At 47.4% G+C, this 72089-nt stretch overlaps 3 non-coding genes across 3 annotated transcripts; 1 reads left to right on the top strand and 2 right to left on the bottom strand.

Annotated features, from left to right (window-relative positions):
* Positions 1-56323: 56323 nt before the first annotated feature.
* Positions 56324-56435, bottom strand: LOC125966513 (U5 spliceosomal RNA). Its single transcript, XR_007480415.1, has one exon. It is a non-coding gene; the product is annotated as a U5 spliceosomal RNA (small nuclear RNA).
* A 1400-nt stretch (positions 56436-57835) lies between these two features.
* On the top strand, positions 57836-57917 carry trnas-gcu (transfer RNA serine (anticodon GCU)). Its single transcript has one exon. It is a non-coding gene; the product is annotated as a tRNA-Ser (tRNA).
* A 6707-nt stretch (positions 57918-64624) lies between these two features.
* LOC125966511 (U5 spliceosomal RNA) lies at positions 64625-64734 on the bottom strand. Its single transcript, XR_007480413.1, has one exon. It is a non-coding gene; the product is annotated as a U5 spliceosomal RNA (small nuclear RNA).
* Between the last annotated feature and the right edge of the window lie 7355 nt (positions 64735-72089).

Genomic DNA, 72089 nt, shown 5'->3' with positions numbered 1-72089 from the left:
TACGAACAACACAACACAATACGAACAACTCAACACAATATGAACAACACAATATGAACAACACAACACAATACGAACAACACAACACAATACGAACAACACAACACAATACGAACAACACAACACATTACGAACAACACAACACAATACGAACAACACAACGATACTGCACTGAACAACACGATACCGCACTGAGAAACACGATACCGCACTGAACAACACGATACCGCACTGAACAACACCATGCCGCACTGAACACCATGCCACACTGAACAACACCATCCCGCACTGAACAACACCATGCCGCACTAAACAACACCATGCCGCACTGAACAACACCATGCCGCACTGAACAACACCATGCCGCACTGAAAGACACCATGCCGCACTGAAAGACACCATGCCGCACTGAACGACACCATGCCGCACTGAAAGACACCATGCCGCACTGAAAGACACCATGCCGCACTGAACAACACCATCCTGCACTGAACAACACCATCCCGCACTGAACAACACCATGCCGCACTGAACAACATTATGCCGCACTGAACAACATTATGCCGCACTGAACATTATGCCGCACTGAACAACACCATGCCGCACTGAACAACACCATGCCGCACTGAACAACACCATGCCGCACTGAACAACACCATGCCGCACTGAACAACACCATGCCGCACTGAACAACACCATGCCGCACTGAACAACACCATGCCGCACTGAACAACATTATGCCGCACTGAACAACACCATGCCGCACTGAACAACACCATCCTGCACTGAACAACACCATTCCGCATTGAACACCATGCCGCACTGAACAACACCATCCCGCACTGAACAACACCATCCCGCACTGAACAACATTATGCCGCACTGAACAACATTATGCCGCACTGAACAACACCATGCCGCACTGATCAACACCATGCCGCACTGAACAACACCATGCCGCACTGAACAACATTATAACGCACTGAACAACACCATCCCGCACTGAACAACACCATGCCGCACTAAACAACATTATGCCGCACTGAACAACATTATGCCGAAATGAACAACACCATGCCGCACTAAACAACACCATGCCGCACTGAACAACACCATGCCGCACTGAACAACACCATGCCGCACTGAACAACACGATCCCGCATTGAACACCATCCCGCACTGAACAACACCATGCCGCACTGAACAACACCATGCCGCACTGAACAACACCATGCCGCACTGAACAACACCATGCCGCACTGAACAACACCATGCCGCACTGAACAACACCATTCCGCACTGAACAACACCATGCCGCACTGAACAACATTATGCCGCACTGAACAACACCATGCCGCACTGAACAACAACATGCCGCACTGAAAAACATTATGCCGCACTGAACAACACCATGCCGCACTGAACAACACCATCCTGAACTGAACAACACCATGCCGCATTGAACAACACCATGCCGCACTGAACAACACCATCCTGCACTGAACAACACCATCCCGCACTGAACAACACCATGCCGCACTGAACAACACCATGCCGCACTGAACAACACCATGCCGCAATGAACAACACCATCCCGCACTGAACAACATTATGCCGCACTGAACAACATTATGCCGCACTGAACAACATTATGCCGCACTGAACAACATTATGCCGCACTGAACAACATTATGCCGCAGTGAACAACACCATGCCGCACTGAACAACACCATGCCGCACTGAACAACACCATGCCGCACTGAACAACACCATGCCGCACTGAACAACACGATCCCGCATTGAACAACACCATGCCGCACTGAACAACACCATCCTGCACTGAACAACACCATCCCGCACTGAACAACACCATGCCGCACTGAACAACATTATGGCGCACTGAACAACATTATGCCGCACTGAACAACACCATGCCGCACTGAACAACACCATGCCGCACTGAACAACACCATGCCGCACTGAACAACACCATCCCGCACTGAACAACACCATGCCGCACTGAGCAACACCATGCCGCACTGAACAACACCATCCCGCACTGAACAACACCATGCCGCACTGAGCAACACCATTCCGCACTGAACAACACCATGCCGCACTGAACAACATTACGCTGCACTGAACAACACCATGCCGCACTGAACAACACCATGCCGCACTGAACAACACCATGCCGCACTGAACAACACCATGCCGCATTGAACAACACCATGCCGCACTGAACAACACCATCCTGCACTGAACAACACCATGCCGCATTGAACAACACCATGCCGCACTGAACAACACCATCCTGCACTGAACAACACCATCCCGCACTGAACAACACCATCCCGCATTGAACAACACCATCCTGCACTGAACAACACCATGCCGCACTGAACAACACCATGCCGCACTGAACAACACCATGCCGCACTGAACAACACCATTCCGCACTGAACAACACCATGCCGCACTGAACAACACCATCCTGCACTGAACAACACCATCCCGCACTGAACAACACCATGCCGCATTGAACAACACCATCCTGCACTGAACAACACCATCCTGCACTGAACAACACCATGCCGCACTGAACAACACCATGCCGCACTGAACAACACCATGCCGCACTGAACAACACCATGCCGCACTGAACAACATTATGCCGCACTGAACAACATTATGTCGCACTGAACAACACCATGCCGCACTGAACAACACCATGCTGCACTGAACAACATTATGCCGCACTGAAAAACACCATGCCGCACTGAACAACACCATCCCGCACTGAACAACACCATGCCGCATTGAACAACACCATGCCGCACTGAACAACACCATGCTGCACTGAACAACACCATGCTGCACTGAACAACACGATCCTGCATTGAACAACACCATGCCGCACTGAACAACACCATCCTGCACTGAACAACACCATCCTGCACTGAACAACACCACCCCGTACTGAACAACACGATCCCGCATTGAACAACACCATCCCACACTGAACAACACCATGCCGCACTGAACAACACCATTCCGCACTGAACAACACCATGCCGCACTGAACAACACCATGCCGCACTGAACAACACCATGCCGCACTGAACAACACCATGCCGCACTGAACAACACCATGCCGCATTGAACAACACCATGCCGCACTGAACAACACCATCCTGCACTGAACAACACCATCCCGCACTGAACAACACCATGCCGCATTGAACAACACCATGCCGCACTGAACAACACCATCCTGCACTGAACAACACCATCCCGCACTGAACAACACCATGCCGCACTGAACAACATTATGGCCTACTGAACAACATTATGCCGCACTGAACAACACCATGCCGCACTGAACAACACCATGCCGCACTGAACAACACCATGCCGCACTGAACAACATTATGCCGCACTGAACAACATTATGCCGCACTGAACAACACCATGCCGCACTGAACAACACCATGCCGCACTGAACAACACCATGCCGCACTGAACAACACGACGTCGCACTGAACAACACGACGCCGCACAGAACAACACGACGCCGCACAGAATAACACAATACCGCACAGAACAACACAATACCGCACAAACAGTTTTAGATAATATTACGTCGCAGTCATGTGACGCAGACATGACGTCAATAGGCGGAACTCACGGCAAAATTATAATCCGTGGGCGTGGCTTGCAACAGGAAGTAGGAAAGCGGCAATTCTGGCAAACAAGACACAGCGGTTAGTAACACGATGACTTACAAGGCAAATATTTTTGTTTTCAGCTTGCAACTTGACCGTCTAGAGCGTACAAGGTAATTACAACTGTTTTTTTTTAGCCCTGAAAAGCAAGGGAGTGTGGCGTTTGGGAGGAATGTCGAACTCGGCGTCTGCTTCCAGCCACAGACGCCAAATTTCGACGATTATTTCGACTGGTCAACGGTTGTAAATTATTGCGTTGACTAAAAACTTTATTTAACTCTACTCTTAACTTTGCCGTTTCAGATATGCGGGTATTACACCGCGGAAATGACGTCAATAGGCTGAACTCTCGCCAAAATTCAAATCTGTGGGCGCAATGGCCTTGAGCGAGACACCGGATACAAACACGACGATTATCAACAGAAATATCTTTATTTTCTGCTTGCAAGTGGACCGTCTAGAGCGTACACGGTAAGTACAACTCATTGTGTTTAAAAAGATTTACGTTTGTGTAGTTTGCGTTGCGTTGTATCTGTGAATGTTGGTTTAGGCTAAATGTTAATGTTTAATTTCATTCCTTTAGGTTCCACGGTGTTTGTTGGCTGTATGTTTTCCACTGCAAGAAGAGGCTCGTATCATTGACCAGCAGGAGCTACAATGGTGAGTACCCCTTTCGTCTTCCATTTATGTTAAACACTTCCTATTTCATGTCTAACAGTACTCGATTTAACAAATAACCATAAATAAATACAGTGTGGGCAGTCACGTTAACATATGTGATTATCCTGCCTAATATGTTTATCACAAATATGTCACTAATCACTAATATGTTTATTTGTTTATCACAACACCTTTGGACCTTCAGCAATCGATTATTTCCCTTCATCTACATAGAGACAGAACGATGGTGTCTTAAACATCTCATTCATTTCACCAAATAACTTCACGCAGGTGGATAACGGCCGTCTCGGTCACGCTATGTTGCGTGATGCAGTTTTGAAGAACCAAATGCATTTATTCAATGAATAAGTCAAGCTAGTTCTATGTTTATGATGTTGTAAGTTACGGTACCGATTGAAGTTGAGTTCGAAGCCAGTGGAAAACAGCGCTGCGTTTGTGCTCTCCAGGTACAAATGTTGTGATCTCTGACTGACGACCGGGCGAGACTCGAGTAAGAGATGTCCAAACGAGCTCCGGCAGGGCGGGCCAAGGCGGAGCGAACGGACGCCCTTCAGGCCGCCAATGACGAGCTGAGAACCAAACTGATGGACGTCCAGTTAGAACTTCAGCAGGAGAAGAACAAGGTGAAAACCTCAACAGACAGACACTGCCTGCCTCCCTGCCTGCCTCCCTGCCTGCCTCCCTGCCTGCCTCCCTCCCTCCCAGTTTTCCCGATGTAGATTAGACATGCGTGTGCCATGACTGTGTCAGCCTACATCAACAAATGCACCGAGGACGTCAGCACCACTAAGAATATCATCACCCGGGGCAACCAACGACCCTGGATGACTGAGGAGGTACGTCAAACGCTACGAGCGCGGAACTCTGCCTTCAAGTCTGGCGACAAGGAGACACTGAGGACAGCGAGAGCCAACTTGAACCGTGCCATCAGGATAGCGAAGCGAGACCGCAGTCGAAAATTTCAGGATCGTTTCCACGACGTCAAAAACATCAGGAGTATGTGGCAAGGCATACGGGCGATTACAGACGACAACTCACCCTCCCCCCCCCGGTGGGTGTAGTTGATGCTGACTTTCTAAATGGTCTAAATAACTTCTTTGGGAGGTTCGAGGCACTAAACGGCACTCCAGCAGTTAAAACTGTCCCCCATCAGGAAGAGGAGGTACTCTGCCTTGACTCCGCCGATGTGTTGAAGACCCTGAGGAGAGTCAACCCCTGTAAGGCCCCTGGCCCGGACAACATTCCTGGGCGTGTGTTCAGGGAATGTGCAAGTCATCTGGCTGGGGTCATCACAGACATTTTTAACACCTCGCTGGGCCAAGCCACAGTGCCGGCGTGCTTTAAGACTGCCTCCATCATTCCGGTGCCGAAGAAACCTCAAATCACCTCATTTAATGATTACCGGCCTGTTGCACTGACTCCGGTTATGATGAAGTGCTTCGAAAGGCTGCTTAAAGGTCACATCGTTTCCAGACTCCCCCTATTATTTGACCCGTTCCAGTTTGCCGACCGGCAAAACCGCTCCACTCAGGAAGCCATCTCCTCCGTTCTTCACCTGAGCCTGGCTCACCTGGAGGAGAAGAACACCCATGTGCGGAGGCTGTTCCTGGACTTCAGCTCAGCGTTTAACACCATCATCCCACAGCATCTGGTAGGAAAATTGGAACACCTGGGCTTCAACACCCCCCTTCGCAACTGGCTGCTAGACTTCCTCACCAACAGACCTCAGTCAGTCCGGGTCGGACAGAACACCTCTGATGTCATCACCCTCAGCACAGGCTCCCTTCAGGGCTGCGTCCTGAGCCCCCTGCTGTGCACCCTGATGACACACGACTGCGTCCTCAGGTTCACCACCAATCACATCGTGAAGTCAGCAGACGACACAACGGTGGTGGGGCTCATCAGAGACAACAACGACCTGGACTACAGAGAGGAGGTGGAGCAGCTGGTGGGCTGGTGCAGAGAAAACAGCCTGATCCTGAATGAGGAGAAGATGAAGGAGATCATCGTCGACTTCAGGAAAAAACAGCCTCACCACGCTCCACTGATCATCAACAGCTCAGCTGTGGAGGTGGTCAGCAGCACCAAATTCCTGGGGGTCCACATCACAGAAGACCTCACCTGGACTATGAACACTACGGCACTGGTCAAGAGGGCACAGAAGCGCTTGTACTTCCTGCGGAGGATGAGGAGAGCCCACCTGGCCCCACCCATCATGAGGACGTTCTACAGGAGCACCATAGAGAGCATTCTGACAAGCTGTCTCTCTGTGTGGTGTGGAGGCTGCACCGCCTCCGATTGGAAGAACGTGAGGAGAGTGGTGAGGACAGCAGAGAGGATCATAGGGGCTCCTCTTCCCTCCATTCAGGACATTTCATCTCAGCGCTGCATGTCCCGTGCCCGTAACATCATCAATGACCCATCACACCCCCACCATGGACTGTTCTCCCTGCTGCCCTCTGGGAAGAGGTTTGCAGCATCCGCTGCAGGTCCACCAGGTTCTGCAACAGCTTTTTCCCTGCTGTCATCAGACTGTTGAACACTAGAACTGTTGAGCTCTAAACTGAACTCTGCATCACACATTCACAGAACTGTACTTTATGACACTACGGACCTCTATCTTGCACTATCTCACACTACCAACTTTACTGAACTTGTATAAACCCTTTAAATAGAAGTTTAATACATGGTTTAGCATTCCTCTGCACACTCTTGAATACTGTTTTGCCTACTTGCACTATTGCATAATTATCACTGCTGCACTTTATACTTATTTTTAATATATATATATATATATATTTTTTCATAGGATATGTTACTTCTATTCAACTGCAATATCACTACTTTGTTGTAAGACGTATGCAACGGAATTTCGTTTTGTATGCACCATGTGCAGACAAGATGACAATAAAGTTTGTCTAAGTCTAAGTCATGTCAGGTCAGCTGTCTGGAGAGAGAGAGAAGTCAGGACCTGCGGGCGGAGCACCACCGTGCCACCGCCGCCATGACGGAACTCAAAAGCAAACTCCATGAGGAGAAGCAGAAAGAGTTAGCCATTACCAGGGAGACATTACTGCGGCAGCATGAAATGGAGCTGATGAGAGTGATCAAAATCAAAGATGGAGAGATCCAGCGACTGAATGCCTTGGTCCTCAGCCTGAGGGACGGCTCCATGGACAAGGTGATCCGCTCTATCCGTGTCTGACTATCCGCACGCCACGTCGGGCTTCGATGCGGCCGCTACCGTATTGTGTAGCTTGTCCCCAGTAAGCGTCGCGGCGCTCCGTTGCGGTCTCAACGGCCCGGTGTGGCGCAATGTCTGCTCAGGTGAGGAGGGGGGGCGCTTTGCTGGCGGAGGTGGAGGAGACGCGGCGGTGTCGGGAGACCGAGCGGTGTCGCCTCCACCAGGAGCGCGGAAGAAGCCCTGGCAGCGGCCCAGCAGGCCTGGCAGTCCCGAGCGGCCGAGCTCCGATCGGCTCATCACCAGCATCGGGAGGAGATGAGCCGAACCAAGAGAGACTGCGAGAGGGAGATCCGCCGACTGGTAGGACTGATCAGATGCGCGGTGCGTGGCTATGTTCCCAATTTCGTTGTATACCTGCAGTGCAATGACACCTAAGGCATTCTATTCTATTCTATTTCACAAGAAGAAAATGTCCGGTTGCTCGCTTCGCTTTTGTCACAGCAAAGGTGTTCTAGTCGATTCAAGAAAAAAATTGGCCGGTTGCTCTCTTTGTTTTTGTCACAATTCTGGCAAATGAGTTTGCCCGCCTGCCTGAGCGCTCCCCGTTTGTACATCCAGACGGATGAGATCAAGCTGAAAGACAGAGCGGTTAGTGTTTTGGATGAAGCCCTGGGGCCGGCCACGTCCACCGCCTTCAGCTGCAGACTCAGGCTGCCGAGCAGCAGATCGCTGCCCTGAGGAATTCCCAAAGGGCGGGCCTAAACTACCCTGGAAGTGGGGTCAACGCCGCTACTAGCAATCCTCTTCATTGCGTAAGCCACCTCATCACACACTTGCAGTACGCATGACTTAGTTCGTTGCTGGAGGAAGGTAGCACAAAAACAGTTTTGAACTTTGAACGAGTGCTTGTGTGTGTGTGTTGCGGGGCGTTTTCAGTCTCAGGAGGATCGGGACACGCGACGGTTTCATCTGAAAATCGCTGAGCTCAGCGCAGTCATCAGGAAACTGGAGGATCGAAACGCCCTGCTTTCTGAAGAGCGCAATGAACTGGTAATTTATTGACGGCACGCTTGAAGGTTTGCGCTACGTTTGATGCGCGCCATCCAGCGAGGCACCCATTGCGCTTGCTTATTAGTTGAGCGGCGCGGCGAGTCGGTTGCCTGGTAGATGTCTTTTATTGGGAGCCAAAGCCACGATTCCGTTCAAACCGATGCAAAAGGAATGGATACGTTCTGGCCCGCGTGTTGTGCGTCTTTCACATCCCGCACTTCATGCTTGCAGCTAAAGCGACTGAGAGAAACAGAAAGCCAGTTTCTGCCACTCCTGTACAAAAACAAACGCCTGAGCAGGAAGAATGAAGAACTCTCGCTGGTGCTGTGTCGCCTTGAAAACAAAGTGCGCTTTGTCACCCAGGAGAACGAGGAGATGGCAAGCTTGGTAAGTCGACGCGGACAACGGCGGCGTGCCAACAGAGTCCACTGCATTTGTGTTCCACAGAGAAGGCCTAGTTCGCTCAATGACCTGGACCGCGGTTGCGGCCAGCAGGACGGTGAAATGGAGTTCCTTCAAGTTGTGGAGCAGCGGCACATCATCGACGACTTGTCCAAGGTCTTCAGGCAGGCGACTCGGTGCACGTACGGCAGCGCCGCGCTCGCTCGCTGTCGCCAGGAAACCTTTTCCGTCCAAAGCTTGGCCGGCGGCCGCCATCCAAAAAATTGGCCCCTTAAATTCCGACCTTTCAAGCAGGAGCATTGTGCGCACGCGTTTGAACACGCTTTAGACTTGTTTTGCCGTTTTCAGCAGCTCAAAGCTCCCGTTTTGTCAGCGCCTTTGCCACTCGCTGTGCGCTGAAAACGACGGACTTGCCCGGCTGCTCAGCCCGTCAACCATGAGCCGCGAGCGCGACGTCATTGTCCGTAGGCAGGTAGTGGCAAAATGCACCCTGTTAGAGTTGCGCTCGCTCCAACTTATTTTGCAAGAACCACACGGGAGACAAGTAAGTTCTTTTGGACACCTGCAGGTGGAGAGTCCATCCGTTGTACGAATGAAGTCTGACTCTCGGCTCCTGCACGAGCATTTTAATTAAGAGAAACAGGGTGGGTGTAAGAGTGGATTGAATAGAGGAAGCCCTTGACCTCTAGTCAAAACATAGCAAGGGGTGTTTTACGACTTTGTGTAGGAAGGGATAAGCGATAGGGATAAATAAGGGATAAATAATATTATTTATTACAGGTCGCAGTCAAAGTCAAAGCAACACAATGATACGATAAAGATAATCTGGAAAACCCTGACACACCCTGTAGTTGTCACTTTTGGAAAAGACGAGCGTCCCTCCAATCATCGCCGGTGACGTGTTTTTCAGGCTCTGGAGACAGGAGCTCATGTCAGAAATGTCATTGTGAGTCGCGTTTGTTTCTGCGCCGGAGCCGTTCGTTCCCTTTGCATCCAAAGAATCTCAAAGGCGGATTATTTGTGTCGACAGGAGAGAGATTTGCTGCTACGATACCGACGTCGAGAATCTCTGAGGAGGAACAAAGCGTGAGGTCCTGCAAGGTGAGTCTGTTTGTTTGCGGCTGCTTGGTGTTGCGCAAGATAAAATGGCCTTTTTCTCGCTATCGTTCCTCTCGTCGATTCATCGTGAGGTGTCGCTTCAGTTTGTTCAGAGAGATGTTTGCTTCCGCGCCCGCAGGTCATCGAAACATTTTACGGCTACGACGAAGACGTGTTGGTGGACTCGGACGGATCGTCCTTGTCTTTTCACACCGACAGAACCCCCGACACGGAACCCGAAGAGGTAGCCCGCCATTTCTGCCAGCGTATTGGCACCAAACATTCCTCTTCAGCCTGGAATCGGACTCGTCTTTGCGTCGCGGGTGCTTTGTCGCCGGTCTGACTGATTCTGGTACTAGTGCTGTGTTGCATTGGTGTGTGCATGAAGAGGCGGAGCTTCGCTACCGCCAGCTGACGCAAGAATATCAAGCGCTGCAACGAGCCTACGCTCTGCTAGCCCAGACCAGCGAAGGGGACTACGACGCCGAGAAGGAGATCAAGGTGGCGCCCCTTCCCGCAACCCCCGGCCGGGTCGCAGCCTCCCCGTTCTCACCCAGCCTCGGGTGTTCTCTGGTCTGAAAGGAGGAGGAGGAGCCTCCCTCCTCCTCCTTTCAGACCAGAGAAAAGCTGATGGTAGAAATGGGTCACTATCAAAGCAGAGTAGCAGATCTGGAGTCAGCGCTGAAGCAACAAGGACAGGTAAGCTCATCAATGAGCACACCTTTTTCTCAGACAAAATAGCTACATTCTTCAGTCACTCATCCGTCTGGCATTACTGGACCAACCCCCCCCTTCTCACCCTAGCCGAGAAGGTAACGCGCACGTCCACGCACGCTCTCGCATTCTGCTTATGTGACAGCAGCCTTTCCTCAGTGGTTAGAATACATCAAAGTGACCAAGTCAGCACTTCAACAGAAGATGTTGGACATTGAAAGTGAGAAGGTAGACAGACACGCGACATCAGCCAAGGGGAACTCCGGCAATGTGCCCCAACAATTCTGACCTTGAGCTGTGCTAGGATATGTTCTGCAAGCAGAAGGGCTACCTGGATGAAGAGTTGGACTTCAGGAAGTGTTCCATGGACCAGGCTCATAAGGTAAGCCGCCCTCAAATCTCCCGCCGGACCACTGATGGACGAGGATTGCGGCCCAGAGGATCCTGGAGCTGGAGGCCATGTTGTACGAGGCGCTACCGCAGCGGGACTGCCCCGCCACGGACGGCGAAAAAGCCAGCCACGCTGGCGTGAATGACGTGCTGACGGCGGATCAGAGAGAAGAGCTTAGGAGCGCCGTGGACCAATGGAAGCGAGCCCTGATGTGCGAGTTGAGGGAGCGCGACGCTTGCATCCTCCAAGAGAGAATGGATCTGCTGCACAGCGCGCAACAGGTAAGGGCCCAAAGCCAGCCCGGCACTTACTTGCACGCTTACTGGCTTTTGAATGCCACTTTCCATTTGTCCGTCCTAGAGGAACAAAGAGCTGAAAGAATTCATCGAAGCTCAGAAGAGACAAATCAAACAATTGGAGGAGAAGTTTCTGTTTCTCTTTCTATTCTTCTCCTTGGCCTTCATTCTGTGGCCCTAACACCAGCTGGTGAGTGAGCTCCAGCGGCACCGCACTCGACACCTCCGATACACTGCCAGCCGGTCTCAGACGTTGGCAGACGCTCCGATGCCAACGTATACCCCCCGCCACGGTGACAGAGGCACCGCGTCACACCGGCGCTCATCCAATCAGAAGGCAGGAAAAGCAAATTCACATGCAGGGCACTTTTGAACCAGAAGAGAGCGCCACAAAAAACGGTTGTTGCCCCAAACGCGCACTAAAAAGGGTCAGAATAACAAGAGTCCCACTGGCCAGCCGGGGCCACCCGTCCAGCTGTTTCTTCAGGGGGGAAAAAAATTGGAGTCACCGGTGAGTACATTTTGCATTTAGCTCTGCTTTTCTGCTTCTGTCTTCAAGTGTGTGGCATCCTGCGATCAAAGATTCAGCCAACCCCAAAGCGGTTGACCTCAACGTCCCACCACCATGCCTACCAGAGCAGGTGACGTGATGCTTTGGACATCCTTCCGTCTCAGATGCCCAAAAGTACTCTTTGCCACATCTGCGGCAATACGGTGTCTTTTCAAAGGTGCAAATAAATCCAGCGTGGGCGGAACACGCACGTCTTCGGTTTTTCCCGCTTTGTTTGTGTGACAGCTGTTGTGAAAATTTTATACAAATAAAGTTGTATAGTACAGGTTTGGCCAAGCCGCAACTCCCGAACCGCATGCGGCTCTTTTATGTTCATATCAACATTTGTGTGTGTGTGGGGGGTTGTGCGTGTTGGCTTCACTTGAGTTCAATTTGGTATTTTGGTCAAAAGCGCATGTGGTGAAATTCCACAAAGTAGGATGGGCAAACACATTTCTTTAAACTATGAGTGTCAATTGGGCTCTCGAAATGGCAGGGAAAAGATGCACAGCAAAACGAAAATACGTAGATGAACACAGGACGTTTTAATCAGAGTGGGAAAGTTTCTATTTTTTGTTGAACGTGATGGCAAACCATTCTGCCTGATATGTCAGACCTCAGCGCATTTCAAAGATTCAAATCTTCAGCGCCATGCACTTCAGCTCACTCCATGCTAACATTGATCAGGCGTCGAACCCGCAACATCATGCTTAAGAGGTGGCCATGCTAACCAGTGCGCCATTACGGCAACGCATAATAACTAAGTCTACTGATCAAAACAGCGGTTACTATATGACGTCACTACGTCGTGGTCACGTGACGCAGACAAGACGTCAATGGACGTGGGCAGAGTTAACTTGTTTAAAAGGGAGTGGGCAGAAGAAATATTTAATTTATTTAAATCTATTTTGAGTGCACACCATTATGCCAATGCATAACAACTGTAAATCTACTAAACAAAACAGCGGTTGCTATATGACATCTGCCACGTCGTGGTCACGTGACATACGTGACGTCGATGGGCGTAACTTTCGCCGGAATTCAAATCCGCGGGGAGAGTTAACTTGTTTAAAAGAGAGTGGGCAGAAGAATTATTTAATTTATTTAAATCTATTTGGTGTGTGCGCCATTATGTCAATGCATAACAACTGTAAGTCTACTAAACAAAACAGCGGTTGCTATATGACGTCTGCCACGTCGTGGTCACGTGACGCGGACGTGACGTCGACGCCTACTTTACATCCCACCGATCACAGGACCCCTCGGCTGCATAACCGTGCCCCCTTCCCAACCAATCGGATTTGCTATACGCGAAAACGACGCCAATGGAAAGAGCTTCCGCCCAAATTTAAATCCGTGGGCGTGGCTCGCAGCAGGAAGTAGGAAAATGGCGGCGATGTTGACAAAGACACAGCGGATGGTAACATACGACTAACAAGAGAAATATTTTTATTTTCTGCTTGCAACTGGACCGTCCAGAGCGTACACGGTAAGTACAACTCATCGTTTTTAAAAAGAAGTACTTTTGTTGCCCTGAAAAGCGAGTGAGCGTGGCGTTTGTGGGGGACGTCGAATTTCGACGATTCTTTCTGGTCAACGGTTGTAAATGATTGTGTTGATTAAAAAAGAAAACTTGATGTAACTCTACTTTTAACTGCCGTTTCAGATAGATTTGGAATTGCATCACATCCAATTTTGCCTAGAGCGTACACGGTAAGTAACACTCGTTGTGTTTAAGGAGATTTACGTTTGTAATAGCAGAAGTGTAGCCGCGTTGCGTTGTACGTGTGAATGTTGGTCCAGGCGAAATGTTAATGTTTAATTTCATTCCTTTAGGTTCCACGGTGTTTGTTGGCTGCAAGTTTTCCACTGCAAGAAGAGGCTCATATCATTGACCAGGAGCGAGCTACAATGGTGAGTAGCCATAACATTTATGTTAAACACTTCCTATTTCATGTCTAACAGTACTTGATTTAACAAATAACCATAAATAAATACAGTGTGGGCACTGAAGTTAACATATGTGATTATACTGCCTAATCTGTCACCGAGTAGATTGTTGCAAAGTAATATAAGATCCAAAGTTGTAATTCAGAATAGTTTTCAAAAGAAGGCCATTAGAATTATATACAAGTCTGATTACCCTGAACAAGCTATTAATTAAATCACAAATTCTTCAATTCAAAGATTTGGTAGATTATCAGACAAATAATGTCTAACAGTAATTGATTTAACACATCACGATAAGTAGATTGAGTGTGGGCACTCTCAAATTAACATATATGATTATACTGCCTAATCTGTTACAGAGTATGTTGTTGCCAAGTAATGTAGAATAGATCCAAAGTAGTAATCCAGAATAGTTTTGAAGAGGCCATTAGAATAATAAACAAATCTGATTACCTTGAACATAATAACAAGCTAAGTGTTTAATATGTCCTATGAAGTCGAAATTGGGCACCGTCATGTGGTGAAATTTGGAATTGCATCACATCCAATTTTGCCTGGGAACAAACAGATTAAATAAATCTTAGTTTTGAATAAGCCACTCCTTCTCAAACAAGTAAACTCTGCCCATTTCGCGCAGTAGATGTTCTGTTAATATCTAGTATTTATACAAAGTCATAATTTAAATTGCTTTCAACCTTCATTCATCGGTTCAACCAACATTACTCGCTCTTACTACCAACTTGTATTGATTTAACTAAGCGTTTAATACTTCCTATCAGGTCTCAAGGCAAGATTTGGCAAAATACAGTTTCAGCAAATCCAATTTTGCCAGGGAACAAAAATAGATTAAATAAACTAAATAAGTCTTCTTCCCAATAAATAAATCAGAAAAGTCTGTCTTGTAACCAGTCCTCTTCAAACAAGTAAAGTCTGCCCATTTTGTGCCGTAGATTTTGTGTCCATGCCTAGTATTTAAACAAAATCATAATTTAAACGACTTCTTGCCTTCATTCACTTTGGAAATTTGGAATTGCAGCAAATCGAATTTTGCCAGGGAACAAAAATAGATCAATTAAACTAAGTCTTCTTCCCATTAAATAAATTAAAAAAGTCTGTCTTGTAACCAGTCCTTTTCAAACAAGTAAAGTCTGCCCATTTTGTGCCGTTGATTTTGTGTTAATGCCTAGTATTTATACAAAATCATAATTTAAAGGACTTCATTCCTTCATTCACTTTGGAAATTTGGAATTGCAGCACATCAAATTTTGCCTGGGAAGAAAAGTAGATTAAATAAATTTAATAAGTCTTACTACTTCCCATTAAATAAATTAAATACGTCTTACTTGTTCCCACTCCTTTTCAAAACAGTAGTTTAAAACGAGGGCCCTTCACTCAACCTTTAACCCTATTTATTCACCTTCTAGGCTAAGTGTTAAAGGCTAAGTGTTAAAGGCTAAGTGTTAAAGGCTAAGTGTTAAAGGCTAAGTGTTAAAGGCTAAGTGTTAGAGGCTAAGTGCCAGAGGCTAGGCGCCAGAGGCGAGTTTTTGTGGGCTGAAGTTTTAGTGGGGTTAGTGTGAATACAATCCAAAAGAATACAACAGAATACAATACAATAGAATATAATACATAGATTAAATTCAATAGCTCTTACTACTTCCCATTAAATAAATTAAATACGTCTTACTTGTTCCCAATCCTTTTCAAAAAAGTAGTTTAAAACGAGGGCCCTTCACTCAACCTTTAACCTCAACCCCGCACGTCACATTGTGTTGTATCTGTGAATGTTGGTTGTGGCCAAATGATAGTTTTCTTTCATTCGTTTAGGTTCCACGGTGTTTGTTGGCTATGTTTTCCACTGTCAGAAGGATGAAAATACAAAGTACAACGCTTGGACGTGGGCGAAGACGTCACCGGTGAGTCCTTCCTTCCTATTTATTTACCTTCTAGATGCTAGAGGCTAAGTGTTAGAGGCTAAGTGTTAGAGGCTAAGTGTTAAAGGCAACACAATACGAACAACACAACACAATACGAACAACTCAACACAATATGAACAACACAATATGAACAACACAACACAATACGAACAACACAACACAATACGAACAACACAACACAATACGAACAACACAACACATTACGAACAACACAACACAATACGAACAACACAACGATACTGCACTGAACAACACGATACCGCACTGAGAAACACGATACCGCACTGAACAACACGATACCGCACTGAACAACACCATGCCGCACTGAACACCATGCCACACTGAACAACACCATCCCGCACTGAACAACACCATGCCGCACTAAACAACACCATGCCGCACTGAACAACACCATGCCGCACTGAACAACACCATGCCGCACTGAAAGACACCATGCCGCACTGAAAGACACCATGCCGCACTGAACGACACCATGCCGCACTGAAAGACACCATGCCGCACTGAAAGACACCATGCCGCACTGAACAACACCATCCTGCACTGAACAACACCATCCCGCACTGAACAACACCATGCCGCACTGAACAACATTATGCCGCACTGAACAACATTATGCCGCACTGAACATTATGCCGCACTGAACAACACCATGCCGCACTGAACAACACCATGCCGCACTGAACAACACCATGCCGCACTGAACAACACCATGCCGCACTGAACAACACCATGGCGCACTGAACAACACCATGCCGCACTGAACAACACCATGCCGCACTGAACAACATTATGCCGCACTGAACAACACCATGCCGCACTGAACAACACCATCCTGCACTGAACAACACCATTCCGCATTGAACACCATGCCGCACTGAACAACACCATCCCGCACTGAACAACACCATCCCGCACTGAACAACATTATGCCGCACTGAACAACATTATGCCGCACTGAACAACACCATGCCGCACTGAACAACACCATGCCGCACTGAACAACACCATGCCGCACTGAACAACATTATAACGCACTGAACAACACCATCCCGCACTGAACAACACCATGCCGCACTAAACAACATTATGCCGCACTGAACAACATTATGCCGAAATGAACAACACCATGCCGCACTAAACAACACCATGCCGCACTGAACAACACCATGCCGCACTGAACAACACCATGCCGCACTGAACAACACGATCCCGCATTGAACACCATCCCGCACTGAACAACACCATGCCGCACTGAACAACACCATGCCGCATTGAACAACACCATGCCGCACTGAACAACACCATGCCGCACTGAACAACACCATGCCGCACTGAACAACACCATTCCGCACTGAACAACACCATGCCGCACTGAACAACATTATGCTGCACTGAACAACACCATGCCGCACTGAACAACAACATGCCGCACTGAAAAACATTATGCCGCACTGAACAACACCATGCCGCACTGAACAACACCATCCTGAACTGAACAACACCATGCCGCATTGAACAACACCATGCCGCACTGAACAACACCATCCTGCACTGAACAACACCATCCCGCACTGAACAACACCATGCCGCACTGAACAACACCATGCCGCACTGAACAACACCATGCCGCAATGAACAACACCATCCCGCACTGAACAACATTATGCCGCACTGAACAACATTATGCCGCACTGAACAACATTATGCCGCACTGAACAACATTATGCCGCACTGAACAACATTATGCCGCACTGAACAACATTATGCCGCACTGAACAACATTATGCCGCAGTGAACAACACCATGCCGCACTGAACAACACCATGCCGCACTGAACAACACCATGCCGCACTGAACAACACCATGCCGCACTGAACAACACGATCCCGCATTGAACAACACCATGCCGCACTGAACAACACCATCCTGCACTGAACAACACCATGCCGCACTGAACAACACCATGCCGCACTGAACAACATTATGGCGCACTGAACAACATTATGCCGCACTGAACAACACCATGCCGCACTGAACAACACCATGCCGCACTGAACAACACCATGCCGCACTGAACAACACCATCCCGCACTGAACAACACCATGCCGCACTGAACAACACCATCCCGCACTGAACAACACCATCCCGCACTGAACAACACCATGCCGCACTGAACAACACCATTCCGCACTGAACAACACCATGCCGCACTGAACAACATTACGCTGCACTGAACAACACCATGCCGCACTGAACAACACCATGCCGCACTGAACAACACCATGCCGCATTGAACAACACCATGCCGCATTGAACAACACCATGCCGCACTGAACAACACCATCCTGCACTGAACAACACCATGCCGCATTGAACAACACCATGCCGCACTGAACAACACCATCCTGCACTGAACAACACCATCCCGCACTGAACAACACCATCCCGCATTGAACAACACCATCCTGCACTGAACAACACCATGCCGCACTGAACAACACCATGCCGCACTGAACAACACCATGCCGCACTGAACAACACCATTCCGCACTGAACAACACCATGCCGCACTGAACAACACCATCCTGCACTGAACAACACCATCCCGCACTGAACAACACCATGCCGCATTGAACAACACCATCCTGCACTGAACAACACCATCCTGCACTGAACAACACCATGCCGCACTGAACAACACCATGCCGCACTGAACAACACCATGCCGCACTGAACAACACCATGCCGCACTGAACAACATTATGCCGCACTGAACAACATTATGTCGCACTGAACAACACCATGCCGCACTGAACAACACCATGCTGCACTGAACAACATTATGCCGCACTGAAAAACACCATGCCGCACTGAACAACACCATCCCGCACTGAACAACACCATGCCGCATTGAACAACACCATGCCGCACTGAACAACACCATGCTGCACTGAACAACACCATGCTGCACTGAACAACACGATCCTGCATTGAACAACACCATGCCGCACTGAACAACACCATCCTGCACTGAACAACACCATCCTGCACTGAACAACACCACCCCGTACTGAACAACACGATCCCGCATTGAACAACACCATCCCACACTGAACAACACCATGCCGCACTGAACAACACCATTCCGCACTGAACAACACCATGCCGCACTGAACAACACCATGCCGCACTGAACAACACCATGCCGCACTGAACAACACCATGCCGCACTGAACAACACCATGCCGCATTGAACAACACCATGCCGCACTGAACAACACCATCCTGCACTGAACAACACCATCCCGCACTGAACAACACCATGCCGCATTGAACAACACCATGCCGCACTGAACAACACCATCCTGCACTGAACAACACCATCCCGCACTGAACAACACCATGCCGCACTGAACAACATTATGGCCTACTGAACAACATTATGCCGCACTGAACAACACCATGCCGCACTGAACAACACCATGCCGCACTGAACAACACCATGCCGCACTGAACAACATTATGCCGCACTGAACAACATTATGCCGCACTGAACAACACCATGCCGCACTGAACAACACCATGCCGCACTGAACAACACCATGCCGCACTGAACAACACGACGTCGCACTGAACAACACGACGCCGCACAGAACAACACGACGCCGCACAGAATAACACAATACCGCACAGAACAACACAATACCGCACAAACAGTTTTAGATAATATTACGTCGCAGTCATGTGACGCGGACATGACGTCAATAGGCGGAACTCACGGCAAAATTATAATCCGTGGGCGTGGCTTGCAACAGGAAGTAGGAAAGCGGCAATTCTGGCAAACAAGACACAGCGGTTAGTAACACGATGACTTACAAGGCAAATATTTTTGTTTTCAGCTTGCAACTTGACCGTCTAGAGCGTACAAGGTAATTACAACTGTTTTTTTTTAGCCCTGAAAAGCAAGGGAGTGTGGCGTTTGGGAGGAATGTCGAACTCGGCGTCTGCTTCCAGCCACAGACGCCAAATTTCGACGATTATTTCGACTGGTCAACGGTTGTAAATTATTGCGTTGACTAAAAACTTTATTTAACTCTACTCTTAACTTTGCCGTTTCAGATATGCGGGTATTACACCGCGGAAATGACGTCAATAGGCTGAACTCTCGCCAAAATTCAAATCTGTGGGCGCAATGGCCTTGAGCGAGACACCGGATACAAACACGACGATTATCAACAGAAATATCTTTATTTTCTGCTTGCAAGTGGACCGTCTAGAGCGTACACGGTAAGTACAACTCATTGTGTTTAAAAAGATTTACGTTTGTGTAGTTTGCGTTGCGTTGTATCTGTGAATGTTGGTTTAGGCTAAATGTTAATGTTTAATTTCATTCCTTTAGGTTCCACGGTGTTTGTTGGCTGTATGTTTTCCACTGCAAGAAGAGGCTCGTATCATTGACCAGCAGGAGCTACAATGGTGAGTACCCCTTTCGTCTTCCATTTATGTTAAACACTTCCTATTTCATGTCTAACAGTACTCGATTTAACAAATAACCATAAATAAATACAGTGTGGGCAGTCACGTTAACATATGTGATTATCCTGCCTAATATGTTTATCACAAATATGTCACTAATCACTAATATGTTTATTTGTTTATCACAACACCTTTGGACCTTCAGCAATCGATTATTTCCCTTCATCTACATAGAGACAGAACGATGGTGTCTTAAACATCTCATTCATTTCACCAAATAACTTCACGCAGGTGGATAACGGCCGTCTCGGTCACGCTATGTTGCGTGATGCAGTTTTGAAGAACCAAATGCATTTATTCAATGAATAAGTCAAGCTAGTTCTATGTTTATGATGTTGTAAGTTACGGTACCGATTGAAGTTGAGTTCGAAGCCAGTGGAAAACAGCGCTGCGTTTGTGCTCTCCAGGTACAAATGTTGTGATCTCTGACTGACGACCGGGCGAGACTCGAGTAAGAGATGTCCAAACGAGCTCCGGCAGGGCGGGCCAAGGCGGAGCGAACGGACGCCCTTCAGGCCGCCAATGACGAGCTGAGAACCAAACTGATGGACGTCCAGTTAGAACTTCAGCAGGAGAAGAACAAGGTGAAAACCTCAACAGACAGACACTGCCTGCCTCCCTGCCTGCCTCCCTGCCTGCCTCCCTGCCTGCCTCCCTCCCTCCCAGTTTTCCCGATGTAGATTAGACATGCGTGTGCCATGACTGTGTCAGCCTACATCAACAAATGCACCGAGGACGTCAGCACCACTAAGAATATCATCACCCGGGGCAACCAACGACCCTGGATGACTGAGGAGGTACGTCAAACGCTACGAGCGCGGAACTCTGCCTTCAAGTCTGGCGACAAGGAGACACTGAGGACAGCGAGAGCCAACTTGAACCGTGCCATCAGGATAGCGAAGCGAGACCGCAGTCGAAAATTTCAGGATCGTTTCCACGACGTCAAAAACATCAGGAGTATGTGGCAAGGCATACGGGCGATTACAGACGACAACTCACCCTCCCCCCCCCGGTGGGTGTAGTTGATGCTGACTTTCTAAATGGTCTAAATAACTTCTTTGGGAGGTTCGAGGCACTAAACGGCACTCCAGCAGTTAAAACTGTCCCCCATCAGGAAGAGGAGGTACTCTGCCTTGACTCCGCCGATGTGTTGAAGACCCTGAGGAGAGTCAACCCCTGTAAGGCCCCTGGCCCGGACAACATTCCTGGGCGTGTGTTCAGGGAATGTGCAAGTCATCTGGCTGGGGTCATCACAGACATTTTTAACACCTCGCTGGGCCAAGCCACAGTGCCGGCGTGCTTTAAGACTGCCTCCATCATTCCGGTGCCGAAGAAACCTCAAATCACCTCATTTAATGATTACCGGCCTGTTGCACTGACTCCGGTTATGATGAAGTGCTTCGAAAGGCTGCTTAAAGGTCACATCGTTTCCAGACTCCCCCTATTATTTGACCCGTTCCAGTTTGCCGACCGGCAAAACCGCTCCACTCAGGAAGCCATCTCCTCCGTTCTTCACCTGAGCCTGGCTCACCTGGAGGAGAAGAACACCCATGTGCGGAGGCTGTTCCTGGACTTCAGCTCAGCGTTTAACACCATCATCCCACAGCATCTGGTAGGAAAATTGGAACACCTGGGCTTCAACACCCCCCTTCGCAACTGGCTGCTAGACTTCCTCACCAACAGACCTCAGTCAGTCCGGGTCGGACAGAACACCTCTGATGTCATCACCCTCAGCACAGGCTCCCTTCAGGGCTGCGTCCTGAGCCCCCTGCTGTGCACCCTGATGACACACGACTGCGTCCTCAGGTTCACCACCAATCACATCGTGAAGTCAGCAGACGACACAACGGTGGTGGGGCTCATCAGAGACAACAACGACCTGGACTACAGAGAGGAGGTGGAGCAGCTGGTGGGCTGGTGCAGAGAAAACAGCCTGATCCTGAATGAGGAGAAGATGAAGGAGATCATCGTCGACTTCAGGAAAAAACAGCCTCACCACGCTCCACTGATCATCAACAGCTCAGCTGTGGAGGTGGTCAGCAGCACCAAATTCCTGGGGGTCCACATCACAGAAGACCTCACCTGGACTATGAACACTACGGCACTGGTCAAGAGGGCACAGAAGCGCTTGTACTTCCTGCGGAGGATGAGGAGAGCCCACCTGGCCCCACCCATCATGAGGACGTTCTACAGGAGCACCATAGAGAGCATTCTGACAAGCTGTCTCTCTGTGTGGTGTGGAGGCTGCACCGCCTCCGATTGGAAGAACGTGAGGAGAGTGGTGAGGACAGCAGAGAGGATCATAGGGGCTCCTCTTCCCTCCATTCAGGACATTTCATCTCAGCGCTGCATGTCCCGTGCCCGTAACATCATCAATGACCCATCACACCCCCACCATGGACTGTTCTCCCTGCTGCCCTCTGGGAAGAGGTTTGCAGCATCCGCTGCAGGTCCACCAGGTTCTGCAACAGCTTTTTCCCTGCTGTCATCAGACTGTTGAACACTAGAACTGTTGAGCTCTAAACTGAACTCTGCATCACACATTCACAGAACTGTACTTTATGACACTACGGACCTCTATCTTGCACTATCTCGCACTACCAACTTTACTGAACTTGTATAAACCCTTTAAATAGAAGTTTAATACATGGTTTAGCATTCCTCTGCACACTCTTGAATACTGTTTTGCCTACTTGCACTATTGCATAATTATCACTGCTGCACTTTATACTTATTTTTAATATATATATATATATATATTTTTTCATAGGATATGTTACTTCTATTCAACTGCAATATCACTACTTTGTTGTAAGACGTATGCAACGGAATTTCGTTTTGTATGCACCATGTGCAGACAAGATGACAATAAAGTTTGTCTAAGTCTAAGTCATGTCAGGTCAGCTGTCTGGAGAGAGAGAGAAGTCAGGACCTGCGGGCGGAGCACCACCGTGCCACCGCCGCCATGACGGAACTCAAAAGCAAACTCCATGAGGAGAAGCAGAAAGAGTTAGCCATTACCAGGGAGACATTACTGCGGCAGCATGAAATGGAGCTGATGAGAGTGATCAAAATCAAAGATGGAGAGATCCAGCGACTGAATGCCTTGGTCCTCAGCCTGAGGGACGGCTCCATGGACAAGGTGATCCGCTCTATCCGTGTCTGACTATCCGCACGCCACGTCGGGCTTCGATGCGGCCGCTACCGTATTGTGTAGCTTGTCCCCAGTAAGCGTCGCGGCGCTCCGTTGCGGTCTCAACGGCCCGGTGTGGCGCAATGTCTGCTCAGGTGAGGAGGGGGGGCGCTTTGCTGGCGGAGGTGGAGGAGACGCGGCGGTGTCGGGAGACCGAGCGGTGTCGCCTCCACCAGGAGTGCGGAAGAAGCCCTGGCAGCGGCCCAGCAGGCCTGGCAGTCCCGAGCGGCCGAGCTCCGATCGGCTCATCACCAGCATCGGGAGGAGATGAGCCGAACCAAGAGAGACTGCGAGAGGGAGATCCGCCGACTGGTAGGACTGATCAGATGCGCGGTGCGTGGCTATGTTCCCAATTTCGTTGTATACCTGCAGTGCAATGACACCTAAGGCATTCTATTCTATTCTATTTCACAAGAAGAAAATGTCCGGTTGCTCGCTTCGCTTTTGTCACAGCAAAGGTGTTCTAGTCGATTCAAGAAAAAAATTGGCCGGTTGCTCTCTTTGTTTTTGTCACAATTCTGGCAAATGAGTTTGCCCGCCTGCCTGAGCGCTCCCCGTTTGTACATCCAGACGGATGAGATCAAGCTGAAAGACAGAGCGGTTAGTGTTTTGGATGAAGCCCTGGGGCCGGCCACGTCCACCGCCTTCAGCTGCAGACTCAGGCTGCCGAGCAGCAGATCGCTGCCCTGAGGGATTCCCAAAGGGCGGGCCTAAACTACCCTGGAAGTGGGGTCAACGCCGCTACTAGCAATCCTCTTCATTGCGTAAGCCACCTCATCACACACTTGCAGTACGCATGACTTAGTTCGTTGCTGGAGGAAGGTAGCACAAAAACAGTTTTGAACTTTGAACGAGTGCTTGTGTGTGTGTGTTGCGGGGCGTTTTCAGTCTCAGGAGGATCGGGACACGCGACGGTTTCATCTGAAAATCGCTGAGCTCAGCGCAGTCATCAGGAAACTGGAGGATCGAAACGCCCTGCTTTCTGAAGAGCGCAATGAACTGGTAATTTATTGACGGCACGCTTGAAGGTTTGCGCTACGTTTGATGCGCGCCATCCAGCGAGGCACCCATTGCGCTTGCTTATTAGTTGAGCGGCGCGGCGAGTCGGTTGCCTGGTAGATGTCTTTTATTGGGAGCCAAAGCCACGATTCCGTTCAAACCGATGCAAAAGGAATGGATACGTTCTGGCCCGCGTGTTGTGCGTCTTTCACATCCCGCACTTCATGCTTGCAGCTAAAGCGACTGAGAGAAACAGAAAGCCAGTTTCTGCCACTCCTGTACAAAAACAAACGCCTGAGCAGGAAGAATGAAGAACTCTCGCTGGTGCTGTGTCGCCTTGAAAACAAAGTGCGCTTTGTCACCCAGGAGAACGAGGAGATGGCAAGCTTGGTAAGTCGACGCGGACAACGGCGGCGTGCCAACAGAGTCCACTGCATTTGTGTTCCACAGAGAAGGCCTAGTTCGCTCAATGACCTGGACCGCGGTTGCGGCCAGCAGGACGGTGAAATGGAGTTCCTTCAAGTTGTGGAGCAGCGGCACATCATCGACGACTTGTCCAAGGTCTTCAGGCAGGCGACTCGGTGCACGTACGGCAGCGCCGCGCTCGCTCGCTGTCGCCAGGAAACCTTTTCCGTCCAAAGCTTGGCCGGCGGCCGCCATCCAAAAAATTGGCCCCTTAAATTCCGACCTTTCAAGCAGGAGCATTGTGCGCACGCGTTTGAACACGCTTTAGACTTGTTTTGCCGTTTTCAGCAGCTCAAAGCTCCCGTTTTGTCAGCGCCTTTGCCACTCGCTGTGCGCTGAAAACGACGGACTTGCCCGGCTGCTCAGCCCGTCAACCATGAGCCGCGAGCGCGACGTCATTGTCCGTAGGCAGCTAGTGGCAAAATGCACCCTGTTAGAGTTGCGCTCGCTCCAACTTATTTTGCAAGAACCACACGGGAGACAAGTAAGTTCTTTTGGACACCTGCAGGTGGAGAGTCCATCCGTTGTACGAATGAAGTCTGACTCTCGGCTCCTGCACGAGCATTTTAATTAAGAGAAACAGGGTGGGTGTAAGAGTGGATTGAATAGAGGAAGCCCTTGACCTCTAGTCAAAACATAGCAAGGGGTGTTTTACGACTTTGTGTAGGAAGGGATAAGCGATAGGGATAAATAAGGGATAAATAATATTATTTATTACAGGTCGCAGTCAAAGTCAAAGCAACACAATGATACGATAAAGATAATCTGGAAAACCCTGACACACCCTGTAGTTGTCACTTTTGGAAAAGACGAGCGTCCCTCCAATCATCGCCGGTGACGTGTTTTTCAGGCTCTGGAGACAGGAGCTCATGTCAGAAATGTCATTGTGAGTCGCGTTTGTTTCTGCGCCGGAGCCGTTCGTTCCCTTTGCATCCAAAGAATCTCAAAGGCGGATTATTTGTGTCGACAGGAGAGAGATTTGCTGCTACGATACCGACGTCGAGAATCTCTGAGGAGGAACAAAGCGTGAGGTCCTGCAAGGTGAGTCTGTTTGTTTGCGGCTGCTTGGTGTTGCGCAAGATAAAATGGCCTTTTTCTCGCTATCGTTCCTCTCGTCGATTCATCGTGAGGTGTCGCTTCAGTTTGTTCAGAGAGATGTTTGCTTCCGCGCCCGCAGGTCATCGAAACATTTTACGGCTACGACGAAGACGTGTTGGTGGACTCGGACGGATCGTCCTTGTCTTTTCACACCGACAGAACCCCCGACACGGAACCCGAAGAGGTAGCCCGCCATTTCTGCCAGCGTATTGGCACCAAACATTCCTCTTCAGCCTGGAATCGGACTCGTCTTTGCGTCGCGGGTGCTTTGTCGCCGGTCTGACTGATTCTGGTACTAGTGCTGTGTTGCATTGGTGTGTGCATGAAGAGGCGGAGCTTCGCTACCGCCAGCTGACGCAAGAATATCAAGCGCTGCAACGAGCCTACGCTCTGCTAGCCCAGACCAGCGAAGGGGACTACGACGCCGAGAAGGAGATCAAGGTGGCGCCCCTTCCCGCAACCCCCGGCCGGGTCGCAGCCTCCCCGTTCTCACCCAGCCTCGGGTGTTCTCTGGTCTGAAAGGAGGAGGAGGAGCCTCCCTCCTCCTCCTTTCAGACCAGAGAAAAGCTGATGGTAGAAATGGGTCACTATCAAAGCAGAGTAGCAGATCTGGAGTCAGCGCTGAAGCAACAAGGACAGGTAAGCTCATCAATGAGCACACCTTTTTCTCAGACAAAATAGCTACATTCTTCAGTCACTCATCCGTCTGGCATTACTGGACCAACCCCCCCCTTCTCACCCTAGCCGAGAAGGTAACGCGCACGTCCACGCACGCTCTCGCATTCTGCTTATGTGACAGCAGCCTTTCCTCAGTGGTTAGAATACATCAAAGTGACCAAGTCAGCACTTCAACAGAAGATGTTGGACATTGAAAGTGAGAAGGTAGACAGACACGCGACATCAGCCAAGGGGAACTCCGGCAATGTGCCCCAACAATTCTGACCTTGAGCTGTGCTAGGATATGTTCTGCAAGCAGAAGGGCTACCTGGATGAAGAGTTGGACTTCAGGAAGTGTTCCATGGACCAGGCTCATAAGGTAAGCCGCCCTCAAATCTCCCGCCGGACCACTGATGGACGAGGATTGCGGCCCAGAGGATCCTGGAGCTGGAGGCCATGTTGTACGAGGCGCTACCGCAGCGGGACTGCCCCGCCACGGACGGCGAAAAAGCCAGCCACGCTGGCGTGAATGACGTGCTGACGGCGGATCAGAGAGAAGAGCTTAGGAGCGCCGTGGACCAATGGAAGCGAGCCCTGATGTGCGAGTTGAGGGAGCGCGACGCTTGCATCCTCCAAGAGAGAATGGATCTGCTGCACAGCGCGCAACAGGTAAGGGCCCAAAGCCAGCCCGGCACTTACTTGCACGCTTACTGGCTTTTGAATGCCACTTTCCATTTGTCCGTCCTAGAGGAACAAAGAGCTGAAAGAATTCATCGAAGCTCAGAAGAGACAAATCAAACAATTGGAGGAGAAGTTTCTGTTTCTCTTTCTATTCTTCTCCTTGGCCTTCATTCTGTGGCCCTAACACCAGCTGGTGAGTGAGCTCCAGCGGCACCGCACTTGACACCTCCGATACACTGCCAGCCGGTCTCAGACGTTGGCAGACGCTCCGATGCCAACGTATACCCCCCGCCACGGTGACAGAGGCACCGCGTCACACCGGCGCTCATCCAATCAGAAGGCAGGAAAAGCAAATTCACATGCAGGGCACTTTTGAACCAGAAGAGAGCGCCACAAAAAACGGTTGTTGCCCCAAACGCGCACTAAAAAGGGTCAGAATAAGCCGGGGCCACCCGTCCAGCTGTTTCTTCAGGGGGGAAAAAAATTGGAGTCACCGGTGAGTACATTTTGCATTTAGCTCTGCTTTTCTGCTTCTGTCTTCAAGTGTGTGGCATCCTGCGATCAAAGATTCAGCCAACCCCAAAGCGGTTGACCTCAACGTCCCACCACCATGCCTACCAGAGCAGGTGACGTGATGCTTTGGACATCCTTCCGTCTCAGATGCCCAAAAGTACTCTTTGCCACATCTGCGGCAATACGGTGTCTTTTCAAAGGTGCAAATAAATCCAGCGTGGGCGGAACACGCACGTCTTCGGTTTTTCCCGCTTTGTTTGTGTGACAGCTGTTGTGAAAATTTTATACAAATAAAGTTGTATAGTACAGGTTTGGCCAAGTCGCAACTCCCGAACCGCATGCGGCTCTTTTATGTTCATATCAACATTTGTGTGTGTGTGTGTGTGTGTGTGTGGGGGGGGGGTTGTGCGTGTTGGCTTCACTTGAGTTCAATTTGGTATTTTGGTCAAAAGCGCATGTGGTGAAATTCCACAAAGTAGGATGGGCAAACACATTTCTTTAAACTATGAGTGTCAATCGGGCTCTCGAAATGGCAGGGAAAAGATGCACAGCAAAACGAAAATACGTAGATGAACACAGGACGTTTTAATCAGAGTGGGAAAGTTTCTATTTTTTGTTGAACGTGATGGCAAACCATTCTGCCTGATATGTCAGACCTCAGCGCATTTCAAAGATTCAAATCTTCAGCGCCATGCACTTCAGCTCACTCCATGCTAACATTGATCAGGCGTCGAACCCGCAACATCATGCTTAAGAGGTGGCCATGCTAACCAGTGCGCCATTATGTCAACGCATAATAACTGTAAGTCTACTGATCAAAACAGCGGTTACTATAATGACGTCGCTACGTCGTGGTCACGTGACGCAGACAAGACGTCAATGGACGTGGGCAGAGTTAACTTGTTTAAAAGGGAGTGGGCAGAAGAAATATTTAATTTATTTAAATCTATTTTGAGTGCACACCATTATGCCAATGCATAACAACTGTAAATCTACTAAACAAAACAGCAGTTGCCGCAGATGTGGCAAAGAGTACTTTTGGGCATCTGAGACGGAAGGATGTCCAAAGCATCACGTCACCTGCTCTGGTAGGAATGGTGGCGGGACGTTGAGGTCAACCGCTTTGGGGTTGGCTGAATCTTTGGTCGCAGGATGCCACACACTTGAAGACAGAAGCAGAAAAGCAGAGCTAAATGCAAAATGTACTCACCGGTGACTCCAATTTTTTCCCCCCCTGAAGAAATGGATGGACGGGTGGCCCCGGCTGGCCGGTGGGACTCTTGTCATTCTGACCCTTTTTAGTGCGCGTTTGGGGCAACAACCGTTTTTTGTGGCGCTCTCTTCTGGTTCAAGAGTGCCCTGCATGTGAATTTGCCTTTCCTGCCTTCTGATTGGATGAGCGCCGGTGTGACGCGGTGCCTCTGTCACCGTGGCGGGGGGTATACGTCGGCATCGGAGCGTCTGCCAACGTCTGAGACCGGCTGGCAGTGTATTGGAGGTGTCGAGTGCGGTGCCGCTGGAGCTCACTCACCAGCTGGTGTTAGGGCCACAGAATGAAGGCCAAGGAGAAGACTAGAAAGAGAAACAGAAACTTCTCCTCCAATTGTTTGATTTGTCTCTTCTGAGCTTCGATGAATTCTTTCAGGTCTTTGTTCCTCTAGGACGGACAAATGGAAAGTAGCCTTCAAAAGCCAGTAAGCGTGCAAGTACGTGCCGGGCTGGCTTTGGGCCCTTACCTGTTGCGCGCTGTGCAGCAGATCCATTCTCTCTTGGAGGATGCAAGCGTCGCGCTCCCTCAACTCCCACATCAGGGCTCGCTTCCATTGGTCCACGGCGCTCCTAAGCTCTTGTCTCTGATCCGCCGTCAGCACGTCATTCACGCCAGCGTGGCTGGCTTTTTCGCCGTCCGTGGCGGGGCAGTCCCGCTGCGGTAGCGCCTCGTACAACATGGCCTCCAGCTCCATGATCCTCTGGGCCGCAATCCTCGTCCATCAGTGGTCCGGCGGGAGATTTGAGGGCGGCTTACCTTATGAGCCTGGTCCATGGAACGCTTCCTGAAGTCCAACTCTTCATCCAGGTAGCCCTTCTGGTTGCAGAACATATCCTAGCACAGCTCAAGGTCAGAATTGTTGGGGCACATTGCCCCGAGTTCCCCTTGGCTGATGTCGCGTGTCTGTCTACCTTCTCACTTTCAATGTCCAACATCTTCTGTTGAAGTGCTGACTTGGTCACTTTGATGTATTCTAACCACTGAGGAAAGGCTGCTGTCACATAAGCAGAATGCGAGAGTGTGCGCGTTACCTTCTCGGCTAGGGTGGGAAGGGTCCTGGCGTGAATCACGACCACCTGCTCCTCGTTGGTGAGATTCTGCAAGAGCCCAAAGGCACAGCGTCAACAAGCTTCTTTCAGCGCAAAGCCTTCCAAAAGTCACATTTGAGCCGCCGAGTCTCGTGGAGTGCGAACATAAGGAGTTCGACATACACTTACGGCGTTATCGCCCAGGATGTCCAGCTTCTTCATCAGATCACTGATGACGATGTCCTGGGGAAAGGCGCAAGGAGCAATGTAAGGTGTTCTGGGACCTCAGGTTAAGGTTAGGGTTGCGAGGGACGCCTTACGTACGCTCACGCCGTCGGCCTCGCAGTAGATCTGCAAAGGGCTGAGGCCGTATGGGAAACGGACTTGCAGAAACTTCAAGACGGGGGAGCGCCACTCCCTCTCCTGAAAGGCAGAGGCATGCATCCGTCCGTCCGTCCGTCCGTCCGTCCGTCACATCTCTGGCCTCAACACGCTTGTGCGAGTCTTCCCACCTCCAGCTCCAGGATGCGGAACTCAAGCAGTTCGTTTTGGTCTCGGATATCCTGGATGTGCTCTTTCAGACGCGCTTCTTCCGCCTCCATCCGCCTGACCTAAAAAGACAGTCAGACCTCATCTGCGGGGCTTCCGGACGGGTGTGACGCCAAGCGACTCCGCCCAGCGCCTTTCTTTCCGTCACCTTTTCGGCCAACTGCTGATTGCTCTGACGCAGCAGCTGCTTCTCCTCCACCCACTTGACATTCTAGAAGAGACAAACGCGTGGACAGCTTTGGAATGTTGTGTCATTTTCATCCACAAATTCTTTGGTTGACTGGAAAATGACATTTGCTTTTCTCCGCATTTTCCCAGCCACGTTCGGGGGGGGGGGGTTGGTCCAGTAATGCCAGACGAATGAGTGACTGAAGAATGTAGCTATTTTGTCTGAGAAAAAGGTGTGCTCATTGATAAGCTTACCTGTCCTTGTTGCTTCAGCGCTGACTCCAGATCTGCTACTCTGCTTTGATAGTGACCCATTTCTACTGTCATGTAACATGGGGGGAAGAGATGGTGCAAATGGTAAAATATGGATTGTTCACAGGAATAAATTGGCAGAGCTGAAATTCCAAATTTGTCCAAAAGATGGCGCCAGACCAAAACATGAGACCAAAAAAGGGGCCAAAATAAGCTAAGCAAGTTAAAATAGAAATAAAACAGGAACACGGTGTCGGATTGTGAGTCACGCATGGACGCACAAATGTGATTTTTACTTTTTGATTTCTTTGCTTGGCTAAAAATGTATTCTGTAACAGCTTAAAGCAATATTGTTAGTCAATTCGATCAAGGGACCCGTCACTATGAGAATAGTGGCGTGACATAAATTGTTTGGAGAAGCACAAATGTGATTTTTACTTCTTGATTTCTTTGCTTGGCTAAAAATTGATTCCCTCTTTCATGAACTGTGTTTTGCAATCGAATTGTTCTGGGATTGAATGATTTTATTAACACGGGTATCAGTGGGTGAAATTGTTCGGTTTCTGGAGTGATTAAGATTTGTAATTCTATTTCATGTTTCTTCAATAAATGTGTTGTGTATATTCATCTACTTTGTTGTGCGCTGATTTGTACTGAATGTACAATCGATGGTTCGGGGTTGATTTGACAATTTGATTAATGTGCGGGGGGTTATTATGGTATAACATAGGACCGTAATAAATAAAAGTAACATCAGACAATTTTAGAGAATTGAATAACTTTCGTAGTTATTTGAGACACGAGTGAATTTCAATCCGTTTGAAAGTTTGCTTCGTCTGAATAAATTAACGGAAGTGTTTGAATCGGATTATTGGTTTGGTGTAGAACTGAAAGTAATTTAATTATTTGAAGGGCGCAGGCCCGTTTCCCCTTTTGACGGGCCGCGTAAAAAGTAACTCCGAACATGTTAGAGAATTAAATAACTTTCGTAGATATTTAAGGGAAGAGTGAATTTCGTCAAAAGTGAATTCGTTTGAAAATTTACTTCCTCTAAATAAAATAACGACGATGGTTAAAATAGATCATTTGAGTTGGTGAAGGATAAAAGTATTTCGATTGTCCGTCGGGCGCGGCCCAGTTCTTAATTTTGTCGGGCCGCGTCAAAAGTTAAACAGGACACGATCGAAAAATAGACTTGCCTTCCAAATTAATTACTGGGCAAATCTAAATAGAGTAAGACATTTTTATTCGTTTTAAGAAAGTTGTTATTCTTTTTAAAGCAATCAAGTGGGGTGAAGCACTCCGACAGTTAAGTGCTAGATCTAAGTCAAAGTCAAAGTCAAAGTCAAAAGACTTTGACTTTGAATCTACATATAAGAAGTTAGAATTAATAACGTAAAGTGCATTAATTTTCTCCTTAAATGCTATTATTGTCACACTTTTATTAATTCGATTCTCTTTCGAATAAACAAGTTGGTCGGCTCGCTGCTTGAGCGACCAAGTAGAACGGACCCATATCAACATTTACTTCGGCAAAACTAGTGCTAGGGTGCGCTATACAAACGAATCCCTGAGGTCTTAACAAAGACATCTAAAAATATCCGTAACATAATAAGAACTTCAAACATTAGCGGGGAGCCATCAATACGATGCGGTCACTTCGAAGTCTTGCCTCGAATTGAGTTACTCGGCCCGAGCTTAGGGTGACTTGAGAGGGATTGGCGTCGTACAGAAATTAGATTGATTCCGGTGGAGTTAATTTAACTCGGGTGGTTAGATTACGGACGAATCTCCGAACCCGGCTAAGACAAACCCGTTACCGGGAAGCCGGGGGCACCTTATTGAAAGAGGTGCGTTTGACACTACCATCAGCTTTTCTCTGGTCTGAAAGGAGGAGGAGGGAGGCTCCTCCTCCTCCTTTCAGACCAGAGAACACCCGAGGCTGGGTGAGAACGGGGAGGCTGCGACCCGGCCGGGGGTTGCGGGAAGGGGCGCCACCTTGATCTCCTTCTCGGCGTCGTAGTCCCCTCCGCTGGTCTGGGCTAGCAGAGCGTAGGCTCGTTGCAGCGCTTGATATTCTTGCGTCAGCTGGCGGTAGCGAAGCTCCGCCTCCTCATGCACACACCAATGCAACACAGCACTAGTACCAGAATCAGTCAGACCGGCGACAAAGCACCCGCGACGCAAAGACGAGTCCGATTCCAGGCTGAAGAGGAATGTTTGGCGCCAATACGCTGGCAGAAATGGCGGGCTACCTCTTCGGGTTCCGTGTCGGGGGTTCTGTCGGTGTGAAAAGACAAGGACGATCCGTCCGAGTCCACCAACACGTCTTCGTCGTAGCCGTAAAATGTTTCGATGACCTGCGGGCGCGGAAGCAAACATCTCTCTGAACAAACTGAAGCGACACCTCACGATGAATCGACGAGAGGAACGATAGCGAGAAAAAGGCCATTTCATCTTGCGCAACACCAAGCAGCCGCAAACAAACAGACTCACCTTGCAGGACCTCACGCTTTGTTCCTCCTCAGAGATTCTCGACGTCGGTATCGTAGCAGCAAATCTCTCTCCTGTCGACACAAATAATCCGCCTTTGAGATTCTTTGGATGCAAAGGGAACGAACGGCTCCGGCGCAGAAACAAACGCGACTCACGATGACATTTCTGACATGAGGTCCTGTCTCCAGAGCCTGAAAAACCCGTCACCGGCGATGATTGGAGGGACGCTCGTCTTTTCCAAAAGTGACAACTACAGGGTGTGTCAGGGTTTTCCAGATTATCTTTATCGTATGATTATGTTGCTTTGACTTTGACTGCAACCTGTAATAAATAATATTATTTATCCCTTATTTATCCCTATCGCTTATCCCTTCCTACACAAAGTCGTAAAACATCCCTTGCTATGTTTTGACTAGAGGTCAAGGGCTTTCTCTATTCAATCCACTCTTACACCCACCCTGTTTCTCTTAATAAAAATGCTCGTGCAGGAGCCGAGAGTCAGACTCGACAACCAAACACTGAGGAAGGAAACACGAACTGAAACGGAAGGGATAACAAAATAAAACAGGAAGTAAAGTTACGACACCGACGAGACAGAAAACCGGAAAAATAAACGCGACCGCATGACAACCACTACACCATGGAAACTACACTACATGTATAGCCTTTTGAAGAGCTTGGCAAAATTTCAACAAAAGTGCGAATGGTTTTCACCCAGTCTCAAATCAGGTACCCTTTAGCGAAACTACCGTAATTTCCGGTGTATAAACTGCGACTTTTTTCCAAAATGTTGAACCCTGCGGCTTATAGTCAGGTGCGGCCTATATAAAAAAAAAAATTCGTGATTTTTGTGACGACTTGATCACTTTTACTCTTAACACAATTATATATAGTAAAAGCTACAAAACAAACTGACAGATGACTCGTTTTCAAATCAGATTAGTAAAAACTGGTCAAATATTTTTTAAAAAAGATATTATTAAAAGTGAAGACAATTTGCAATTCTAGTAATGACACACGAATTTGATGCACAATTTGTCTTCGTGGGCCACATAGAATGATGTGGCGGGCCGTACCTGCCCCCCGGGCCTTGAGTTTGACACCTGTGCTCTAAACCTTTTCTCTTACTCTGCCATGTGACTCAGAGATTACACAAAGCAGTGGCGCTGTTTGGACCATCTGCATTGTATTAAAACCCAATCAATCAGCATTTAAATTCAATTATGCTCACCAAAAACAAGTTGTAATGAATGTGAACTTTTAATGCATTTTATTCAGAAGGTTACTTTGAACCCTGAGGCTTAAATGGCGGCGCGGCGTACTTATGGATTTTTACGGCCTCCGGCCTCCAGGGGGCGCTCTCGCAGGAAGCAAGAGCGAGACGGGCGAAGAAGAGATAATGTGCCGAAGAAGACGTGCTGGTTTGTGTTCACAACATTTCGCGCATCACGCAGAACGCGATCAAGACGGACATTACTGAAAGGAAGCTTTTATACACAAACCGTCATTATGGGGGAAAAAAGAAATGCATATGATGCCGCTTTTAAGCTAAAGGCAGTCGATGTTGATGACATTGTGTTGCGGCACCCTTTTCTTTATTTCGTGGTCCCGTCTACTCGTGTCGCTCGCAAGTTTAATGTAATTTAGCGCTTCGTGCATGAATAAGATGAGCATGAACAGACCCTCATCATGGAAAATGCCAGAAGAAATGGATAAAAACGACTACGAAAGAGATATTGAGAAAGTGTGTGGCGAAGGATATCTAACGCTATTCCAATCGGAAATTGAGGAGGAAGACTTCGACGGTTTCAGTGCACAGGAGGAAGATGAAGACGATGAAGCTCTTTTTTTTACTTTTACTTTAACCAGCCCTGTTAGTGCTCTGCTACCGTGTTGCTGCTGTGTTACCGCCGCGTCTCAGTGACTTTTACCGGTATGTTTTATTTAATCAAACCCTATTAGTGCTGTGTTACTTCCGTGTTGCTGCGGTATTACTGCTGCGTCACAGGCAGTGTTTGGAAAGAAATGTTAAGGTATGTTATTAAAACTTTAAAAAAGCTTTCTGTGTCCAGTATTTCTTTGTTGATAACTCAGGTGCACACTTCCGTGTTGCTGCGATACTGCTGCTGCGTCACAGGCAATGTTTAGAAAGACATGTTAAGGCATGTTATTGAAACTTCAAAAAGGATTTCTGTGTACTGTCTTTCTTTGTAAAAAACTCGTGTGCACGTGCGGCTTATGTAAGAAAAAAAATAAATTTTCCCCGAATTTTAGCTGGTGCGGCTTATTCACCGGTGCAGCTTATACACCGGAAATTACGGTATTCAATATCGGCTTGGCAAATCGGGCTTCATCTCCCCGACGCGGAGTTTATTTCTTTGTATGAAAAAATAGTTTTTGCTGGCACACTTTTGAAAAGCAAATCAAAAAGTTCACAAGTGCCTGCTTTTTTCTTCACTCACTTTTGTTGAACTTTTGCCGGGCTTCTCAAAATGCTTTGGACGTCACAGCAGTTTCCATAGCGTAGTAGTCATCGTGTTCTTCTCAGCTGGAAACACCCCCTCTTTGAGACTGAGTGGAAACAACATTTTCTAAATATATTTGTCAGTGCTGTCTGCTTTGCAAAGTGTGCCAGGGACACTTCGGCAAACAGGAGCCAGAAGGTCTCTGAGTCAGCAACAGCCAGGTGTGCGACACTCCGCTACAATGGTCACCTGACCACATGTCGGACGAACCAGCCTCTAATCTGTGTTTGCATTTTTTTTTTTCCTTCAACTGTCAAGCCAACTCTTTACTTCTTGGCTTGGCTAGCTGATTGCAGACCCACTCCAGAGCTGCCTCCAGTTAATCCAACCAAGAAGACATTCAGTGAGTGCATCTTATCAGAGCCTCATGCAGCGCTTTAGCACAATCCTAGCTGCTACCTGGAGCTTTTGCAAAAATGCATGAAAATGGAAAAATATGTTTTTTTTTTTGTTTTTTGTGTTTTTTAAATATGGTTTTTAGATGGTAATCATGACACAAACATTCTTATTCTGTAGAAAATGTATGTAGTTGTGAATATATTAAAAATACTGAATATCAGAATGGCGCAAAATTGCGTCATACCAAGCGACACAGCACAGGCGAGTTGTAAACAAACAGGTGTTTGAGTGACGGGCCATGGATTCTAAAGGCAAAAAGAGAAAGATTGCTGATAAGAACAGAGGGTTTAAGAAAGAATGGACTCAACCATTTGCTTTCATTGCCAATGCTGAAGGATTGCCTGAATATTTGATTTGCAATGAGAAGTTGTCAAATATGACAAAAAGAGCAATTTGGAGTGACATTTTCAGCTAAAGCATGCTAAATTTGCTTCTGATCACCCAGTTGGAACTGAGAGGAAAGGTGCAATTTGAGGAACGAAAAAACTGTTTCAAGAAAAGGATTGCATCTCCAAACTCTACTACTGCTGCAAGTTTTGTTGCAGCCCGGTAGATAATAAAGCGCGGAATGTCATGCGGTCACGTTTATTTTCCGGATTTCTGTCTTGTCGGTGTCGTAACTTCACTTCCTGTTTTATTTTGTCATCCCTTCAGTTTCAGTTCGTGGTCCCTTCCTCTGTTTCTGTTGTCTTGTATTCCCTGATCCCAATTGTGTGCACCTGTGTGGTTGACGCTAATTGTCAGCACCTGTTTCCCAGCCCTTTTGTGTGTATTTAGTCCGTGTCTTCCCCTTGTCTTGTGCCAGTGTGTCTTGCCTCGTCCCGACCACCAGCGATTCCTTGCCGTCCTAAGTCCTAGTAAGATTCCTCTTTTCTGTCTCGCCACAGAGCGACGCTTTTTGTTAGTGCCTTGTTCTCCCTAGCTCTTTTTGTCTCGCCCGAGTGCGACGCCTACACTGCCATCATCCAGTCTGTCCTCTGCACCTCCATCACTGTCTGGTTTGGATCGGCCTACAAACAAGACAAGCACAGACTGCAACGGACAATAAGGACTGCAGAAAAGATAATTGGAATCAACCTCCCATCTATCCGAGACTTGTACCTGTCCAGGACCAGGAAACGTGCAAGTAACATCTCAACAGACCCTTCGCACCCAGGTTGCAGCCTGTTTGAACTACTCCCCTCCGGATGCCGTTATAGAGCTCTGTACACTAAAACCAGCAGACACAGAGACAGCTTCTTCCCCCAGGCTGTCGCTCTGATGAACTCACACCACTCTTAGAGTCTCAGAGTCATTACTGTGCAATAACATCCCGCTTTCCACACCTTTTTGTCTACACTGTTTGTACTATGTGTCCTCTCTGCATCCATTGCAGCCTGGTCATCCTAGAAGAGGGACCCTCCCATCTGTGGTCTCTTCTCAAGGTTTCTCATTTCCCCTAGCTGGAGTTTTGAGTTTTTCCTTGCCCTCTTGGGAGTTTAAGATCAGTTTAGGATCAGGGGATGTTTGAGAATATCTTTCATTTTTCACATGTCCTGAGTGTTGTTGTTAGTCACCTAAATGTTGAACAGAGGCTGTGATTTACCGAAGTCAAATTCCTTGTTTGGCACGCTCAAACATGGCGAATAAAAAACTCTTGAATCTTGAATCTTGAAGAAGAAATTGATACCACTAAAAGGCCAAACACGGGGGGAGGACATCTGCGAGGCTGTGCTGCAGTGTTTAAATGACAGCGATACACACTGGCCATCTGATTTCAGACCCTACAGACGGCACACCAAGTTTGAGAGGGTCGCAAAAGTTTGTGACCTTACGACAGAAAGCATTGGATCGAAATTTGTTTGCATTCCATTGCATAGGGCACCAAGAGGCGCTGTGTGCGTAAACATTCCCACCAGATTGTATGGAGGTAATGAACCTTGTCATCCAAATTGTGAAGAAAACAATCGCAAAAGCATTAAACCACCACCAGTTCCGTGAATTGCTAGATGAAGTTGAGAGCGAATATGCCGATCTCCTGCTGCTCAACAAAGTCTGCTGGGTATCCAGAGGCAACGTCTTGCGTCGCTTTGTTGCTTTGTATTTGTAGCCTACTTAATTATTTTAATAGTAGGCATACAGGTCATGTATTGACAGTCTATATTGCCTTATAAAAAGTTTTTAGATTTTTGCCGCTCTAGACAGGTATGTTTTTTTGGGGGGGGGGTGGGTCAACATGGCTTTTTGAACATTTTGGGTTGCCGACCACTGGCCTAACACGTGAACGATCCCCAGTTTGAGACTGGGTGGAAAAAGCTTCTTCTACTATTTCTTGTCATTGTTGGTTCCTATGCAAAGTCCATGACACATTAAAACGATTTTGTGCTGCAATTATGTTGTGGTACCTGATTTGAGACTGGGTGAAAATTGGCTTCTTTCACTAATTCAGATGGAATCATGCTGAGTCTGATACATTCCATTTGGTAGTTCTTAGCCATGTCTAAATTCAAAGTCAAAAGTCAAAGTCTGCTTTATTGTCAATTTCTTCATATGTCAAGACACACAAAGAGATCGAAATTACGTTCCCACTATCCCACGGTGACAAGACATAGTACACAATATACATACAAGTAAACAATGAATAAATAAGAGTGATGATGTCATGCTGTCATGTGTCGTCCTGGTCACTTCCTGTTTTATTGTGTAATTTTCCTCTCGTTCCAGTCGGTGTGTCCTTCCCCTGTGCGTCCGGTCACGTGACTCCCTGATTCCAAGTGTGTGCACCTGCGCCAATGACCAACTGTCTTCACTTGTGTTCCCCTCCTGTGTCCATATAACCCGCGCCTTTCCCTGTGTCCAGTGCCAGTGCGTCTTGCCTTGCTCAGAACACTAGCGATCACGAAACCCTCGAGTTCCACGTAGAAGCCTTCTTTGAACGACTTTGATCACCTATGTTAACTTGGTTACATAGTTATCTTCGTTATAGTCTTTCCCTCGGTTCGAGGCGCTTTGATTTCCCCTTTTTCTCTCTCGGTTCGAGGCGCCTTAGTTTCCCCCTTTTTTCCCTCATATTGAGGCGCTTTTTGTTACTACTGCCATTGGAGAAAATAAACACATCTTTGGACTTTGGAAACTCTGCATTCGAGTCCTCTCCCTGCTCCGCGCCTGACAGATAAATAAATGATAAATAAGCAAATAATATAATAAATACGAGGAGCAAAAATGGAGCAAGTGTGCATACAGCAGACAGTCAGAATATAGCGCAAAAATACAGGACGCTACGCAGAAGGGGGGAGAGAGTTCAGGATCCTAACGGCCTGAAGTATGAAGCTGTTGGTGAGTCTGGTGGTGCGGGAGCGCAGGCTCCTGTACCTCTTCCCAGAGGGCAGAAGATCAAACAATGAGTGAACGGGGTGACTCACACCACTCACAATCGTGGTTGCCTTGCGGGTGAGATGGGAGGTGTAAATGTCCTTCAGGGAGGGGAATGAAGCACCATTAATCTTACCAGCCGTGTTCACTATGTGCTGCACGGCCTTCATGTTGTATTCAGTGTAGCTACCACCCGAAACATCACGTGTCACACAAATGCAGCCTGTAAATGATGCGCATGTGACATTGGCCTGTCGAAAATGGCAGAGAACGGGAGACAGCTGTGTTTCAAAGTAGGCCTCATTCGATAGTTGAATCCGAGACCTCTCCTACCCTAAGCGAGAATCATGCCCCTCGACCAACGAGCCCTGTATCAAATTAGCTGACGCCGTTACATTCCGATTGGTAGCGAATATGACATTGACCTGAGGACTGCATTTCGGTGATTAACGAATTTTGATAAATATCATGGCGTGGGTTTTCTCCGGGCACTCCGGTTTCCTCCCACATTCCAAAAACATGCTTGGTAGGCCGATTGAAGACTCCAAATTGTCCCTAGGTGTGAGTGTGAGTGCGATTGGTTGTCTGTCTCTGTGTGCCCTGCGATTGGCTGGCAACCAGTTCAGGGTGTCCCCCGCCTACTGCCTGATGACGGCTGGGATAGGCTCCAGCACGCCCGCGACCCCCGTGGGGACTAAGCGGTTCAGAAAATGGATGGATGGATCATGGCCAGTTTGCGCGTATTCTTTCAGGGTCATAATTGTATGTCTACCGCTGCCTCGTGGCAGCCAGGCCTAAAAAAAGATGAAATAAAGTGGATATTAAAACATAGGTGGACGTAATGTCTGGAAGCTTGTGTTTAACAGAAGACTGTTTGGCAACAATGAACAATGGACAAATTCAGCAAGGTAATTTAATTAGGCCGTGACCCAGATTTGTTCCGGGGATGCTGCGGCCACAACGCTACACGATCATGCAATAGCATACAATGAGTTTAGGGTCTTTTTTTAGGATCTGCAGCCAGGACACCCAGGCATAAAATGAAAGAATGTTGATGTTAAAATGTTGGTGGAACTATCAGACTTCCAAAGACTTGAGATGAGACAACATTGGAAAAACTTGACAGTGTCCTTAAGTCACTTCAATGCATAAGTTTCAAGTGCACATAGCTAATGTTGACCAAAATGTGCCATATAAGGTAGCGAGGAATTGAAACTAGAATCTTCTGTTCCGTAGTCAGATGCATTATCCATTGTGTCCATTGCCCAGGAATAGGTTGTACCTTCCAAGCTTGTGTGTAATACTTTTGCAAACATGATTCAACCGGAGTTGCTGGGGCCGCAACGCAGAGTACTTATCACTATACGATCATGGCTTATATGCGGAAGCATAAAATGAGTTCAAAACCTTTAGGATCTTCAACCAGGACACCTAGGCAGACCATGAAAGAATGTTGATGTCAAAATGTTGGTGGAATTATCCAACTGCGCAGATCCGATAATCCCAAAGATTTGGGGTGAGACAACATTGAAAAAACGTTTTTCTTTGTTGACAGTGTCACTTCTTTTGTGGCTTACCTCTTCATCATTTCGCATCTAAAGTATCGTATCATATTACCTTGCGGGTTATACCACACCGTACATACCATATCATGTCGCCCATACAACTCATGCATGAGATGCAGTGGCTGAGATATTCAGGCGATGTGTTGCTACCCGATTGTGGTCTCCACTCATCATTTCATATCACATCCTCGCCGGATTTTCAATATCTTCACATCGAAAGTATCTTGGCACAACGTACATAATGTGATGTGTCAACACAAATTGTCCAAGAAGAGGCGGCCGAGAGTTTAAGGTGATGGATTGATAATCCGCTGTGCTCTGCACGCATGGATTCCCATCCTCGTCGAAGGGTGGTTTTGAATCTGGAATCTGGCTTGTATTTGACTCTACATAATAATATTTATATGCTCTTTGGCGGCTTGGTGGTACACTGGTTAGCACGTCCACTTCACAGTTAGGAAAGTGCGGGTTCGATTCCACCAACAGCTGTTGCATGTTGTTGATGATGTCTGTTGCTGGGTCAGGAAAACTAAGATGTGGAGTAACGGTTTGTTCTTTATTGGCAAGATCTTGGGATTGTTTAATGGCGGTCAATGCACACGGCACTTCAGCAGATGTAACAACATCCCCCATCTCCAGGTCAAGCTATTATACTGTCCGGAAAAGGCGGGAAAGCGTCACCTGACTATTTTGTATCTATGTTTATGAGAGTCACTGTCCTGTGTGTGTGTGTGTGTGTGTGTGTGTGTGTGTGTGTGTGTGTGCGTGCGTGCGTGCGTGTGTGTGTGTGTGTGCGCGCGCGTGCGTGCGTGCGTGCGTGCGTGCGTGCGCGCGCGTGCGTGCACGCGTGTGTGTAAGTGTGAGTACGTGTGTGTGTGTCTATTCCATGGTGTAATGGTTAGCACTCTGGACTCTGAATCCAGTGATCCGAGTTTTAAGTTTCAGTGGTACCTCAAATAATTGGTCAAATAGTATTTGATAAAGTAATCACATGTTCTCCGAGTTACAATGTCAACTGGTGGAACTTACTTTAGATCTTGGATGGTTCGAAAGCTAATGCTCTTCTAGATTACCGTATAATGTTGGCATGGTGTGATTGTGAGCACTCTGAATCTAGCAATACAAGCTCAGGTCTTGGTGGAACTTACAATTTGTAGTCATTTGTCTGGAACAAAAATTTGGAAATTCCAATCCAGTACATTGTGTACAGCACTATGAGTGTGTAATCACTGCTTCCACTAATTTTGTCAGTTTAGTAAAATGAGCGCCTTAGAGAGTGCATTGTGCTTAGAAAAATGATGCCCCTCCTTCTGTCACTGCCAGGGTTCCATAGTGTAATGGTAAGTACTCTGGACACTGAATCCAGCATTCTGAGTTCAAGTCTTGGTGGGACCTCAAATATATTGTCATATAGCTGGGTAGAAATTGTGAAATGGTTGCTTGTGTGCTGCCCCATGAAAGCCTATGCTTCTATACACCTGAGGGTTCCTTGAACACTCAACTCTGAAACCAGTGATCCCAGCTCAAGTCTCGGTTGGACCTCAACCCTTTGGTCATATACGGTCATATGCAAAAGTTTCATTCGTATGCAAAATCAATTTCAAGATTTTCCTTTATAAATCATTGGCTGTTCAGATCAGCAATATCAGTTAAATATATCATATAACGGACAGAGACAAAGATATTTGAAAAGTGAAATGAAGTTCATGGGAGTTACAGATTTGTCAAGAAGAATGGTCCAATATACCTTCAACCAGAATCCACACTCACATTAGAAGCAGCTATAGAAGCTTTAGGAAGTATCTAGAGCAGTGGTTCTTAACCTTGTTGGCGGTACCAAACCCCAGCAGTTTCATATGCGCATTCACCAAACCCCTCTTTAGTGATTTTTTTTTTTTTTTTTCAAGACAGAGATGTTTTTACTGGTGCACAAAATGAGCCGTGCATAAACATCACCTTGTTCAAAGAATAAAACAAACACAATGCATGAATTCACAACAAATGACATACCAGCAAATCAGTGTGACTTCTGCTTTTGCCTTTGCGAGACCAGTTCAGATATGTGGATATATAAATCAAGTGTGTTCGGACCTCTGCAGTGGAGGCTCTGTCGAACCCCTGAAAACCACTCACCGAACCCCCAGGGTTTGACCGAACCCAGGTTAAGAACCACTGGTCTAGAGGCTGTTATTTCTGCAAAAGGAGGATCTACTAAATTTATGTACCTGCCTACCTTTGTTGAAATAATGATTGCACACTGTCTGCAAATCCAATAAACTTCTTTTCACTTCTCAAATATCACTGTCGCCATCCACCGTGTATGGATTCGGGCTAGCCCCCAAGATTAAATTGGGCTAGTTGATCAACAGCAATGTTTTAAAGAAGGGTTCGTCTGGGAGTTGAACCCAGGACCTCCCACACCCAAAGCGAGAATCATACCCTTAGACCAACGAACAAGAATGAGGGCTTGCGGACCATGTTACATTCCGTGTAACGTTGGCCTGTCAAACGCTCCACATAATGATAGACAACAGTGTTTGCAAGAGGAGCTTGTCCGGGAGCTAAACCCAGGCAATCATGCACCCAAAGCAAGAATCATGCAAGAATCATTCCCCTGTACCAATGAGCCCCATAGTCGACCAGCTGACCCCGTTACATTCCGATTGGTAGCCCATGTGACATGGACCTGAAGACTGAATGTCAGTGATTAATGGAATAAATGGAATCTGGTTGGCCTAATGCTCCTAATTCCCTAACTTCAAGCCCTAACGCTAACTCTAAAACCCTAATAATAACCAAACCCTAATAATTAACCCCTAACCTGCTAACTCGCTAACGGTAACCCCCTCACATTTAACCCTAACCTTCAATGCTCCCCCTAAAGGTAGTGCCCTCTAAACTTGAAGGCAGGCATATATGAACCAGACCAGCAGATTGTCCCATTTCAGTACTGTTTTAGAAACCTTTACAGATGGTTAAAATCCACATAATAGGTATATGCGCATGTGTTCCGTGAGCGTTCTCCTTTCTGTCCCCTCCCTTTCCTTTCTTCCGCCAAGCAGTGCATCTTGCCCCAACACAGGGCATGTTCCTCGTTAGTATCGTGAATAGTATCTCTGCTTGTTGCGTGAAAGACCGGGGTTCGCTTTTCAACCCAAGTGCGTTAACCTATGTTTGCAGCAGAGTTATTATATAGCTGCATTGGTTGTGCGTGCGTCTGAACTTGAGTGACCTTTAAGTTTTTCAAATTGAACTGAAACGTTCATCTGTAGCCACCTTCTACTAAATCAGTGGTCCCCAACCTCTTTTGTGCCACGGACCGGTTACGTGTCAGAAATATTTTCGTGGACTGGCCTTTATATAAATAAATAACACATTTATACACCGTATGTTTCGGACTATAAGTCGAGGTTTTTTTTCATACTTTGGGTGGGGGGGCGACTTTTACTCAGGAGCGACTTATATGTGAATTTTTTCACAAATTTTTACTTTATCATTAACACTTTACTTATTTACTAGTATAGTTGATCACTTCACATGTTATTTTCACTTTTTAACCGCATGAGGGGGCACTATGGCTGTGGAATAATTGGAGCCTCACTGACAATGAGTTCCATTTACTGACTTCCGAAGTCGGGAGATTTAGTGATTTGGAGTTATACAGATTATTCGATAAACTTGTTATTTATTTTATAGTTATTTGATATGTAGTTTATTTAGAGTAGCAACGTGTATGTTGTTAGACTTCAGTAGTTTCCGATTTTTTAGGGAGGCCGTGAAGGCAGCAGGGCGTGGGGGGGGCGGAAAGAGCGATCCTGGGCGCTTGCGTGTGTTGGCTCACATGTTGCGCTCTTGATTTGTGAAATAAAGAGCCGGCCTGTTACCAAACCCACGTCTTGCCTGGTACTTCTGTAACGCTACGATATAGTTATATATGTAGATCTGTGGAATAATTGGAGCCGCCAACTGAAAATGAGGCTGACATCAGCGCCGCACGTAGGTCCGGAATCGACAGCTGTTTATTTTGGGGGTTTTTTTACACATAGGATGAATATTCCGGTGGATTTAATGATTTGGAGTGACACGGATGGTTTGTTAAAATTGATGTTTATATTACATTTATTTGATATATCTAGTCTGACGTCCGTGGCACACGTATTCTTTCCGGCGTCAATTTTTTTTCTTTTTTTTTTTCTCAAGTGACACGGAAGACGAAGATTCTGATGGATTTATTGATTTGGAGTGACATGCATGGTTCGATAAAATAGTTGTTTATATTTTTGTTATTTCATACATAGTTTATATATTGTTATATGGGCCTGTAGCAAAATTTGAACTGCAACGCGCCGCTGACATCGGACTTGTTGACTTGACTTAAATCACTGACATTCAGTCTTCAGGTCCATGTCACATGGGCTACCAATCGGAATATAATGGGGTCAGCTGGTCTAGTATGGGGCTCATTGGTGCAGGGGAATGATTCTTGCCTAGGGTTCTTTGATTACCCGGGTAAAACTCCCGGACGGACTCTTCTTTGAAACACTGTTGTCTATCGTTGTATGGAGTGTTTGACAGGCCAATGTTACACAGAATGTAACATGGTCTGCAAGCTTTCTTTGAGGCTCGTTGGTCTAGGGCATGGGTGTCAAACTCATTTTTGTCGCGGGCCACATTGTAGTCAAAGTTTCCCTCGACGGGCCATTATGACTGTCAACCCAAATAAATAAACGCCTCATATTATATACAGTATAAGCTACAAAACAAACTGACAAATAATTGCTTTTTCAAATCAGACTCGTGGAAACTTTTCACATATTTCAAAAATAATTTTAAGAAGATTCTTAAAAGTTCCGACAATTTGCAATGTTAGTATGACATAGATTTAATGCACAATTTGTCGTTGCGGGCCACAGAAAATGATACGGTGGGCCATAACTGGCCCCCGGGCCTCGAGTTTGACACCAGTGGTCTAGGGGTATGAATCTTGCTTTGGGTGTGAGAGGTCTGGGGTTTAACTCCCAGATGATCCCTTCGTTAAAACATTGCTGTTGATCAACTAGCCCCATTTCATCTGAGGTGCATGTCACATGGGCTGTCAATTGAAACGAAACGGGTTGTGTTCATTTACCTTGGGTCTCTTGAATCTGTTGTTTCGATTCTCATCACTTGAATCTGCTGTTAGGGTTTTCCAGGTTATCTTTATCATAGGATTATGTTGGAATGTAGACTGTAATGATTAAATCAATCCTGTCTGGCCCTCACAATGTAATAATTAAATCAATCACGTCTGGCCCTCACAATGCAGAGTCTGTTTCCCACAATAGTGTAAAACACCCCCTGCTCTGATCTTCAGGGGTTCACCAAACCTGTCCACTCCCACCCCCACTCTGTTCCTCCTAATAAATATGCCCTTGCAGGGAGGAGACTTTTAGACTTCATTCCTGTAGCGAGTGAACTCTCCACCTGCAGGTGTCTAAAAGAACTTGCCTGTCTCCTTGTGGTTCTTGCAAAATAAGTTGGAGTAAGCAAATCTCTAACATTTTGGTGCCGAAACCCGGGACCCTCATACCCATCATCTGGCTGACGGAGGACGACGCGCTGTACACCGTCGACGGGCCAGCGTCCACTAGCCGGACCTGGTAAAGAAAGACCTGGGAAGGAAATTTTTCGCTGGGCCAGCATCTTAGGTCTGCCTTCGTCTGACAGAGGTGGATTGACGGGACCCGGCAGTGCAACGAACCAGGGGACAAGTAAGTTAAAGGCTTGAAATTGTGTTGTGTTGTTAAACGCGTAACACATAGAGGTGCACGGGAGATAGCTTGGGTTCAAGTCCCAGTGGAAGAAACAGGCTAAGAAAGGCAGAGCTTCTTTTTCGTTCATCGAAGAAGTGTGTAGACTCTTCTTTGTCTGTTTTTCCGAGCTGAGGGATCTGGCTTGGGTTAAAGTCCCAGTGGAAGGAACGTGCTAAGAAACACGGAGCTTCTTTTTTGTTAATCAAAGAAGGGCGTAGATTTTTCTTTGTATGTTTTTCCAAGCCAAAGAATAGCTTGGGTTCAAGTCCCAGTGGAAGAAACGGGCTAAGAAAAACAGAGCTTCTTTTTCTTAATTGAAGAAGGGCGTAGATTTTTTCTTTTGTCCGTTTTTCCAAAGCTGTTTGGGAGGGTTTTACACCCATCCCTGGATAGGCCTAAAAAAGCGCTGGAGTTTGTGTGATTGAGTGTGTGACTGGTAGGATAAATTGACTAAGAAGCAGTTCTAGCGTTGATCCATGGCAATAAAACAGGCTAGTAATTTGTTGAAAGGTCAATTTAAACCTGCATTGAGGATCCTCAAAGAAAAAAAAATTGAAAAAAAAAAAAATTGTAAAACCTTAAGCTACTAAAATTAAGATGGGAAATAAAAACGGTAAATCTCTACCTCTTGACGGAGATGAGAAGTACATGGCGAGTAGATTTCTTAATTGCATGCAATATATGCCGAAGTGGAAGAAAAAGTATGGAGTAGAAGGGAAGTTGAGAGTTGAAGTGTGGAAGATAGTAGTTGATGTTTTAGAAGAGAGTGTGGATAAAAAGAAAAATGGACTGAAAAAGAAAACAAAAGAAAGAGAATTGGATTGTGCTAAAGTGTGGTTGAAAGCTTCACAAGAGAGAAAAGAACAAATCCAAAAGACAAAAGATAGAAAGATGAAAGGTGATGAGGCTGAGACTATGTTTGTCAGGCCGGAAGACAATGAGGCCGGAGTGCGCAGGCGCACTGCCGCGGCCACGGCTCCCGCCGACGCTGAAGGCGCAGCTCGAGCAGAGGAGCAAGAGGGGCCTTCCGCTCGTACACAAAACTTGTATCCAAGCTTAACAAACCTGCAGCCCCCCCCATATAACAACAAAAGAAGTCAGGGTCACATTACTAGAAGTCCTGTACAAACAAGAAGTTTGACCACTGCTGCTAGATTTTCTCAAAATTTGGACAAGGTTGATGTGTGCCCAATGATACAGGTGCCAAACCCTAATGTAGGGGAAGGCCAACTCCCACATACATATGTTTTCCGGCCATGGACTTTGGAAGAGGCAAGAAAAGCTGTTGAAGGGGTTACCCCTGTTGCTGAAGACCCAGCTATATGGGCAGAGGACATGGCTGAAATTATACATTCCTATAGACTGAATGGACATGAGGCAGGAGAAGCTGCAATGTCCTCCTTGGGAAAAGACTGGGCAAAGGTTAGGGGAAATTATACAGGTAGAAATAATCAAGGGCCTTTTCCCTATCCCGTTGAGGGAAATCAATTGGGAGGGGAGTATGCAGCACAATGGAATGGTCTTGTGCAAAGAGTGCGAACTATATTTCAAAGACGAGCGAATTATGGTCATTTGGCAGGAATAAAACAGAAGCTTGGCGAAGATACTGATGATTTTCGTTTGAGATTTGAAAAAGAATTCAGGGTGCATAGTGGCATCCCATTCAATGATACAGCTGAGAGTGCTTATCAACAACAGCTTAAAAATGCGCTCCTCACTAATTTCCGCCCTGAAATAGGCAACTGGGTGAGGAAACATTTGGTGGAAGTGGATGTTGCAAGTGTGACAACAACTATGCAATGGGCCAGACATGCTGAAAAAGTGATCAAAAAAGGCAAAAGTTCTGATGTATTTCATCTAGATAATGATGATGATGAACTAGATGAAGATACAACAGTCTTCTTCCAAGGGTCCCAGGAGGTTAGAGGGAGAGGTAGAGGCCAACAAGGTCGCAGGCCGCCATATAATTCAAAACCCCCACGAGATTCTGACAACTGTTGGAACTGTGGGAGACGAGGACACTTCGCACGAGAGTGTCGTTTTGCAAAACAATATCAATCAAAGGGTAGAGGAAATAGCAGAGGAGAAGCCAAATTTTTAGCATGACAAGCTTCCTCCTCTTTGACCGCTTATGCTCATACAGAGAAAGAAAGAATAGATGCCCATATGACAGCAAAACATGTCATTGTCAGATTATTAGAATTTTTTTTAGATTTTTAGAAGTCCTGTCCATCCAAGAAGTATGACAATGCTGTTTGTATGCCCAAATTACAAATGACTAGAGCTCAAATTGTGTTACACTGAAGTTAAAATATGCAAATCAAGTGGTAAAGAAATGCAACTTGCTTCTAGAAGATAAATAAATAAAATTAGAATGTGCTGTCCTCGTGTGCATGGGAGGGACCAGCTCATGATCGACCACAGGAAATGGCCAGCCTGTGACGAATCATTGTTGCTGGGAACTACCTTTTGCATGCGAGAGCTGTGCATGTGTGTGCGTATATGTTAAAATGATGAACATTGGCTAAAGTTTTAGTATAAAAAAAAAATTGCTAGACTGTGGTCTATCCAATTTGCACCGCAGAACAGAAATGATTTTGAAAGATAAAAATGAGAGGAAAAAGAAATCTGTTTGCAAGCAGAAACTAATCCACACTAGTCGAGCCCACATGAGAAATTCGAAAAAAAAAAAAAATGACAGAACATGCTTTCAGGAATTGGAAGAAGCTAAATTGTGAATTTAAGATTTTGCAATGCTACATTTAATAGGAATAATTGATTGGTTGTGTTATAAGATTATACAAAATTCTAAATGCAAGCTAAATCTGAGAGATTGGGTTCTTCAAATTTAAAAACAAAGAAAAAATTCAGATTAATTTGCCAGTTGGTTGTTATAGTTAAGTTTTTTTGAATTGGTGGATTGTTCTACCAGGAAACCTGAGTTGAAAATGATATATGAATGTTGTGTGGTGAGCTTGGATGAATTGGGACCAATGTAATAGAAAGACTCCTTTTTGGAGACTGCGTGTGAGATGCAAATGAACATTGATGAATGATAGCCTGAATGAAAAGAAATTACAGGTTGAATGTTAGAAAGAAACACGTAGCTTTTGGATTGATAATTAACTAGAAAAAAACTGGAGAACCAGTAACACATGTAGAAGATGTGTGAACTGAGAAATTGAGAAGCGTTTTGGAAAGAAAGTCAAATTAAATGATGATGGAATCGTATGTAGTAAAGAACGCATTCTCCCAAAAAGTTTGTCAAGGTGTGAGGCATGGGCGTTGCCAAGCCTCAAAAGGGGGGGGAGCGAGTAGGACAGATAGTGGAAGATAGTAATAAGACAACACTTTATGATGAATTTTCGAATACATTTGGTGTTATATTGTGGTAATTTTTTTGTTCTGGTGTAGATAGTTTAGCAACACGAGAGATTTAGAGGTTCAAAAGAAAGACAGTTAAAAGAAAACATTTTTGATTTGGACAATTGCAGGCTAACAGGAACATGAGAAAGATAAGAACTACGAGGTGGGATCCAATTTCATTGGGGAGATTGAGAATTCACAGCACCATACTCTAAGTCACATTTTTGAGCAAGCATGACAATAACATGTGAGAGGTCAAGACATACAGATCAGGGCTTGATGTGGAAAGCAGACCTCGATGAGTTGATTTTCAATAATGATACAGAAGACAACATACTGTCTGATTAAATTGGAACTATAGATAAAATGTAGCTCAAAAAAATAGGATGAGTTGCAGGATTTACGATATAAAAACGAGACCTCTGTTATTAGAAGAATTTGAAGTTTGGTAAACAAACATTACCAGCAAATTGATGGAAGCAGCTACATTTGGAGATAGTCTTACAAGTGTTCAAACCAGCCTGTCATTCTCAGTGTCAGGGCCCCTGAAACCCAATCCGAGTCTTCGCCTGCAGCCGTGAACAACTACAAAATGGTGCCTGGCTCTGAAGCACCTTTGACCTTTGGCGAAGGACAAGAAAAGACTGCTGTTGTGCTTGGAGGAGGACAAGTACACTCTGGAGGAAATACAACATCCTCGGGGACGAGAAAAGACAGTGAAAAGCGGAGGAACTCACAATGATGAAAATTGACTCATTTGAACAATGGACTCATTCAAGAGTGATGGATGGGGTCGCTCTGAAGCAACAACAAAAGAACACCAACTTGATAGGGTGAAGTGCGGCAAAAAGATATGGACTTGGAGTGTCCGACAACCAAATCGCACTCCTTGCTACGGCGTTCCCAAATTTGGTGGAGCTTGGTTCAAAGTGGAAGGGAGGTTCATTGTGCACTGAGTTTGACAGAACTGAGGAGATTTGATAAATAAATAAATAAATAGAAATTTGAAAAATACGTAGGGCTACAGATTATAATCAGAGATTGAACGGATTTGGATAAAACAAATAGGCTAAAACGGTAGGAAACAAGAGCAAGATCTTATATTTTGGCTCATCAAGCTTAAGACGTAGAGGTCGAGTTATATAAATTTTAGAACAGGACATTTGGCAGTCAGGAGGAAGCTAGGTTGCTCAATGTACCTACTCAATACAATAGTAAGGGTTTTTATACCACAGTGGAGGTTGGATGGTCAGAAAGTTAGGTACGTTCAATTTTTGACATTCACACAGTCATGCATAGGAGTCACAAGGCGACAGTTAACAAGACAATGACTGCAATAGGGGCCACCTACGACTGCACCGACATGAAAAAGTAGAAGTGAGAGAGCAGAGTATGGGATTATATGCTAAAACGTCTGCTATACAGTTACCAACAGGAGATTCTATCAAGAGAAGCTACATGAGAGATGGATTAGAATCTCTTTGTCTGCGTGGGTGCGTGTGTGTGTGTGTGTGTGTGTGTGTGTGTGTGTGTGTGTGTGTGTGTGTGTGTGTGTGTGTGTGTGTGTGTGTGTGTGTGTTCACACCCTGTGTGGGTGCGAGCGTGTGAGGACAAAGAAGGCATGGATAAGACAATCTCTTTTAAACCAGGAGGCAATAAATGGGAACGCCCCTGTCATAAATAGTTTTTGGTTAAAGGGAATCATTAGGAAGTGTTCAAACTCTTCCCGCAAACATTCCTATTTGCCAGTTAAATGGGCACTACAATTGACTACGAGAGTTGCAAACAACAGATGAAGAGCAGTCCTTGGCAGATTATATGATCAGGACGCTCAAACTGTGTCAAAGACAAATTTACTGCCGCTTGATCTTTCCTCCTCACAGGTCGACAACCCCATAAATCCAGTAGACTGGGTCTACATCGAGGTCATCAAAGGAAGGAACTGGGCCAGCCACGACGGGAGGGACCATTCCAAGTCTTGCTGACTACACATGTTGCACCCAAGGTTGCAGGACCCACAAATGCATTAACGACGACTGCTCTCCAGGAGGAAACTGGATGGGAGCTTTGGACATCACCGCTGTGTGCCAGGATGAGAGAGCTGTTTTCAAGGTGTAAGGGCTCTACTACCAACATGGCTGCACCATCGGACGGGACCTACTTCAGCCAGAAGTTCAGAGGCACTGCCCCACCTGCATCCTATGAGTGCACGTGCCTGTTCAGTACGGATCATGGTTTTGTGGTCACAGGAGTTGTCCGATGCTGCCTGCCAACTGGACAAGAGTGTGTGCGCCAGTGTGTGTGACAGACCTCACCTACAGACTAGAACATCATCAGCTGACGAAAACACGAGCACATATACAACTTCTTAGACGTGACAGACGTGATAATGATAATGAGACGTGGATTGCGTAGATGCTGTTCTGTTGAGCATGTTTTACAGAAACTTGATGATTTGACCATCGAAAATGCTTCGCAAGTGATGGATACAATGATGTACTGTTTCTGTGTTTTTGTTTTTTATTGATAGCATTCTGGTCGTCTTAGGCAAAGGGACCGTGTAAGAATTTTCCTGCTAATAACATCTGGCCAGCAGGTTTTTCGCTTACACAATAAGTTTGATCTGGGGTATTAAGGTAATGCCTCATCTTCACTGGAAAGTGTTGCTATCATTGTTTGTTGTTTTTATTTTTCCTATTCTTCTTTCTTCATTATACATATATATGTGTTTTTTTCTTACTTGTCTTTGTTGTTTGGGGTAGCATAATCATATGATAAAACAGGAGGGAGATGTTAGGGTTTTCCAGGTTATCTTTATCATAGGATTATGTTGGAATGTAGACTGTAATGATTAAATCAATCCTGTCTGGCCCTCACAATGTAATAATTAAATCAATCACGTCTGGCCCTCACAATGCAGAGTCTGTTTCCCACAATAGTGTAAAACACCCCCTGCTCTGATCTTATCAGAGGCCGGGGGTTCACCAAACCTGTCCACTCCCACCCCCACTCTGTTCCTCCTAATAAATATGCCCTTGCAGGGAGGAGACTTTTAGACTTCATTCCTGTAGCGAGTGAACTCTCCACCTGCAGGTGTCTAAAAGAACTTGCCTGTCTCCTTGTGGTTCTTGCAAAATAAGTTGGAGTAAGCAAATCTCTAACATCTGCCGTCATGTGTCATCCATTGCGCCACTCACCCTACAAGACTGTATCGACTGTAAACTTGTGTGGAAAACTGTCATTGTCCAAAGGAAGGCTGTTTAGCAACAGTGACCAGCAGACAAATTCAACAAGGTCATTTGATTATACCATAACCCGGATTCGAATCGAACATTAACCACTACACGATCATGGCCTGTACGCAGTAGCGTTAATAAGATGCACATGTTGGCCATGATCGTATAGTGGTTAGTACTCTGCGTTGTGGCCGCAGCAACCCCGGTTCGAATCCGAGTCATGGCACACTCCAATTACTGTGTGGAATTTGTCCCTTTCTTACTATTGCTAAACAGCCATCTTTTGGACAATGACGATTTTCCACACGTTTGCGGTCGATAGCCTTAACTTGTAGGGCGAGTGGCGCAATGGATAAAGCATCATGGCGTATTCAAATAATGTCACCCATTTTTTATTTTTATTTTCATTTTTTGCAAAAGCTTACAAGCCACATATTCCCGTGGGGCTCGTGGAGCAATGGATAACGAACGCATCTGTCTACAGATCAGAAGATTCCAGGACTCCTGGCCAGCTCACATGCCATTTTGTGGTCAACATTAGCTATGTGTAATTTCTGTGAACTATTGGGTTGAAGTAACTCACAGACACTGTCAACCAATAGTCTTTCCAATTTTGTCTCATCTCGAGACTTAGGGATCTTCGGATCTGCGTAGTTATTGGATAGTTCCACCAACATTTTAACATCAACAATCTTTCATGGTCTGCTTGAGTGTCGTGGCTGAAGATCCTAGAGAAAAGACCCTAAACATGCAACTGCATGTTGGCCATAATATAGCATTGAGGCGGCTGCAACCCCAGTTTGAATCTGGTTAATAGCCGAATGAACTTGTTGCAGTTATTTTTTATTCACCCTCAACAGTCTTACGTTGGACCATGACAAATTTACATACACGCAAGCTTACAGAAAATGACAACTTCCCGTGGGGCTAGTGGCTCGTTCCTTGCTCTGAACGGACAGCCAAAACGATTCCTAACACTTACTAATTAAGTCCTAACCAATTCCTGTGTGTGTATGGGGGAGGGGGGGGGGGGGGGGGGCAAAGGAACCAATCAGATGGCCCGAATCCATGCATGGCCGATGACGGCAGTGATCAACACAGTGATATTTGAGAATTGAAATGAAGTTTATAGGATTTGCAGACAGTGTACAATCATTATTTAAACAAAAGTAGGCAGGCGCATACATTTGGAAACCCCAACAGAAAAATGACATCAATATTTAGTAGTTCCTCCTTTTGCAGAAATAACAGCCTCTGAACCAGTGGTTCTTAACCTGGATTCGGTCAAACTCTAGGGGTTCGGTGAGTCGGTCTCAGGGGTTTAGCAGAGCCTCCCTCCACTGCGGAGGTCCGAACACACCTGATTTATAAATTCGTGATAACGCATATCTGAACTGGTCTCGCAAAGGCAACAGCAGAAGTACTACTGATTTGCTGGTATATCATTTGTCGTGAATTCATGCATTGTGTTGGTTTTATTCTTTCAACAAGGTGGTGTCCATGCACTTCTGCATAAGTTCCGCTCTAGTCTTCTGGCCCAACTCTTTCGTACATATGATGACCATGGAAAGTTCTTTGCGAATGATCAATCTTTGCCTTTCATGTTCATCGGGACTACCCTTTTAATAGGTACCTACACTGTGTATTTGGATAGAGACTGCTGAAAGGGGACACATATATGCCTCGTGAACTACATGCATTACTGCGGGTGAAGAAGAGTGAACAAATAAGTCAGCAGACAAGCTTGCCGATTTATTAGTGCCCAGAAGAGCAGCACTCTGTTCCGTACTGTAACCTGCTAGGTTTGTTCCCGGTTCTTTATCTTTAATGCTCGATATGCTAACAGCAATTACCAAGAGGCAGCCTTCACAGTTTAACTCTTTAATGTATGCCAGAATGATCGATGCACAGCTGTGGAGCCCTTTCTGCCAGATGCGAAAGAAGGTCCCTCTCTCAGCGCCAAGGTTCCTGCTCTTATACTACTCTGGGCCGCCTTCCTGCAAGGAGGCGACTCTGCCTAATCTGTATGATAACGTGTGACCTTGTCGTCTTAACTGAGAGCGAATTCTACATATGTGCAAAGGGTGTCATAGAGAAGAGAAAGCTAATAAAGCAAGAGAAGGGTTGCAGCAATATAACGGCATAGCTCAAGCTGCCCAGCTAAACACATGTGCCAAAGAGGCCTATTCTAACAAACCGTTGGTGAGAATGGCTAGAGATAGACTCTTATTGTTCCTCCCCACGGAAATCTTTAGTAAAAGGCGAACGATTTATTCGATCTGAAGAGAAAAAAGAATGAGCTGATAATCTGGGTGAAAACGGGCCACCCCACTGCTGGTCTCACCAAATTCACAGAGGGTCTCACACTCAAATTGCAGCAACCATTCCTTCTAATACAAACAATAGACGTTCATAGATTTACTATACTTAGAAGGCCTCAACCTAAATAGAAGGTTTAAACGAACGAGTATTTTGTGTTCATTAATGTCTTTTTTACTTAAAACATTGTTGGCGCACAGGATTGTAGGTACCTGATCGAACACATTCTTTCAAACAGCGATTGGGCGTCTATTTTGAGTATTGAAGGTAAAAACAGTTGTATGTCTTGGTACGTGTACTTTTGATATCAGAGAATGGGAAACGATCCCATCTCTGTGTTTTATTTGAAAACATGTGATTTCATAACGACACAAATCGGGAAAGAAAATACGATCGTAATTTCTCAAATGATTTCTCAAATTTCAGAAGTGCTCTATATCTCTCGTGTCGCAAATAATTGAGGCTTTTGTCGTTGCAGTGGAGGTGAATTTGGAGTGTAATTCACCTCCACTGCGACGGTGGCGTTCGAGATTTGACATTTGAATATAAATCTGTCCGTTACATTCCGATTGGTAGCGAATATGACATGGACCTGAGGACTGCATTTTAGTGATGAACGAATTCTGATTAATATCATAGCCGGTTTGGGCGTGCCCTTTCAGGGTCATATTTTGTTTCTACCGCTGCCTCGTGGCAGCCAGGCCTAAAAAAAGATGGGAACACCTGAGGGAGGGAGTTTCACCAAGATGAATTTGGAAGAACTTTATGAAATAAAGTTGATGTTAAAACATAGGTGGACGTAATGTCTGGAAGCCTGCGTTCAACAGAAGGCTGTTTGGCAACAGTGAACAACGGACAAATTCAGCAAGGTAATTTACTGACGCCATGACCCAGATTCGTTCCGGTGATGCTACGGCCACAACACTATACGATCATGACCAATATGCAATCGCATACAATAAGTTTAGGGTCTTTTCTTTAGGATCTTCAGCCAAGACACCCATGAAAGAATGTTGATGTTAAAATGTCGGTGGAACTATCCAACTGTGCAGATCCGATGATCCCAAAGATTTGGGGTGAGACAACATTGAAAAAACGTTTTGCTTTGTTTACAGTGTCACTTATTTTGTGGCTTACCTTTTCTTCGTTACACATCTAAAGTATCGTATCATTTTACCTTGCGGCTTATACTACACCGTACATACCATATCACGTCGCCTATTCAACTCATGCATGAGATGCGATGGCTGAAATATTTAGGCGATGGGTTGCTACTCCATTGTGCTCTCCACTCATCATTTCATATCACATCCTCGTCGGTTTCACATTCACATCCAAAGTATCTTGGCACAACATACATAACATGACTTATCAACACAAGACGAGGTGGCCGAGAGGTTAAGGCGATGGATTGCTAATCCGTTGTGCTCTGCACGCATGGGTTCAAATCCCATCCTCGTCGAAGGCTTGCTTTGAGAGAATATTTGCCACAAACTAAACAGGAAAGAGGGTTCTTACCTGTGTATGTGTTTCGAACTGTCGCTTCTCTGAGAATCTTTGACCACAAACTGAGCAGGCAAAAGGTTTTTCTCACCAGTGTGGGTTCTTGTGTGTCTTTTGAAGTTTCCCATCTCTGAGAATCTTTGGCCACAAACTGAGTAAGAAAAAGGCTTTTCACCTGTGTGTGTTCTTGCATGTGTTTCTAAATTTACCTTCTGAGAGAATCTTTGGCCACAAACTGAGCAGGAAAAAGGGTTCTTACCAGTGTGGGTTGTTGTGTGTCTTTTCAAGCTTCCTTTCTCTGAGAATCTTTGGCCACAAGCTGAGCAGGAAACATTTTTTTCACCTGTGTGTGTTCTTCCATGTGTTTTTAAGTTTACCTTCTGGGAGAATCTTTGAAATTCTGCTGGAATGTAATGGGGTCAGCTGGTCTACTATGGGGCTCATTGGTGCAGGGGAATGATTCTCGCCTAGGGTTCTTTGATTGCCCGGGTTAAACTCCCGGACGAGCTCTTCTTTGAAACACTGTTGTCTATCGTTGTGTGGAGTCAAAGTCAAAGTCAAAGTCAGCTTTATTGTCAATTTCTCCACATGCCAAAGACACACAAAGAAACCGAAATTTCGTTCCCCCCTATCCCACGGTGACAAGACATGGCTCACAACAGACAAACAAGTAAACAAGTATAACAAAAGCGTGCTGAATAAATAATGAATAAATAACACAACAATAAATAAATAAATAAATAAATAAATACCGTATTTGCCGGTGTACAGGTCGACTCGGTGTATAAGTCGACCCCCTAAAATTCAACGGAAATTTACGATTTTATGATATATCCTTTGTATAAGTCGAGCTCAATTGTTGCATTATATTAAACTTCAAAATTCAATATGCGAAATTTATTGACGAAATGTGTTCAAATTCCGGGAGGCCGTGCGCATGCGGCTGTTTATAAGCACCGCGGAGGAGATCGCGGCCGGCGAGCTCGCGCACGCCGCCCGGCACCAACGGGAGGCCGGAAATAGCTCCAAGCCGAGCGGATCGGCACTTTATAAGCACCGCGCAGGAGATCGCGGCCGGCGAGCTCGCGCACGCCGCCCGGCACCAACAGGAGGTCGGAAATAGCTCCAAGCCGAGCGGATCGGCACTTTATAAGCACCGCGCAGGAGATCGCGGCCGGCGAGCTCGCGCACGCCGCCCGGCACCAACGGGAGGCCGGAAATAGCTCCAAGCCGAGCGGATCGGCACTTTATAAGCACCGCGCAGGAGATCGCGGCCGGCGAGCTCGCGCACGCCGCCCGGCACCAACGGGAGGTCGGAAATAGCTCCAAGCCGAGCGGATCGGCACTTTATAAGCACCGCGCAGGAGATCGCGGCCGGCGAGCTCGCGCACGCCGCCCGGCACCAACGGGAGGTCGGAAATAGCTCCAAGCCGAGCGGATCGGCACTTTATAAGCACCGCGCAGGAGATCGCGGCCGGCGAGCTCGCGCACGCCGCCCGGCACCAACGGGAGGTCGGAAATAGCTCCAAGCCGAGCGGATCGGCACTTTATAAGCACCGCGCAGGAGATCGCGGCCGGCGAGCTCGCGCACGCCGCCCGGCACCAACGGGAGGTCGGAAATAGCTCCAAGCCGAGCGGATCGGCACTTTATAAGCACCGCGCAGGAGATCGCGGCCGGCGAGCTCGCGCACGCCGCCCGGCACCAACGGGAGGTCGGAAATAGCTCCAAGCCGAGCGGATCGGCACTTTATAAGCACCGCGCAGGAGATCGCGGCCGGCGAGCTCGCGCACGCCGCCCGGCACCAACGGGAGGTCGGAAATAGCTCCAAGCCGAGCGGATCGGCACTTTATAAGCACCGCGCAGGAGATCGCGGCCGGCGAGCTCGCGCACGCCGCCCGGCACCAACGGGAGGTCGGAAATAGCTCCAAGCCGAGCGGATCGGCACTTTATAAGCACCGCGCAGGAGATCGCGGCCGGCGAGCTCGCGCACGCCGCCCGGCACCAACGGGAGGTCGGAAATAGCTCCAAGCCGAGCGGATCGGCACTTTATAAGCACCGCGCAGGAGATCGCGGCCGGCGAGCTCGCGCACGCCGCCCGGCACCAACGGGAGGTCGGAAATAGCTCCAAGCCGAGCGGATCGGCACTTTATAAGCACCGCGCAGGAGATCGCGGCCGGCGAGCTCGCGCACGCCGCCCGGCACCAACAGGAGGTCGGAAATAGCTCCAAGCCGAGCGGATCGGCACTTTATAAGCACCGCGCAGGAGATCGCGGCGCCTCATTGGACTTCCAGTGGGCCGCGCACTCGCGCACGCCGCCCGGTTCAAATTTTCTAAGTGCAACGCACAATGAGATGCATGAGAAACGGCCTTGGTTACCATCACATTTGAAGCGATGAATACGAAGTTAAATTTTATGACTCGGTGTATAAGTCGAGGTCGATTTTTTTCGGTTGATTTTGGATCGAAAAAGGTCGACCAATACACCGGCAAATACGGTAAATAAATAAATAAATAAATAAATAAATAAATAAATAAATAAATAAATAAATAAATAAGAGGAGCAGAAAAAAAAGGAGCAAGTGCGCGTACAGCAGACATTCCCGAAAATAGCGCAACAGTGCCGCACGCTACGCAGAAGGGGGTCGCGAGTTCAGGGCCCTAACAGCCTGGAGAAAGAAGCTGTTGGCGAGTCTGGTGGTGCGGGAGCGCAGGCTCCTGTACCTCTTCCCAGAGGGCAGAAGGTCAAACAAAGAGTGAGCCGGGTGACTCACATCTCTGGCAATCGAGGTTGCCTTGCGGGCGAGATGGGAGGTGTAAATGTCCTTCAGGGAGGGGAGCGAAGCACCAAGAGTCTTACCAGCCGTATTCACTATGCGCTGCAGGGCCTTCAAGTTCTGTTCAGTGCAGTTACCACCCCAGACAGCGATGCAACTGGTGAGGACGCTCTCAATGGTGCCATGGTAGAATGTAGACAGGACTGCCTGAGGAGCACATGCACGCCTGAGCTTCCGCAGGAAGTACAGGCGGCGCTGAGCTTTCTTTGCCAGTGACGAGGTGTTTGCGGACCAGGAGAGGTCCTCACTGATGTGCACCCCCAGGAACTTGGTGCAGCTCACCCTCTCCACCACAGCACCGTTGATGATCAGCGGCAGGTGTGTTGTGTGACCCTTCCGGAAGTCAACAATGATTTCCTTGGTCTTATTGACGTTCAGCAGGAGGTTGTTGTCCCTGCACCACGTGGTCAGAAGGTCAACTTCCGACCTGTACCGAGTCTCGTCGCCTTTCGTGATGAGACCCACCAGAGTCGTGTCGTCAGCAAACTTCACTATGTGGTTGTCGCTGTAGGTCGCAGTGCAGTCATGCGTCAGCAGGGTGAAGAGCAATGGACTGAGCACGCAGCCCTGGGGGGCCCCCGTGCTCAGCGTGATGCTGGCGGAGATTTTGTCGCCAACACGCACCACCTGAGGCCTCTGACAGAGGAAGTCCAGTATCCAGTTGCAGAGGGAGGTACTGAGGCCCAGCTCATAGAGTTTGCAGATGAGTCGCTGCGGCACAATGGTGTTGAAGGCAGAGCTGAAGTCCACAAACAGCAACCTCACATATGAGTCCTTTCTCATATGACAGGCCAATGTTACACAGAATGTACCATGGTCTGCAAGCTTTCTTTGAGGCTCGTTGGTCTAGGGCAGGGGTGTCAAACTCATTTTTGTCGCGGGCCACATTGTAGTCAAAGTTTCCCTCGATGGGCCATTATGACTGTCAACCCAAATAAATAAACGCCTCATATTATATACAGTATAAGCTACAAAACAAACTGACAAATAATTGCTTTTTCAAATCAGACTCGTGGAAACTTTTCACATATTTCAAAAATAATTTTAAGAAGATTCTTAAAAGTTCCGACAATTTGCAATGTTAGTATGACATAGATTTAATGCACAATTTGTCGTTGCGGGCCACAGAAAATGATACGGTGAGCCATAACTGGCCCCCGGGCCTCGAGTTTGACACCAGTGGTCTAGGGGTATGAATCTTGCTTTGGGTGTGAGAGGTCTGGGGTTTAACTCCCAGATGATCCCTTCGTTAAAACATTGCTGTTGATCAACTAGCCCCATTTCATCTGAGGTGCATGTCACATGGGCTGTCAATTGAAACGAAACGGGTTGTGTTCATTTACCTTGGGTCTCTTGAATCTGTTGTTTCGATTCTCATCACTTGAATCTGCCGTCATGTGTCATCCATTGCGCCACTCACCCTACAAGACTGTATCGACTGTAAACTTGTGTGGAAAACTGTCATTGTCCAAAGGAAGGCTGCTTAGCAACAGTGACCAGCAGACAAATTCATCAAAGTAATTTGATTATACCATAACCCGGATTCGAATGGAACACAACCATTAACCACTACACGATCATGGCCTGTATGCAGTAGCGTTAAATAAGTTGCGCATATTGGCCATGATCATATAGTGGTTAGTACTCGGTGTTGTGGCTGCAGCAACCCTGGTTCGAATCAGGGTCATGGCATACTCAAATAACTATGTGGAATTTGTCCCTTGCTCACTATTGCTGAACAGCCATCTTTAGGACAATGACGATTTTCCTCACGTTTGCGGTCGATAGCCTTAACTTGTAGGGCGAATGGCGCAATGGATAAAGCATCATGGCATATTCAAATAATGTCACCCATTTTTTTTTTGTTTTTCATTTTTGCAAAAGTGTTACACACAAGTTTATAAGCCACATATTCCCGTGGGGCTCGTGGAGCAATGGATAACGCATCTGTCTACAAATCAAAAGATTCCAGGACTCCTGGCCAGCTCACATACCATTTTGTGGTCAACATTAGCTATGTGTAATTTATGTGAACTTTTGGGTTGAAGTAACTCACAGACACCATCAAAAAATAGTCTTTCCAATTTTGTCTGATCTCAAGTCTTAGGAATCATCGGATCTGCGTAGTTATTGGATAGTTCAACCAACATTTTAACATCGACATTCTTTCATGGTCTGCCTGGGTGTCGTGGCTGAAGTTCCTAGAGAAAAGACCCTAAACATGCAACTGCATATTGGCCATAATATAGCAATGAGGCGGCTGCAACCCCAGTTTGAATCTGGTTAATAGCAGAATAAACTTGTTGCAGTTATTTTTTATTCACCCTAAACAGTCTTACGTTGGACCATGACAAATTTACATACACACAAGCTTACAGAAAATGACAACTTCCCGTGGGGCTAGTGGCTTGTTTCTTGCTCTGAACAGACAGGCAAAACGATTCCTAGCATTTACTAATCAAGTCCTAACCAATTCCTGTGTGTATGGGGGGGCAAAGGAACCAATCAGATGGCCCGAATCCATGCATGGCGGATGATGGCAGTGACACAGATATTTGAGAAGTGAAATGAAGTTTATAGGATTTGCAGACAGGGTGCAATCATTATTTAAACAAAAGTAGGCAGGTGCATACATTTGGAAACTCCAACAGAAAAATGACAGCAATATTTAGTAGATCCTCCTTTTGCAGAAATAACTGCCTCTAAACCAGTGGTTCTTAACCTGGATTTGGTCAAACTCTAGGGGTTCGGTGAGTCGGTCTCAGGGGTTCAGCAGAGCCTCCACTGCGGAGGTCCGAACACACCAGATTTATAAATTCGTGATAAAGCATATCTGAACTGGTCTCGCAAAGGCAATAGCAGAAGTCACACCGATTTGGTGGTATGTCATTTGTCGTGAATTCATGCATTGTGTTGGTTTTATTCTTTCAGCAAGGTGGTGTTCATGCACTTCTGCATGAGTTCCGCTCTATTCTGGCCCAACTCTTTCGGTGCAGCCGTTGTACATATGATGACCCTGGAAAGTTCTTGGCGAATTATCCATCTTTGCCTTTCATGTTCATCGGGTCTACCATTTTAATAGGTATCTACACTGTGTATTTGGATAGAGACTGCTGAAAGGGGAAGCATATATGCCTCGTGAACTATATTTATTACTGCGGGTGAAGAAGAGTGAACAAATAAGTCATCAGACAAGTTTGCCGATTTATTAGTGCCCAGAAGAGCAGCACTCTGTTCCGTACTGTAACCTGTTAGGTTTGATCCCAGTTCTTTATCTTTAATGCTCGATATGCTAACAGCAATTACCAAGAGGCAGCCTTCACAGTTTAACTATTTGATGTATGCCAGAATGATCGATGCACAGCTGTGGAGCCCTTTCTGCGAGATGCGAAAGAAGGTCCCTCTCCCAGCGCCAAGGTTCCTGCTCTTATACTACTCTGGGCCGCCTTTCTGCAAGGAGGCGACTCTGCCTAGCCTGTGTGATGACGTGTGACCTTGTAGTCTTAACTGAGAGCGACTTCTACATATGTGCAAAGGGTGTCATAGAGAAGAGAAAGCTAATAAAGCAAGAGAAGGGTTGCAGCGATATAACGGCATAGCTCAAGCTACCCAGCTAATCACATGTGCCAAAGAGGCCTATTCTAACAAACCGTTGCTGAGAATGGGTAGACGGGGAAGCCTGTAAGTGAGTCCGTCACTCGCATACTCCATCGCTTCTCGGCCTTTTGGCTAAAATCAAGTGTAGTCTCGGTTCTTGGGTTTGAGGGATTAAGAGAGCTGATCATAGAAGAGAGAATTTTAACCATAAAAGTGGTGCCAAAGAGGCCTATTCTAACAAACCGTTGGTGAGAATGGGTAGAGATAGACTCTTATTGTTCCTCCCCACGGAAATCTTTAGTAAAAGGCGAAAGATTTATTCCATCTGAAAAGAAAGAGAGATCTGATAATCTGGGTCAAAACGGGCCACGTCACTGCTGGTCTCACCAAATTCACAGGCGGTCTCACACTCAAATTGTAGCAACCAGTCCTTCTAATACAAACAATAGACGTTGATAGATTTACTATACTTACAAGGACTCAACCTAAATAGAAGGTTTAAACAAGTATTTTGTTTTCATTAATGTCTTTTTTACTTTAAACATCTTTGGCGCACAGGATTGTAGGTACCTGATCAAACCTTCTTTCAAACAGCGTCACCTATCGATTGGGCGTCTATTATGAGTATTGAAGGTAAAAACAGTTGTATGTCTTGGTACGTGTACTTTTGGTATGAGAGAATGGGAAATGATCCCATCTCTGTGTTTTATTTGAAAACGTGTGATTTCATAACTTTATTCAAATCGGGAAACAAAATACGATCGTAATTTCTCAAATGATTTCTCAAATTTCAGAAGTGCTCTATATCTCTCGTGTCGCAAATAATTGAGGCTTTTCTCGTTGCTGGCATGGTTTGGAGTGTAATTTACCTCCACTGTGATGGTGGCGTTCGATATTTGACATTTGAATATAAATCTGTCAATTTACTTTAGAAAGTAAATGTTGTTTTCTAGAAATCTATACTGAGATGTATGAGGAACAACAATCGGGCGTATTCTTAAAAAGACAGACCTACAGCCGACAAAAAGGTTTTGATACGTTCATATCATATGACGAGTCAGGAACGTGGTAATTCCATATTATTTTGCATTGACTAATTTGGTTAATACAGTTTAGCAAGCAAATGCACAGTTCCATAGTACAGTTAATAACATGCTCAAAAGCATTCAGTGTGTCACAGCACCGCAGACCTAAACTCCATGTACGTACGACTGCGTGTGATTTTTGTTTTAATCAGAAAGACCAGGGGAGAGCGCGAACGCAGTCCACGACTGTTGTGTTTATACGGAGTAGAGATGAACACGAATGCAACTTCTTTATTCAGCAACTTTTTATTTTCTCCCCACTCATGTCTTACATAGCAGTACAATGCCCCTGGCGCACCACAGAGCCCCCAACTGTCAACATTATTTGAGACCTCCAATAACAAACTATAGAATATTATAGTTTCAACATACGATAATACCACATCTCCCTTTTTCCAGGGATCATAGGGTAGACTGCCTTTGTCTCGTCAGACCTTAGAGCAGTGGTTCTTAACCTGGGTTCGATCGAACCCTAGGGGTTAGGTGAGTCGGCTTCAGGGGTTCGGCAGAGCTGGTATGTCATTGCCCCGCCCCCGCCCCGCTATCCCCCCCCCCCCCGCCCCCCCGCCCACGGATGGCTGAACACACCTGAATATCGTGTAAATTCGTGATAACGCATATCTGAACTGTTCTTGCAAAGGCAACAGCAGAAGTCACACTGATTTGCTGGTATGTCATCCCCCCCTATATAGAGGGGTTCGGTGAATGTGCACATGAAACTGATGGGGTTCGTTTAACTCGCCCCCCAAAGAGGGGTTTGTTGAATGCACATATGGACCTGATGGGGTTCGGTACCTCCAAAAAGGTTAAGAACCACTGCCTTAGAGGATTATTCTGCCTCTTGTGTAGAAAGGTCTGTTCCTAACTTTTGCCAAGGTCTTTCAGGGCACCCTGATGGCACGAGTGCCTCTTTTGGGTTGTGTCGCTCTTGTATGCATGTCCTGCAGTTCAGTACCATTTTGTTCACTTGCTGGCTGAGTCCCGGCCACCACACAGATTGACGTGCACGTGATTTACATTCCAGGACACCTAAGTGTCCTTCGTGTAATTTGAACAGCACGTCGTTCCTCATTGCGGAAGGTATTACCAGTCGTGTGTCCTTTAGCATCTTTCACTGTTAATGTGGCTCGCTCCGGCCAGTCATTTTTTAGCGCTGGTTCCTGTTTTGCATGTGCTGGCCATCCTTCCATGCACATGGTCATGACACGCGAGCAGACACTGTCGGCTTTCAACTGCTCTTTCAGGTTTTCTGTATATGATGAGCTGACAGGTAGACTCTCAGTGACACAGTCCACAAATATGTTTGTGCTCTCCATCAGCTCCTGGTCATCAGTGGACATGCGTCATTTTACAGGTTGCACGTGAAAGTGTGTCTGCTGTCCAAAGCGACTTTCCTGGTACGTGCACGATGGAGTATGAGTAGCGCATCACCCTCATCCTGAAACCCTGGATTCTCTGTGGCAAAAGATCCAGTGCTTGGGCTCCAAGCAGGATGAGAAGGGGTTTATGGTCGGTCTCCAGGCAAAACTCCTTTCCAATGAGGAAATCCCGAAACCGTTCACAGGCCCATGTGAGGCCCATGTGAGGCCCAGAGCTTCCTTCTCCACCTGTGTGTATCGTTGCTCAGTTGGAGTGAGTGACCGTGATGCGTAAGACACAGGCTTCCATCCTTCCCCTCATTTCTGAAGAATTACGCCCCCCAACCCATATGATGATGCATCAGCAGATACTTTGGTGTCTCTGCCCGGGTCATACATAGCCAGCACCGGAGGAGAGGACAGAGCTTTCTTTAGGTCTTCAAATGCTGCTTTTGTCCTTTTGGGGCACGACCACCATGCCGGCACACCAATCAGTTGGCTCCTTCACCCGACTAATGACGCCCAGAGCTTCCATGCGCTGGAGCTCTCTCTTGACTTCACCCACCAGTGGTAGTGGAATCCTCCTGGTTTTTTTTACTGAATATGGCACGGCACCTGGCTTGACCTTTATGGTGTATGTTTGTTGTAGCTAACCCAGACCGCTGCGCAACTTGGGGTAACTTGCCTTGAAAGTCTCCATGTCTATGCTGTCGACTCGGATAAGCAAGCCAAGAAATGTGCTCTGGTTTTGATCAATATATCAGTGTTTTTTTTCATTTGCCGTTCTCATCCCTGATGTTTAGCTCTGCTTCAAAATGAGGCTTGTCATCTTTCTGTGGCAACTGTGATTTTTTTCTGTGGCTCATCACCTGACACCTACCCACAGTTTGCGGTGTATTTGTCTCCCTAGACTCAATATATATATTTGTGTGTGTATATATAAACAGTGATCTCCAAGAACCACCATCATGTGTTTTTTTTTTTTAACAACGATTACTTCTAGAACATTCCTTGAAAATAATACGTCCTCATCAGTGAGTTGTTTTAGAACAGGCCTGTCGGCTACTCATGTGGTAGTTGGGGGCTGCCTTTTGCCGATGGGCACAACTGTAGTGAATGCAAACTTCCTGTGTTGCAGAGAAGAACCAGCGGACACACATAGTCATTGCTTTTCTTTTTGTACCTTTAATCAGAAATCTGCTATTGGCTGTAATGAAGATTTGGCACACAAAACGTACCTATATTCCTGGACTTGGACTCGGTCGGACTCTGTCATTTTTGCCGGACTCGGACTCAGACTCGGTGCTGATTTTGACCGAGTCCACCGAGTCCGACAATAAAAAAATCACGTTCAATTTTATTTTCATCATGCTGCTCAGAATGCGAGTAGGAATACTGTCCACAGCCCTGCTTACGATCAATGCGGCCACGTTGAGTTGCACTTAGGCTAATGTTTACATTATGTACCAATGTCAAGGACGATTATGTCACCCAGCTTATATCATTGATGTGTTTCGATAGTTGTGGGGTCGTCACTAATTATTTGTGTTTAGATAAATGTCTGAGCTATAATGGTGTAATTAATGATTAAAAAATATTATCTTACATGTCCCGTGTTTCAGAATGGTTATTTAATTGGGCAAGAGTGTTTTCAAGCGTTTTGCCTCATGCCAATGGCACTCAGGGCTAAGGGTGGGCTTCAATGACCATTTTTGTAAAGCCACGCATTTAATACCATGTCAAATAATATATTAGAGTGTAGGTTATGTTCCAATGTATCCACTTCTATCGGTTAAATTGTCAACCGTACATTTATGACTATGCCTCGAGTGATCTACGTTATGAACTAGCACAACTCCGGTGGGGCAGGGAAAATGTTATCGATCCGACGTCCGATTGGAACGTCGCCTCACTTTTACGTCCGCCCTCTCAGCAAGGGATCCTATATAAGCCGAACCAGCCAGTGTGAAAGCAGTTGCGTTCGTTCTGATAGATTTTGATCTAAATTAGCCTTGACTAAAGACGAAGCAGTCACATGAATTAACGGAAAAAATTGACAGCCGGACTGGGACCCGGACTCGGACTCGGTGGTCAAGAGGCCGGACTCGGTGCAAAAATCCGACCGAGTCCACAGCCCTGGCTCAAACCTCATTGAATAAAGTACATAAGCAGACAAGTATATTCACATATTAAATAAATAAAAGAAACATTTTAAACATATAATTATACCTACACACCAAATCAATAAAGAAGACATTGTCACGTGCTGGTGCCACCGGCGACAGGACCACGCCCCCCTGTCAATGGAATCGCCGTCACCTGCCACGGGCTCATGGACAGCACTATATCAGCGCCGCCAGCGCAGACCTGAGTGTCAGTCTGTCCCTTGATGCTGCCTTGCTCATCAGTCCCGAAGCTACGGACCCGCTTGACTACTTGGAACCCCCGCAGAATCGTTTGTCCTCTCCAGCCCGATCGCCGCTCCAGCGCCCGCTGTTCCCATCATCCCCTTCTCCAATAAAGTCCGTCGCTACGCACTTGGCTGTACTGTCCGTTCCCTTACAGTACAGACTGACCAACGCTATGCAGCCAGCGAACGACGAGACGGCATTGAGTCGACTGGAGCGAGCCGAGACCGCCGTCAGCAGCCCGTCTGCCGACATCCGGCACCTGATCAAGGTTGGTCAGCAGCAACAGCTACAGCAGCAGGAGATGGCCCAAGCCCTCCAGAGACTGTCGGTGGCTGCGTCCCCGGCTGTCACGGTACCCCCGCACCGCTCGTCTGCCGAGGCCAGGACGCTCGTGGACGTCCCGGAGCCCCGCCTTGGCAACATCGAGAAGTTTAACGGCGATCCCAAGCACGTGAGGGCATTCGTGACGAACTGCCGCATAATGTTCAGCCTCCAGCCAATCACGTTTTCGTCGGAATCAGCCAAGGTCGGGTTCGTCCTAACCCACCTCACGGGCGAGGCGCGGCTGTGGGGCCTGGCCGAATATGAAAGGATGGCCCCGGCTTGCGATTCCTTCGACGCCTTCGCGGAGGAATTGCTCCGCCTGTTCGACCTGGGATCCGCCGCCGAGGACGCCGCCGAGGAACTGGCGACGCTGCGTCAAGGTAGCCGATCGGTCGCAGAGTACGCCCTTAAGTTCCAGACGTTGGCCGGCAGCAGCGGATGGAACACGCCGGCGCTCGTTAGCACCTTCCTAAACGGACTCGCTGAGTACATGAAAGATGGACTGGTTGCGTACGATCGCCCGCGAACCCTGAGGGGCGCGATGGACTTGGCGGCCCGAGTAGACCGGCGGATCCAGACGCGGCGGCGCGATCGGGAGAGGAGGTCCCCGCGAAACCCGTGTGGTCACATTCCTCCGTCTGCTGGGGACCCGCCAACCACACCACCCGCCGAGCCCATGGATCTGGGAGGGGCTCGGGTTCCCTCGGAGGAGCACCGTCGACGCCCCTCACTGGGCTTGTGTTTTTACTGTGGGGAGGGGGGCCATCGGGTGGCGGGGTGCCCGTTAAAGAGGCCGGAGCTCACGCGGCGTCGGGGGATCCGCGTGAGCTCGACCAGCACCGGCTCTCCCAGCCCCAGCACGCTCACGCTACAGGCACGCGTCCAGCTCGCGGCGGGCGACCAGAACGTGGCGGCCTTGGTGGATTCCGGCGCGGAGGGGAACATCATGGACATTAGCCTGGCACGCAAGTGGGGTGTCGGCTTCCTCCCTCTGAGCCCGTCTATTCCCGCACGTGCCATTGATGGCCGTCTGATCGGCGAGGTGGCTTTCGTGACGGAACCAATTAAGTTATTGCTCTCGGGCAATCACCACGAGACCATCCCGTTTTTTCTTCTCTCCCTCCCAGGACAGCAGCTCATACTGGGGCACCCTTGGTTGCGGCAGCACAACCCGGTGCTGGACTGGGAGGTGGGGGTTGTTCGGCAGTGGAGCGAACGCTGCCATCAGGCGTGCCTGAAGGCGGCCACCAGCCCACTCAGCAGAGCCCCGCCGAGGTACAGTCCCGACATCCCCAATGTCCCAGCGTTTTATCACGAGCTCAAGGAGGTTTTTAGTAAAGCCAGGGCCACTTCTCTTCCTCCACACCGGTCCTACGACTGCGCTATCGAGCTGTTACCCGGCACCTTCCCTCCCAAAGGACGCGTCTACTCCCTGTCCGCTCCTGAGCGCCGGGCTATGGAGGAATACATCCGGGAGTCCCTGGCAGCCGGTATCATACGACCGTCCTCTTCACCTGCGGGAGCGGGGTTCTTCTTCGTGAAGAAGAAGGAGGGCACGCTACGCCCGTGTATCGACTACCGGGGACTAAACGAGATCACTGTGAAGAACCGATACCCTCTGCCTCTTCTGTCTTCCGCCTTCGAGAGCCTTCAGGGAGCCACCATTTTCACCAAGCTGGATCTTCGCAACGCCTACCACCTAATCCGCATCCGGGAGGGAGACGAGTGGAAGACGGCTTTCAACACCCCGAGCGGACACTATGAGTACTTGGTGGTTCCGTTTGGGCTCACCAACGCCCCAGCGGTTTTCCAGTCACTGATTAATGACGTGCTACGAGACATGCTGGACAAATTTGTGTTCGTTTATTTAGACGACATCCTCATTTTCTCACGCTCGCTCCCTGAGCACATCAAGCATGTACGGGCGGTGCTGCGCCGTCTCCTTGAGAATTCGCTCTACGTGAAGGCGGAGAAGTGCGAGTTCCACGCCTCCTCTGTCAGATTCCTCGGCTATGTGGTGCGTGAGGGATCCATCGAGATGGACCCTGGGAAGGTGCAAGCGGTCACGTCATGGCCTGTTCCCGAAACACGCAAGCGACTGCAATAGTTCTTAGGGTTCGCGAACTTTTATCGCCGTTTTATCCGTGGATACAGCACAGTGGCCGCGCCCCTCACCTCCCTTACCAGCCCCGCCTCCCCGTACAAATGGACGGAACGGGCAGAACGGGCATTTCAGGAGCTTAAGAGGAGGTTCACATCCGCTCCCATCCTCAGGGTTCCCGATCCCGACAGACAGTTCGTGGTAGAGGTGGACGCCTCGAACGTGGGTGTCGGGGCGGTGCTGTCTCAACGTAGCCACCAAGACGATCGCCTCCACCCGTGCGCCTTCTTTTCTCGCCGTCTGTCGGCCTCGGAACGAAACTATGACATCGGGAATCGGGAGCTCCTCGCCGTCAAGTTGGCCTTGGAGGAGTGGCGGCATTGGCTGGAGGGCGCCACCACTCCGTTCATCGTCTGGAC

The sequence above is a fragment of the Syngnathus scovelli genome, unplaced genomic scaffold (genome assembly GCF_024217435.2).
Source record: "Syngnathus scovelli strain Florida unplaced genomic scaffold, RoL_Ssco_1.2 HiC_scaffold_36, whole genome shotgun sequence".
NCBI lineage: Eukaryota > Metazoa > Chordata > Actinopteri > Syngnathiformes > Syngnathidae > Syngnathus > Syngnathus scovelli.
This window is presented reverse-complemented; position numbering and strand designations above follow the sequence as displayed.